The 72,089-nt window shown below is 39.1% G+C and overlaps 4 protein-coding genes and 1 pseudogene across 5 annotated transcripts in view; 3 read left to right on the forward strand and 2 right to left on the reverse strand.

The window, feature by feature from the left end:
* The first annotated feature begins 7,229 nt into the window (after positions 1–7,229).
* ccdc50a (coiled-coil domain containing 50a) lies at positions 7,230–34,414 on the forward strand. 2 transcript variants are annotated; one of them, XM_042516515.1, is made up of 12 exons: positions 7,230–7,545; positions 11,844–11,906; positions 15,733–15,862; positions 18,977–19,067; positions 19,793–19,895; positions 24,648–25,517; positions 27,038–27,189; positions 28,958–29,002; positions 29,368–29,535; positions 29,670–29,749; positions 29,844–29,953; positions 32,218–34,414. In XM_042516515.1, exons 1-12 carry the CDS (start codon positions 7,491–7,493, stop codon positions 32,235–32,237), a joined length of 1,887 nt encoding a protein of 628 aa, XP_042372449.1. In that variant the 5' UTR covers positions 7,230–7,490; the 3' UTR covers positions 32,238–34,414. The 2 variants fall into 2 exon arrangements, with proteins under 2 accessions (XP_042372449.1, XP_042372455.1); XM_042516521.1 differs by lacking the exon at positions 24,648–25,517 and having other exon boundaries at positions 7,237–7,545.
* A 15,129-nt stretch (positions 34,415–49,543) lies between these two features.
* Positions 49,544–52,394, forward strand: LOC121966530 (claudin-19-like). Its single transcript, XM_042516613.1, has 4 exons — positions 49,544–49,917; positions 50,358–50,522; positions 51,431–51,509; positions 51,817–52,394. Exons 1-4 carry the CDS (start codon positions 49,716–49,718, stop codon positions 51,983–51,985), a joined length of 615 nt encoding a protein of 204 aa, XP_042372547.1. The 5' UTR covers positions 49,544–49,715; the 3' UTR covers positions 51,986–52,394.
* A 6,240-nt stretch (positions 52,395–58,634) lies between these two features.
* On the reverse strand, positions 58,635–59,401 carry LOC121966486 (annotated as a pseudogene).
* Positions 59,402–62,900: 3,499 nt separating this feature from the next.
* On the reverse strand, positions 62,901–63,664 carry LOC121966475 (N-acetylaspartate synthetase-like). Its single transcript, XM_042516567.1, is given in 2 exon segments — positions 62,901–63,490; positions 63,493–63,664. Coding segments are annotated over 2 exon segments (762 nt in total).
* Positions 63,665–66,438: 2,774 nt separating this feature from the next.
* Positions 66,439–72,089, forward strand: part of p3h2 (prolyl 3-hydroxylase 2) — a 74,293-nt gene continuing 68,642 nt past the window's right edge. Inside the window, exon 1 of the mRNA XM_042516497.1 lies at positions 66,439–68,235. Within this exon, the coding sequence (XP_042372431.1) occupies positions 67,819–68,235 (417 nt within the window). The 5' untranslated portion in view covers positions 66,439–67,818. The remainder of the gene's footprint in view (positions 68,236–72,089) is intronic.

Below are 72,089 nucleotides of genomic sequence, written 5' to 3' on the forward strand. Positions count from 1 at the left end.
TGGTCAGAATTGCACTTATTGCAGCATTACAATAAAACTAGTTGAATAACAAAAATTGCAATTCTGCTTAAAGTGGTGTAGCGGCTTAAGTTGAATATGAAAAAAATCATTTTTTTACTTAATGGACTAGCAGCATTACAATAAAACCTGAATATCTGCTGCAAATTGTGCTCTCTGTTTACAATGCCTGTGTGATGGCAGACGTAAACGAAGGATCAGGAGGGGCACACACTCAATGAAACTAACCGGTCCAGATCAATTAAAAAATGCACTGACCGGGCCTGATACACATCCCTCTGATCCGATCGGGACATCCCTTGTTACAACATTAATTACGAGTTTCCTACTGCCACCCCACGAGAGGAGTATTGAATTGCCTTTAACATGGTTTCTTTAGTTTTACTTGTGTGCTCAGGTTTTGAAGAGTTTTTATTTCTCATCTTGGACAGTGTCAAAAATTGTTAAGCCTTTGACGTACAAGAACTCTACTTGACATGGGTTTGACCATCGTATGAGTAGCACAGAGTATGCTCTGTCATTTCCTGTTGACTTATCTTGACAGGATGCTCTGACCCCACTCTGCCTGCGGTCCTGTTTATGGACTGAGCTGAAACAGATAACAACCATTTCTAAATCGAGTCAGTCAGGGTGTTTTGTGTCTGCAGTGTGACAGAACGGTTGTATGAACTTGGCAGTTATAGTAACAACATTTTGGTAAATAAATAAAAAGATGTCACTTTGTCATAGATTTGTGTAGATTTGACAGCTGCAGTAGAGCTTCTTTAATGTGTCACCTCTCAGCATGTTTTTTTAAAGATATAAAGAAAGTGCTTGTGTTTGTGATTAATTAGCCTCTCACTGTCTAAACCTAGTGTCAGGCGCTGATGATGTACTACTGAGTTACTGGAAACCAACAGGTTGACAAAAGCGTTCCACGTTAGCCTAGTGTGTCTAAATGTTGAGTCAACTTCCACCCCCTTGAATTTAGGGGCAAGATAATCACATCAGCATGAGCAACGTGTGCAGATTAAGCTGAATTGTTAATTTCGGGCAGATTCTTTGTGTCAGAATAAATTGTTATTAATTGCTGATTAGCTCGATCAAGTTAAGTTCTTCTCACATATTTTTCTTTTCTGAGCGAGTGTGTGTTGCTGTTATTTGCTGAACTTTTGTCATAAAATTGAGAATTAACTCAAGATTATCTAAAACATAGTCTTGCATTTTCAACAAAGAGTCCATAAATAGAACCTATTGGTGATTATGTGATCTGGAATTTTTATTTCTTTTCTTTTTACTTCAAATTGCATCTTACTGGCAATTGTCTTTGAGCATGTCTTGCAACAGCAGATGCAGTACCAAAACAAATATTATAAGTAATAACAAATGAATTATGAATTGTTTTATTGATTATTAATTATACAGCATGATTTCAAAATATACAATGCAAAACAGAAAATAAGAATATGTGTGTGTAATAGAAAATAACAGAAGAGTCAGTTGTTCTGTGGAATTTGGTCTTATTAGTTTCTTCCCTTTTTGAAGAAAGGAAAATTTTGGACATTTGCCCTTGTAGCACTCGCTGATCAAAAAAATTATTTTGCTGTTTTGCACAGAGTAATGTGTCATCATCCCTACTTTAGATATTTATTAAAGGGTTATACCATAATGTCCGAGTATAATTGTGTGCATTTGGCTATTTTTGTGTGCAAGTGGCTCAGTGAATCAATGGCTCAAAGCAGATGTCAACATTTTCTTTGATGCTGCTGTGAACAAAGCTGTGCGTCATATTTAGTCTGGTTTCTCTGAAACATTCTCGCTTCATCAACCTCTGTGTGATTCAGATCTTTTCACAGCAGCTCTCACATTGTGTGGACTAAAGCCTGTGAGTCAGCGTCCACCACCAAAAGACCCAGTCTAATGAACCTCACTGTGCATTAAATCACACGTCACCGCAGATGTGCAACATGTGCCACATTCCTTCACTTTGAGGTTTCACTCCGATCTGATCCCTCTATTGACTCTTTTAGGTCCAGGCTCAAAACATACTTTACTCACCAGCATTTGATTCCTCCTCATTTGGCTGTTTTGTTTTGTTTTTATTTATTTGTGCATGTGCTGATGAGCTGTGTGCATTGATTTTCATGTTTTGTTTATTTTGTTTGAACTTTTATTTGTGTTTTTAGCTCTGTTCTGTGCAACACTTTGGTTGTGTTTGGAATTGACTTGACTAGTATCGACTGCTTAAAATATTTCTGAAGTAAATACAGAATAAAAGTAGGTATAGAGGGTTATTTATTGATATGTTGTTCAGTAGTATTGTGACCATTTTTGATTGGAAAGCAATGCAACTTATTGTCTCCTTTGTCAAACCTCTAAAAAGTGTGCATTCTGTGACCAAAACATCTGCAATACTTCTTCTCTTCTTCTTTTTTTTTTTTTTTTTTACAAAAGATAACAAAACGAAAAGTACGTATTCACATTATTTATTTTGTAAAATAAACAACAGCTCAGCATTTCTAGCAGTGACGGATGTGATGTTTGTTGGCAGCAATACAAAAACATGTTATGCCCAATTCTGCCGCAAGAGAGCGACATAAACACAAGCAGCAGGCAAATAAAATCCCTGTGAAAATAATAATAATGTCTTTGCAGTCAAGTCCACTTTGTCATATGTGACCCTCAAGTATTTCCAGTGAGTAGCTGATTATTTACAGATGTACAGCTGCGGTCTGAAGATCTTTCATGAAAGCAACTCACTGCTGTGGAAATATTTATTCATGACTTTGATTATGGCATAAATTTATATTGCTGGAATAAATGCAGTGTGGTTATATTACTGGTGTTTTGAGTCTTAAGGCTAGGTTGGGCTTTGCAGCCAGATTTCACAGTGGTCCTCGTCCTCATGCATCAGTGTCAGACGCAGTACTTCCAGAAGCAAGCTGCAGACAAAAGGAGATGAAGATGTCTTACATGCAGATTATTAACTGCAGATATTAGGGACTGTACTTCATTTATCAGAGGGCGTCAGCTGGCGTGTGATTTTTCTTTTTTTTTTTTTTTTTTTAAATATCATGACCCTCCCTGGAGATACAACTGTTTTTTTTCCTTGAGCCTCCTCAAGTGACTGCCATAAATAACCATATTTCACACACTGTGGCGTAAATGGTGTAATTATTGGTGATTTTTAAAGAAAACACGCCTTTAAAACCCACCTATGGGTTTTGGAGTTTTGAGGGTATTTAAAATCCAAAATCAAGAAACATCACTTCTTTCCCAGCAATTAAAAAAAATATTTTGCATTTTGCACCACCTCCTCCCCTCTCACAAATAACAAACGGTCTCTTAATTAGTTTATATTCTGCATTTTTATCCAGAAGTACTGAATCTAACTCACGTTCACCCCTCTTCCTTGATATGGATTTGCCCTCTGCCAAGTTGGCTGTGAGCTCCCTCTCCAGCTCCAGGTCCTCCCTCAGCGCCCGCAGCTACAGGCAGAGATCAGAGTGATTAAATGCACCACGACAGGTAGACGTCACCTCAGTATCGATACACCATCTATTCAGGAAGCAGTTTCACAGCTTTTTCATTCAGAGCCTCATGTCTATGTAGAATTAACATTTTGAGGAGAAACAGACAAAAACACTTAGCAAATTATATAATGATTTTTTTTCCAAAGTTACTTCAAGGTGAATCAGTAAATATTCTTACCTCCTCTAATTCAGCTAAATTGTTGGCCAGCTCCAGACCTGCAGATAGGAAAACCAATCATCGTCAAAGAAAGGGATGCATCTGTTTCATTAACATATGTTCCACCATTTTATTTAATCTCTCACCTAGAGCATCATCCTTTTCATCAGGAACTAAGCTCTTGTGTAGCAACAGTGCGAGAATCTTGCTCTGAGGATCTGCATCTTCTTTTGGAATAAAAACATGGTTCCCTGCACATATAAAGCAAATAAAAATGCAACTTTAAGCACCATGAATATCACAAAACATACACAGAAAATCACATCCATCCCATTTCATAGAGCAGTGTCATCTTTTAACCTATTGCACTTTGGCAAAGCTGAACAATTAAACCCACAGTAGCACTAATTTAAGGGGTGCAGTAGTTGCATGCAGAATCCTCAGCAGCATTTTTAATCTAAAACAATACCATTTTTGCACACTTACCTTGATTAAATATGCTCCGTCCCTCCACATTTAGCGCACCCTGCAGCAGTAACAAACCCAGCAGTCCTAAGCAGTAGTTCACAACTGTAACCCTATCCATAGTACGCATTGTAATGTCCCAAACTATCGCTACACTATGAACACTCCCTCAAGCAAGACAAGCAATCCACTGCCTTGGGTCCATCCCGTCAATACATTTATCCTCTCAGGGGCCGGGAGGAGGGGCCAGTCAGCCCCTTGCGTATTAAATCAATAGCTAGTCATCGGGAGTTTCGTCAATAGGCCACCTTTTCACATGGACCATGGAGCGTCTGATTGAAATATGGTGATCTGACGCTGAAGGCGAAGCCAGTAACCCTACATCACTCTGACATGTGTGAATCAAACCGAGCGAGGAAGTTATCAATCAGCCTGTTGGTTATGAGAGACGAGAATCAGATGTTCTTGGCACTTGCAAGTCTTTTTCTTTTATATTAATTGCTTCTTTAAATAGATACATGGGAGTGTGTTGGTCTGGGGAACGAGGTGGTGGGGGGAGTAAATTGATTCAGTCTCTAAGTGCATCATAGCCGGAGATGAGATCCTCAATCTTGGCTTCAGGACTGATTTGGAGCTGAAGGGACATCCATCACTGCGACCGAGCCAACTGCCCAACACCTCCCAATTCAGGGTGGTCTATTTTGTGCATCAAGGAAATCACATCTCATACCTCTGCCAGTGGAGTAGGCATTGTGCATGTGCAGTGTTAGGGAAATGAGCTGGCTGGCATCTACTGACTTTGGCTGGTGAGGTCTCATAAAATCTGCCTTGCTGGCCTTCACACTTAACTTAGGAGCCTGGTGACGTCTGGCGTCTCGCATCCAAGATCCTTTTATAAATTCCTCACTTTAGTCACTTCACTTTTTGAACACACAGCAGCTGATCTGATGTCTGAGTCTGATGAACACCCAAACTAGCAATGTGTAGCAACCTCAAAGTGTCAAATCAGCAATTTGTAATTTCAGCCATATAGAGTAAAACTAAATGGATTTTACGAGGCACCTGAAACAGTCATATCCCCAAAACAGAGACACAAGGGAGCTTATTGTTCGTATCAAGTAAATGTCAGCTGAAGGACAGAGAAAGCATGAAAGGGGAGGGAGGAGATGATATGCAGTAAAGGTCCAGAGGCTGGAAGTGAACCTGCAGCCACTGAAGCCAGGACATTGCCTTAGTACATGGGGCACCCACTATACCCACTAACCTACCAGGTGCCCCACATTTTAGGCTGTTTCTAGGATTTTAGGACGTTTCTAGAATTTCAGGACATTTCCAGAATTTTTCGGCTTCAAGGGCTTCGCTAGGACATTTGTCGGGAGTGTGGGGGATCTTTCACTGGCAATTTTTTTGATAAACATGCTCTATTTTGATGCTTTTTTATGTATTCTGGCACCTTATGTATACTTAAAGTACAAAAACAATTCCCAGTGTGAATCACTTTATTTGTATTGTGAAGTAGAAAATGGTTGGGGGGCCACCCAGCACTGTATTGGGGGCCAGATTTGGCCTGCGGTAGGTTGGCTATTACTGATTAACCCAATTTGAGTCTCTGTTAATGTGTTTGATGTGTGCTGTGATTAATAATAATAATAATAATAATAATGATAATAATAACAACACATTTTATTTATAGAGCACTTTTCACAGTACTCAAAGACGCTTAACGGAGACATGTCAACTAAAGTCAATAAATCATACAGAATAAATAAAAACAAGATCAGTAAAAGCAGGACAAAAAGCATGAAATGTGGATAAATCAAACATTGAAAGCAGATTTTAAAAGGTGGGTCTTGAGATGGGATTTGAAAGTGTTGAGGTCAGAGCAGTCTGAGAGTGGTTAATCCTGTTTCTGCTCCCATCCAGTCCACTCAGTCATTAATGACAGAGGTCAGGGCCGTGTTGACCTCATATGTCACTGAAGAATTAACAGTAAAGCAACATTGAGAATGAACACAATGTGAAGGCGTCTACCAAAAGTGTCATTGATTGTCTGTTGAATTGACCACTAATACCTGTTCAGTATGACTGATGTTCAGTAAAGAAAATTAATTTCAAACAGGCATAGTGCAGGTGTGGGAAACACCTGCAGGTTGACATGATGAACACTAGAGGGAGCAATTACATTAACATAATAATACCAGCTGCTGTAATATCATGTGACACGTTTCTCTCTGTCTGTCTCTCTCTCTCTCTCTCTGTGTGTGTGTGTGTGTGTGTGTGTGTGTGTGTGTGTGTGTGTGGCCTACAACAGAGCCCTTTAAGAGATTATGTTTATTCTAGTGCACTAGCCTGCTGTATTTGTTTGTGCAGATAAGAGAGAGTGCACACGAGGAGCACATAGACTGCTTGTTACACACCGTCACTTCTATGTGCACACGTGTGTCCTCTTCATTCAAACAAACACGACGTGTGTGGTCAATATTTGATTTTAGCCGCGTGCAGCGCGTCGAAGCATCATTATTCATTTGGAGCATTGATTAAGCTCAGGGAGGTGTGCTCCTTTTTGCTTCGTGCTGAAGACTTCTTGCAGCTGCAGATGTCTATAGTCACTGGACCTTGGGGAGGGAGTTGCATCAAGTTAAGCAGCAGCAACTATAATTTTACCGGAAGTATGATAATTCAGTCTTCAAAATTAAATCGCAAGTTAAAAAGCATCGTTCACGGCAGCTGGTAGTGATCCGTAAAAATAAACAATAAATGCTGTAAATACTAAATACACAATAAGTCTTGATTTTTTTGATTTGTCATTTAACCACTATAGTTTTTAAATAAACTAAAGTCATGTGTTTTTGTGTGATTTAATCTGTTAATATTCAATAAAAAAAAATCAACCCATCAACAAATGATAAAACAATGAAGAAACACAAAACTTACAGTGTGTTTCGACAAATTATAGAACAAGAAAAGGGACGAGGACATCAGCACAGTCTGATCCTGAAAAATCGAAGTCTTTTATTTTGACATGTGTGAGCGGAAGTCGTGCGTTGAGCCGCGGTGGCGTGTTGTGCAGGTTGTATGGAGGTTCAGGGAGGGAGGGACGCTCGTAGAAAACCGTGACACGCCAGCTTCAGCAGTGTAGCTGCAAGGCAATTAACGTCCGGCAGCGACGCACCGGGAGAGGGTGGCCACCGAAACTAATCAGGAGCGCCGTCCAGCACCTGAACCATCAATCGGGTTTATGAGTAAAGGCGATCAATCAGCCTGCGGTTAACCTTCGGTGATACGCGGAAGTGTAATTCAACGTCAACGGTGTCTTTTGACTTATTATCGGTGACAACATGGCTGAATGTAACGTTAGCATCGACAAGAATAAACTACCTGGAGTGAAAGAGGGTAACGACCACGACACACTGCTGCTGTTAGCTGTTAGCATCACACGTAGCTAGTTAGGTGACGCTTGGCTAATGCTAACACAGGTGTTTCTGTTTGGCGTGATGGTTGTTAGCACAGCCTGCTAGTTGATGCTAGGTCGAAAGAGTTAATGCTGGAGTCAGGTAGCAAGCACTGATAAGACCTCTCAGTAACTGGGTACAGATTTTTCTACCAGTCAGTGTCTGTTTCCAGTCAAGGCAGGGAGGTGAAACATGCATTTAGCTTGTTTGGACATTGTATCTCACTTCATATTTTCCTCTGTTTGATTGTTGGTGAAATGGTTTGTGGGCACAGCTAAGGGGACACACTGGTGGATTTACACAATCTGACACGACACCAGTGTGTGGAAATACAGAGTGGGAAACGTGTCATTTTATTTATTTTCATTTGTACAGGGGATGTCTCAGAGTTTTTTAAACCTGGAGCTACATCACTGTACTTTCAGACGCAACACAAGTATTTCAACCTTTGAAACCTTAACAGTTTTTAGTGTGATTTCTTTCAAAAACATGGGGGGAAAAGGTAACAAGCAACCTGGTAAGAAGTGTTTCAAGAAATGTATCTAAAAAAAGTTAAAGCTAGGAGAAAATGTCCAGGGAAAAAAGAAAAAGCCAGGGAAAACTATATTTATAGCTTATCATAGTGGCATTTAAAATTAAGTTCCAGAGTAATTATAATTTCAAGCACTTTTTCCATGTCATTTCCTTTTAAATTTGTTTTTTAAAATTACTTTTTTTTCTGACTTAAAGTTAATTTTCTCATACTTTTTGCCAATTTCTTGCTCATTTTTGGGGTTTTGTTGCTTATAACCTTCTTCTTATGATTTTCCTAAAGAAATTAAGCCAATTTGCTCAAGGTTTTAAGGGTTAACTGTAACATTAGATGTGTTACAATAAAACTGCCTTAACTCAGCTACAAGCTGGTCCTCAGCATCACAAACAAAAATAAAAACACAAAATGAGACATAAAAACATAGGAAGTCTAGTGTAGATAGTATATGAGCTTGATATATATGAAATATATGTATGTTGTAAGAAAATAAGCAGGAATTTAGCACAATAAAAAATGAAATTTATAATAATAAATAATGGTAATTTTATGGACATTTTTCTCTATTTTATTATTATCTTTCAATATTTTTTCTCTCACACTCTCTCTTTTTAAAAACTAATTTTAAGGTCATTTCTTTTCCCTATTTTATTGTAACTTGTTAGTCACCGAATTGCTTTTTGCCTTTTTAGCCATGTTTTCAAAAGAAAGAGACCAATATGCTCAGATTTCAAAAGTCTAAGTGCATGTGAAAGGCATCTGAAGGCAGCATGAGAAAACTGATGTCTTTCCAGGTCTCAAAGGGTTAAACTGGGTGTGAAAGAAGGATCTCTGACCATAATTGTTTTTTGGAGGCAACACAGGAATAAGTGCATGCAAAACTGATTTAGTGATGCATTCCTGTCTCGTACTGTGACTTGGAAGTAGAGCGGAAAGTATAGGATTGGAGTTGTTTTGGAAAGTATAGTCAGGTGACTTGTAGCCGTAGTGCTGACACATGCAGGTGTTTGCCTGTAGTAAGGTATGTGGAGGACAAGATGCTTTGATGAAAGCAGCATGGAAAGGGACCTCTTCTTTTCAAATTTCTTATCTGACATATCCGATTACACTTTGCTTTTGGCTGTAAAGTCTCTAACTGCTTTGAAACATTATCCTGAAAGACTTTGTGAGCAGTAAGAAAGAACCAACCCCCTTCCTCATGACTTTTATACACACTCAAAACTTTACCTGCTGTTTCTGATGTAAAGTTGAGAAGCAGGTGGAGAGTGGGTTTTTCCACACAGAGGCAGGTTTTGGATGGGATGCTGCGCTGGAAGGGAGGACCTGTCCTGTTAGTGTGAAGCAGCTGCTCAGCAGGATGCTTGTTATTCTGGTCAGAGAGAGAAGGAACATGCATCCCCACCGCTTTGCTGGTCTGCAGGGGGAAAGACTGAGAAAGCTGTTGGACAATTTTCAATTTCATTCCTCATGTGTTATAAAAATAGTAAATATTGTGAGCTGTCTAGCTGTCCCGCTGTAGTGTACCTCACTGAGCGTGTAATTTGCATTTTCCCTCTGCACATAAAGCACAAAGACTCGACTCTTGTGGTCATTTGTGTATTGTGGCTGATTTTCTGTTTCCAGCACAAAGGGATCAAATGATGGTGCGAGAGCTTAAATCAGAGCAGCTGTTGTGAAAACTAGACTCAGTTAAATTTAGCATTTTGCCTAAATGTTAACTTCTACAGGCTTTTAAGGAACTTGCCCACAAACCCCAAATTGTTACAAACAACTACTGTATAGAGCTTCAACAGCCAGAATCAATCTCAGTTTCTTGGCTAAGAGGATTAGGCATATGGTTGAAAAATGCTCTGTGTTAATCAAATCCCATACTGGTCGGAGGCAGTGAGTGGGGGGTTTTGTGGAGGTCTCGCCCTCCTCTTCACAGCATCTGCTGAAAACCCAACCATCCACACAGTTGCCGCCCAACATATTAAACCAGACAATCTGGACCACTCATCAGTGTTTTGTTTGAATCCCGGGCGTTTTTGTGCTTGTCAATAATGCACGCCAACACATAGTCACCGACTGTTGGTGGTTATTCATTTTTTATGTGGATGAGGTAATGTTTGAGAGCAGACGATGAGCTGTGGGCCTGGCAGTGTGAGGTTGTTGAGTGTGGCTGTTCTCTGTAAGGAAAGCTCAAAGGAGTAAATACAAGATTAGTGTCATAGAAAGGATTGATACGAAATGACATAAATCATTGTCATCGTATATCAAGAGTAGGTAAAAGAAAGGAAATTAAATATTTGTGGAGTTGGGTCTTCACTGAACAGAACGGCAGCCAATAGTAAAGTGTTGCATGGCTGCTTGCAGGATGAAATTATGGCTTAATTTTGTCCTTATATTTGATGTGATAATGTTTACTCAGGTTTTGCAGCTGGAGAAAACTTTCTTACTGCAGTATTTTAAGATGTGCTTAACAGAGGGGAGTTAAATCCATGTTGACTGAACTGTAGAGTTACATGTTTTAAGGTACATACGCCCTATGCTTCCATAATTAGCTGAGGTTGTAAGAAAGGTCTTACATGTCCCCTTAGCTTCTCTTGTCTCCTACGTAGGAAAGTGTCAACAGTTGAAGACTGCTGGTGGATCTCGAGTATTCAAAGAAAGAGAGGCTGCCTCATTTCAGAACAGTTGATTGGGATATGTGGTGATGGTATCAGTTTTTAAGGAGAAATTCTCCCCTCCTACAACCGTAAGCACAGTTGTTTCCAGAATGAGTGTTCGCAGCATTTTGGCAGTATCTCTAATATTAAAACCATAAATGGAAAGTCGGCTGTAGATTTTAGATTTTCTAGTAAAGATGGCGTAAAATGGAAACTGAGCAGAAAAATGTCTCACAGGCTAAAAGACCTCATGCTGACTAATAAATTAGGTCTGAGCTTCGATAAGATAACTCATTCTTTGTGGCTGATTAATGTATTGTAACTACATCAGCATTTGGATTCATTACTTGATTTTGAAAACCTATAATTAGATATTTTTCTCTGTCTGTGTCTTACTGATAAACACAAATTATTTTTTGTTAGGGGGAAGTTTAATAAGTAGACCTCATTTCCACAACATCAGCCTTTGTTTGGCCTACTGCGGTCAAAGGGCGAATGATTGTTCCTCATTCATAGTTTCACTTTGTCTTTGCAGACAGAAAATAACCAAACCACACACCACTTGCCAGATGTCCACACTTTTTATCAGACTGAGAAAATGTTTGGTCTCGTTTCTTCTCTGTGAAAAATACAAACGTACAGTTTTTAAATGTCTTATTTCATATTCAACCTGTCTTATATCCTTGGGGCATTAAGTGTGACACAGATTGTTTGATTTTGCCTCGATTACATTACATTACATTGTAAACTGACAACAAGAGCAACTGTACATAAAAGATACTCACAAATTAAACCTCACCGAAATTGAGATTTCCTGTTCTTGATTTTGGTTCAAATTTTAGGTGTTTTTTCTTTGTAAACGTGCAGGCAGATCAGCCAGATGTTGAACACCTACAGCTCTTAATGTCAGATAAAGATCTAACATCTCAACTGCCTCAAGTTTGACTTGTACTAGCTGCATAGCTTAGAGTCTGAAAAACCACAGGCACACAGTTGAAACTAATTTTAAACTTTGGCGTTCTTAGCATCACTTTTTTAATTTCTTTCTTTTTTTTTCTCCAGTGTGCCGAGACTTTGCTGTGCTGGAGGACCACTGCCTGGCCTACAACCTCCAGGAGCAAGAAAGTAAGAAACTACAAATCAGCAAATGATTTTTCTTTTCCTCCCAGACCATATTGCAAATGTGAATTAGTCTGGAACCTCTGTTAATTCTCGATTTCCAAGAGGCGTTATCAAGGGGTTATTAACATGTTACGGAGCACTGAGACTGTTTCATCTAAGTGCCCTGTTGCAATGACAATAGCTGGGAAAACTGTTTCAGTGGAATGAAATCTGTCAGCCAGCAGCAGCAACCATGTCATTTTCAGCTGACAAAACAAACAACAATGTCACCCTACAGGGTAAAAACCATGGTAGCGTTCCCCAGTTGAAAAATAACTGCCTGCATGGACAGTAATGTTCACATATGATTTTGGGCAAGCTTGAATTACATTAATCAGTTCTATCTCATCAGGTCTGCTCAGTCTAGAGCACAGTGGTTCCAGCCAATCACAGTACATGAACGCCTGACTTGATACAACGGGAAATAAAAAAACACCCAAATAAAGGAAATATGTAAACAAACTGCAAGTTGGTTTATTATGAGTTGGTATATATAACTTTGGCCAAATCTGGTCAGAAGTTCGACAAAAATGGAGTGCCTGGAAGGTCACCTGGTAGACCCATTTACAAAGGCTTTGTCCGTGCCGCAGCGGCCGCGGGTTCAACTCCAACCTGTGAGCCTTTGCTGCATGTCATCCCCTCTCTCTCCCCCTTTCATGCTTAAGCTGTCTTATAATATAAAGGCAAAAAGCCAAAAAAGAAAGAAGTATAGCAAAAATCCTTGTAGTCAAGAAAAGCTTTAAGTTGATTTTTCTTTTGTTAGAGAAAGTGCCACCTAGTTTGTTCAATACTGATGTGATAGCAGCTTGAACAGAAAGTTCCATATCAGCTGCCTGCCGTTGTCTCTGTTGCTCTCAAAAATACCTCAACCAGGCTCCTCTTTATCGCCATCATCTTAAATGTCTCATATTGGATGAATGGTTGTGATTTGCACAGCAGATGAGGGGGGACTAGACACATCTGCCAGAGCAAATAAAACCAAAGCTCATAGATTCGATTGACTCCCGGGAGAGACGGGAAAACTCCTATTTAGCTCAAACAGGGGATGTCTGCCCTCCTGCTTTTCTACTTTGAACATTTCTGATCAATGATTTGTGATCAACTTTAGTCAGAGAAAGCTTGGATGCTTTATCGAGATGAAAGAAACTGGAGTGTTCATACAGACACTGTAGGTCTTTTCCCTTTTCTGGACGGTCTGTTTAAACACTTAAGTCATCTATTGTTGTAGTGTTTTCTTCATCAGACCGTTACGTCACTGTGAACTGTTTTAGTCAAGCAGCCCAGCTGTATTCCTCCTGTAGGGCACTTCATGCTTACTTTGTGAAAGAACAAACTATGAAAGATGGTTTTTAGAGCGTGACAGAAGAAAATGAATGCAGTCCACGATGCTCCTTTTTTTCCCTTCTGGAAAGTTTGTCAAGTCTAACAAACTGCAGCGTCAGTGGCTGCAACCTGTTTAAGCCCACATAAAGCCTGCTTCAGCCACACAGTTAACTGTGTGAATGGTGCAGGATGCCACAGCAATACTGTATCAGGGCAGGGCTGTGGCAGACTACAGTGGACTGGTGCATGTGATTTGTTTGGATCAAACTGATGTGTGTGATGCAGCTAGAGCACAGAGAAGCTGGATCTGAAGCTAAAGGCACAGTCAGCTTAGCAAGGGGTTTTATAGGGAGCACACTGTGAGATACTATTGTCTCTTACTGTGTGTGTGTGTGTGTGTGTGTGTGTGTGTGTGTGCACGCGTGCTTGTGTTTGTGTGTACATGTTGTGCAAGTGCTTGTGCCTGCATGCCTCATTAGATTAGCTGGTGCTTTTATGTGAGCTCATATGCGTGTAATTAGCCGGCATCTTTTTCACATGATTTAAAAGGCACTTTAGAGACTTTAGAGAGGGTTTGTTCCCATGCTGCTGCTGATTTTTTTCTCAGTTACATTAAGTTAAACTGCTGAAATCTCATGATGATAATAACATTACAACTTGTTTCTCTCTCTTATCAAAAGCTTATTTTGCTTTTGGGTTTCTTGTTGAAATAGTCTCAGGAACTGCTTGCCTCTCACTGTAGGTCATCTCCTGCTGGAGACAGGACATTTTCTGACCGTGATATAACATGGCCTTCATTTAATCACACATAAATGAATATCTGAAGATAGTTAATAGCCACCGCAACTCCTTATATTCTTCACCTGCCAGGAACCATAAGAAAGAGGCTACTGCTTTTAGGTTGTGCAGGAAATTATTTACATTTCTTTGTTCAGCATTTGATTTTAATGAATGGATGAATTGAGAGTAGACAGTAGAAACATGAATGCTTCTGCTTATCTGCACTAGACAATATTGGGTTTTTTTCAGTTTCCATAAATACGTCACCCTAAAAACTAAAATTACTCATCAAGTTCTGCAAGATAGAAGGCCAGATGTCAGCCAGCCTCACCCTAAGTACAGATTAGGCTCTGTTTTAGCTGCGATTAATTGAGCTCTGACTGCCTGTCGATGTGTTGTCATTAACCCTTTCAGAGCCTTTGTGATCCATGACCAAGGCCCATCTCCCTTTGCTCACTTTATTGTCACACTAACTGATCCGCTTTGAGCTGGAAAAATCTTTGTTTCTCCATTGACCCTGGAGGTCACTGAGACAAATGCTGGCTGACATGGCCTGACAGTTTTCTAAATATCCCTGAATGTCCCTTTTTTCCTGGATCACATCAACAGATGGCCATCCCAAAAGAGGCTTTTTAGCACAATCACTTTAAGATAATGTGCAGTTAAAGCTGGCTTTTACCTCCATTCAGAGTGCAGAGCATGAAGCATCCAAATGTCACATGGAAAACATTTCTTTATGGCTGTATCAGCATTTGCTGTGTTTGTCTCTGGAATTAGTTTTCTCTATTTCAGTGTGCAGCTCCTCACGGATATGTCTGTGGTTCAGATAGTCCAGCGTTCTCACCTCAAGTCCCCTTTCTTTAAATGATGCGAGACCTCTTCAGGGTTGAGTTTGTTGAATGAACTAACGTCACAATGTCTAGTCACTTTTTAGTTTTTGCTGCCTTGAAAGATGAATCAATTTTCCTGTAGAAAAATGTGTCAGCAGATAAATGATAGCCCTATCTTGAGTTGTGACACCAGTTTTTCCACTCAAATATCTTTTCGTGAGATGTCATAAACTCAAACAATTGATTGGCGTCATCCCCCCAAAAAATCAATGTCAACCCCCTTGACTTTTTATCAGGTCGCCGCAGCTGTGACTCACAGTTTCCTCTTTCAATCCCACCGCTCAGAAAGCAGAAACTTTATGGAGCCTCTCACGGGTAAATTGCCAAACGTAATTTGGTCCTTTTCACATGAAAGCTGGGAACAGATCGATAGGCAGGTGAAACAGAGCTGAGCTAGTGAGTGATGCTCTCCATGCTCACCAAGTGCTCGGTGTGCGTCAGCAAGCAGGATTTATCATCTGTTATGGCCCAAAGCGTGCCATCACACAACCTTGGAACGGCACCTCAGCTGCGAACATTCATTTCTCACTGACTAAGAGCGCTCTCTGTTTATTACCAGAGACTGAAGCGTCTGTGTCCACAATGTTTATCTTGTTCTCTTCTGACCATCACAACACTACCGCTCCTCAGAGAAGAAAACATCAAGAATGTGTGGATCTGTAAATAAACTCCCCAGTGCTCTGCTGTGTCGCTCATCTAATTCTTCGTCACTCCAAGCCGGCCAAGCCTGCTGAGCTACTCCTGGTTTGTGTGTACATGTGTTTTAAGAGCAGTGCTTATGTGTTTATGTCTAACAGTTGAGAGCCACTTGGCGTCCAACGTCAATAAGAGCCGTCTGGTGCAGAAGGACCTGCAGGTGGCAAAGAAGCTGCAGGAGGAGGAGGATCAGAGGGCCAAGGTCCAGAACCAGAACAAGCATGGTGAAATGTGGGTGTCACACACACACACACACACACACACACACACACATTTATATGCAGACCAGCTTCAACATTGAAAAACTACTGACAGATGAAGTGAATAATAATATACCAAGTATATCAACTCATGGCAACAGCTCTCTCCAGTGGCCTACCCCCAGCGGGAGAGTGCGCCATGCCACACTGATGAGGAACGCTAGAAGAGCTCAAGGTGTACACCTGGCCTTCAAATTCACCAGATCCCAATCCGATCAAGCAGCTGTAGATCGTGCCAACACCCCAACTCGCACACAGGACGCAAAGATTGTTCACTCCCCGTCTTTTGGGGGTTTTAATATTGTATCTGATCAGTATATGTCTTTATCAAAGTACAATCTCAGTGGGAGAAATTGATGATAAAACCACAAACACTCATTTAATATGATAAATTACTTGACAGTTAGCGTTTACTTTTTTTAAAAAGTATACATTTATTTAATCATTTAGGTGTAGCTATAACCATCCTTCTAAGAGCAGACTTTGTATCAGTTTAATTTCTGAGCTTAAATGCTGCTCAAAGTCTTCATTAGGTTGTCAGCTTACTTCTGCAATAGCTATGTACAGTTGCGTCGCTGACAGCATCTGTTTCAGATTAATTTAATCTTGTTTAAATACTCCCAAACCCTACCTAGACAGATTTATGCTTCTTCAACGAAGTGATCCATCGCCCCTGCCAAAGACAACTCTAAACTGATTTGTTGTTCAGTGTAGAGTCAACCCTTTTATTGTTGTAAATGAGTCAGTCATGTCTTGCATTCAGTACCAGCTTGCTTATGCTCTTTCATTCAGTTACTACCGGAGAACAAAGATGCGAAGGTTTGGCTTTGCTAGCCGGGTCAAAGATAAGCATTTCTCTGGTTACTGAAAAGACGGATTCATATATTTAGAGAACACATATAAGATGTATTTTACTGAACATTTCTAATCTCACTTTGTGACAAAGAGTTTGTGCTCACAAAAGATCACACAACATAAACGTGTCTAGCTTTAATGAAAAAGAAGTGTATCGAGCCTGACAACAGCTTGATGTGTTGTCTTCATAAACACAGAGGAGAAACACAAGCAGCCTCAGCAGATAGTTCACAGTTTTTGTGGTCTCTCTGTGGTATCTCCGTAGCCCTGATATATCATTATATTTTCTGTGGGGTTTGGGTCAGCTCCGGCTGCACGTCCAAAGCTCTGCAGACATGTAGTGGTTGGATTGCACCCCCAGGAAGAGACCAGATGCTCCACCATCAATGCAGGCCGGCCAATGCTGCCTGCCATGTTGCACACTGCCATCCACCCCACACTTTCAGTGCCACCTCATGTACACCCACTCTCAGACGTTCAAATAAATACACACACACACACAGAGAAATGCAGCATCACTTGTTTCTTAGTATGTACTGATAAAGACTTATTAAGGTGCTTCTGTCTGTTAACTTTTGTCAGCTTAAGTCCTCCTGAGCTGTTGGAAGCTCGGGTCAAATACAGGTGCAGCGCTGGCTAATTATGCTGTTACTCTTCTTTTTAAGTAAAGCATTACACTCATGAACATCTACACACACAAACCGAGAAATGATATTTGCCTAGCAGCCCTCCAGGCAGATGGTGTTATTTTCAAAATCACGACGTTTAAAGATGTGAGTGAGTCAAAGTGAGCTGTTATGATCAACATCGCAACGGGTTCCTGCCTGCAGCAAACACGCTACTTCTTAAAACATGTTAGATAAATTCCCCGCTGCTCTGTGTTTCTCTGGTGTTACATGATTAATTCAACTGTCGTGCACTTCTTAGATCACTGTGTGTTTTTTCATATATAATAACACAGAATTTATGTTTTCATGATTAATTGAGGTTTTGCACTGATTTAGTGTTTTTGTTTTCTTTGAAAGTCTCAGTTTGCTCTATTAATACTGTCCTGACTGTGAGGGCCAGAGTTAACTTTATACTCACAGCAAGTCAGGCTAACATGTACCCCATAGCCTTTGCCCACTAGATAAAAAACCCACTAACATTTCCAACCCACTTCTGACCTGACTGAGCGTGTGGTGAAAGAACGTGTTGAACCCTGGCTAAAAAATTGCATATACGTGCTAATTTTGGTGGGAAATGAGGATATGTAATGTTAAGTACCTAGTGGTGTGAGATAATAGTATTGAGGATTAGGGGATGTAAACTAAAGCATCAGCAAGACATGCTCGAAAAGGGAGACACTGAAGAACTAAATAAATTTGTATGAGAAAGATAAAGGAATAAAGTTGTGTATTTAAAGCATTTATACATTACATGATATGTTTATGCAGGTGTATAAGTAGTATCTGAACCCTGGCTCATGTACGGTTCATACGGTCCCTTAAAAATCTTAAAAGGCATTCGATTCATTAATCTATAAATAAGACCTCAGTTGGTATTAAAAAGTCTTAAATTAGGCTTTCAAAAGTCTTAAAATGCTCAGGTATGCTAAGTAGGATATTATGAACCATTTTTTTCTGACATTTCATTATAAATTCCAAATAATTCGTAATATCTGTTTTTTAAATAATTAACTTAATTCTATGTCAAGCATATCAGGATAGAAGAACCGACAACACACATATACATTTACAACATCCAATCAATCGAAAAATGACCACGCTTTTTTCAAGGAATGGATACTTTAACGGTGACATTATTTCATGTTATTTTCATTTTTTATTCTTGAAAGATTTAAATCACCAAACATTTTAACTTGAATATAAAAATATCCTGTTTTATATTGAATTAAACACGTGGGCAAAATTGTCCCTTACTAAGAATTTCTGTTGGTTCAGGCTTATTTTTCTCCAGTTTTGGTTATTTTAAAATTGGTTTTAATTCTGAATGTCATAAAAAAAAATCTTTAAAAGTCTTAAAAAACTTTCCTGAAGCTTTAGGAACCCTGACATGGTAACAACATCTTGGCAACAATATTTTCCCAATCCATATGATTTACAAACATTACTAATTAAACATTTTTAGTTCTTAACTGTCATGATCCTGAAGCTAGTACCATTTGTCTATATGTTTTAATGTTCTCCAAATCCCTCCCCATGTACTCATGAACCTTTGGGAACCTCAGAGAGCGTCAAGACATTGAGATCGCCCAGGAGATTCAGGATCAACTGGTCCGACAGGCAGAGCAACAACGACAGCAGGAAGAGAAGGATGCGGTAAGAAACACGCACCCATACTGACATTTCTGCCCAGTCAAGCACAATGTAAGGTACATGCAACCTTCACTGACTCCAGGTATCGCTGCTCGGTACTGGGTGGGTCATTTCATTTGAATCATCACTTTCTTTGTGCCTCTTCATTGTTGTTATGGAATGACGTCTATAGTTACCTGACCTGTATTTTTTTAATTATCTTTATGGCCTACATAAGAGCAGATATTTAAGTATGTTTGTATGAGACAGTTTTAGGTTGTTGTAAATGTTTTTGCATTGTTGATAAATGAGACTGTTTCAGAGGTAGGTGTGTGTGTGTGTGTGTGTGTGTGTGTGTGTGTGTGTGTGTGTGTGTGTGTGTGTGTGTGTGTCCAATGAGACTAGACAAAGAGCTTCAGTTCACTTTTTTTCCCCTTTTATTAAAATTTTAGTAAATCTGCCAAAATATCTCTGATGTCACTGATTATTTCTTGCTTTAAATTGAGGAAGTGATGGGTCTCTCTTCTCCCTGGTTCTGTGAAATAACACAAATTGGCCCCAGTATGGCACAAACATCAGAGAATGATGCATCTCACCACTGTAATCTGATATGTTTGAAGGAAAACTCGCTCAAAGAGAAACCTCAAAACAAAGTGACATATTTGTTACAGATTGGCCAAAACAGACCCTTTTTTTTCTTCAATATTCCAGTGGGATGATGTGTTTACTGTGGCCTCGTTTGTTTGTAGGCCATAGCTCGTAAGCTGCAGGAGAAGGAGATGAAAGAGGAAAAGAGGAGACAGAAGCAGCTGGAAGCAAACTTTGAGGAGGAGTACTTTGAGGATCACGGAGGTAGGGAGAGCACAAGTGGCTCATGTTCATGTGTGGCTGTGTGTGCGAATCTCCTGTCTGTGAAAACATGAGAAGATGCAGCTCCTCTTTCCGTGGACTGGGATTTTCTTTCCGCTGAGGATGTGTGAGGGTGTGCTTTTGATGCTGCAGTGTTGGAGAGTGTGGCTGACTGGAGGCAATGGTTTTGGAATGCATTTATAAGCACATAATTAACCTTTAAGGAAGGCTTACATGTTCCTACAGAGAAATAATTCGTCATTTTGCTCCCATTCAAGAGAAAACACAGCTGTAAAATTGGTTTAACAGTGCTCCACTTTAAAGATACAGCTAGAATGTGCTCTGGTAGCAGATTTTACCTCAGATATTAAACGAATATCCAGTAAATGGGTAATTGAGAAAAGCCTTTAGATCTGCCATCTGAATTCACATACCCACAAATCTGTGTTTGTAGTGCTTCTATAACATATCTGTCCCAGTGACACATATTGGAATCTGTCTCAAGTCTCTTTACGCACACGTCACTCGATTGCGTGATTCATCCTACTGGAGGTCTGTTCATATTCTGCAGAAAGAGAAACAGCATCTCATTTATAATCTTCCTCTCTTCTCTGGCCTCTTTGTAAATAGTGTTACTCTGTCTAGTTTAACCTGTGCAGGCAATTCACCTCGAGATTGGGCTTGATCCTGCGTCATCTCCATGTCGAGGATTGTAGGTTCAATGAGGGTTTTTTTTCCAGAAAAGTGCTACCAGTTTGTCAGCATGAGAATTTTTGCTGCAGAAATATAGCAGCAGTCTGACAGTGTTGCTGGGTCTGAATGCAGTTATAGTTCTTAAACCAAAGGTGTGACTCTGCATGAAGGAGGAAAGCATATTTCACACAGTTATAATGTCCCCCTCTGACTCATAAAAGCTCAGCTTTTTCTCTGCAGCTTTGTCAGCCTGCTGACTTTAATCTGTCAGATACAGTTTTCCTGCCTCATCCCTTGTGCATGTTTGAATGTAATGGAAGTTTAGCACACACAACTGCATTCATATCTTTCCTAGATGGGTAATGAATGGGGAAAAAACTTTATTTATACTACAAAAACTAATCAGTTGTACTTTCTCCGCCTTGTTTTCTTCTGTTGCCAGGTAAAAAAAAAAAAAGAAGTAATGATCAAAAGTACTTTAATCAGATTTCAGCTATCGGACTGCATTCTATTGTATCACCTCTCTCTAAATTCAAAGGTAACTGCGGATCCGTGAACGCAGCATGAGTCTTTTTTGTCCCCTTATCAGCAGTTGGTCACTCGCTGGGTGGATAATTGTGTTGATCCATCCACAGCTGATCACGTAGATGGATCAGAGAAGCAGTTTGTAAATGACCGTACACTTTAAAACCCAACAGAATGAACGGTTAAGTCCTGATGTTCTGTCTCTGCCCCAAATACGCTTTAAATATCCCATCCCACTGTATATATATATATATATATATATATATATATATATATATTATATCCTATTAGGGCTCCTAATAACCAGCGGATGATTCCACAAATAAATGAATGTGTGGGAAACCCTGGTTATTATTTTCTGCTTTTCAAAGGGAGTTTAAAGTTTTTCCACTCCTTAGGCTTTCAGGATATGTGTATTAGTTAAACATGGGATGCAAAACAGGACAAAAGGAGGGGCAGTGTTGTCAACAGAGAGTTACAGCTACAGAGGCACGGTTTAGACGGTACAGTGTCTGTGTGTACTCTCTGTTGACAAACATGACTGCGTTAATGTCCTCAGCTGTCAGGCTGCCTGTCCTGTTGTGTCTGTATAGATCACCAGCTGTGCTTCCTAAAGATGTCACACACAGCAGGTGGTTGGGACGACGCCTCAGTATGTCCTTGCTGACTGTGCAACTCTGCCCTGCTCTATTTATACTAGAATATTTTTTCTGTGCACTTTGCCAAGATCACTATGTTTGTAGTATTGCCTTGCAAGTTGCATAATCATTCACCTATAATGTCCCTGCTCAGTGTGTGTGTGAATACATCTCTGGCAGTGCAAATGTACTCAGAGTAGAACAAAGATTGAGCTCCTTTGTTTACCCTGTATCTAACACTTGCGGCCCAGACGTCACAGTGAGTAACCAGATACATTCATGCTGGTTACAGGATTGTCACTGTTCAGAGAGTGTTAAGCTTTGAGACTCAGTCTCTTTTTCTTTTCTTTTTTTTTTTTTTTTTAAAAATCCTCCTCTCATACATTCACACAACTGTGAAATCGTGTTGCTTTTTTTCTGGCCATGTGATTGGCTGCTCCTCTCAGGAAATGAGGGGCTGCTAGCTGTGTTTGACTTAATCCAGTGGATTACAGTTGCACAAAAAACAGCGTGGGGGCAGACTCTGTCTCTGCTTGACAAATACATGACCAAGAGAAAATTGTGAGGAAGTGAGAAAGCGTATCTAAAAGTGAAAGCACAAAATGGCAAACACTTAATGATAGGGTTGGTAACATTTATGAAAATAGCTTTGTGTCATATTTATTTACTCCTCATCCCAGTGCCTCTTATTGCATTTGCTAGAATCAGACCACGGCACGTTCAGCAACTACCAGTCATAGCAAAGGAGTCAAAGCGGCTTCCAATAATGTCAATAACTGCACGTCAACTGTGGTCAAACTGTCAAACTAGGCAGCACTGATCAAATCTGAATCAGGATTCTGTTACTGCATTGCCTAATTCTTGTCTTAAATGTTTTCGGAAACATTTTTTAGTGTACTTTTAAGATGTAAAATAGGAAAGTTGGTCCGACTGGTGGGCGGTGCTTAGTTCTCCCATTTAACTGTATTCAACATGGCAGCCAGGTCAAACATTTTCTCATTTTACAGCTAAACAGTACACAAAAATATGTTTCTGATTTTGTTTTCTGAAAATTTTTGGTGTGAAATGTGCAATGTAGTAACAAAGTCTTGATTTATATTTGATCAGCACTGCCTAGTGTTACAGTTTGACTCTAGTTCACGAGTCATGACTGACATGATAGTCCGCTGCGTTAGAGACTCGAGGGTTCGGATGAGTTGTTTCCGTTCACATGCACTTTGACCATTAGAAATGCTACAAGGCAATGGAGTAGGCAGAAGAGCATTTTTTTTTTCACAAATTGCTCATTTTCTCATTTAGTACTGTGTGAATATAGTGACAGTTTCAACAAATGTGAAAAAGGGTTGTTTTTTTTTTTTTTTATAAAAGTTACCAACTGTAGCTTTAAGCTAGCCCAGTCCTTCTGCGGAGGTAGCAGCCAGGCTGTCTTTGTACCTGCCTCCTTTTTCAAAAGTTTGAACATCAACAAATTAGATAAGACGTCAAGCAGCCAGTTAGATAACTTGAATTCCATTGAGCTGACTGAGTATTGGCCTCTGCTGTGTGCTTCCTCACTGTGCTGTTCAGCTCGTTTGTTTCAATTCAAACCTTTGTCAGTCACAAGACAAGTCCGTGCACAATGGGAGGTTTTTAAGTGATGAACAATTTGTTCAGGTTTACCCCTTTAAAATCAGTTATGCTCTTGTTATAAAACAGCATTTGCTTTGTTACCATGATGTGTGCCACACATTAATTTTCAACTGTATCCAAATATGACACAGTATTCAGGAGTGTTACTGCACTAGGGATGGGTATCATTAAGATTTTAATGGTACTACAACTCTCACCAATACTGTTTATCGATCTGGTACTTTAATGGTACGCTGATTGGTTCTTTTTAGGATTTTTTTTAAATTAAAAAAATGAAGAAAAGAGTTGTTTTTATGTATGTAAGTATAATATATCATCAGATCATTCAGCACTACCATAGTTTTGAGCAAATCACTTTTATAGACTCTAACATACCTGAGGTGGGCGGGGTAATGGGATATGAACTACGAGCTAGGCAGTTGTACACCATGCATTTCTCCGCCTGTATGTGATGCACTTTTACGCCCTTTTGTTGTTGCACTTGTGGCAATGAGCAGTGTTTGCATCAACTCTTGAGAAGTATAACCAGATTTCGGTGTTTGTCTCACTGAGAGCGGGGCTCCTGTGTGTGTTAGACAAAGTAGCAGAGCTGACCCCGCCCTGCCCCTCGCACACACAGCAGGCTGCAGCCTTCGACACAGAGAGCTCTCCTCTGGATTACAGAGGGAAAATGCATCATAGACAAATGTTTTAATCTTGTTGCAAATTAGAAACAAATTGGGTGAGATGAAAACTGTTAAAGGTAACATTTATGTAACCTAAACACATTAGAAAAATATTTTCTTCATTTCTCCAATACAGATCAGTCATCAAGTCTTAAATAATTCGGCACTGGTGCCCATTTCATACCAGGTTTTGGTCCCCATCCCCATTAAACACACGTTTGTTCAATATGTCAGATCAAAACTCTGAAGTGTTTGGGGCTTTCCCATTCTTCAGGACTACTCTCTTATTAATATTTTTATATTAAACACTTGTTGCCACTGTTTAAATAAGGCCAGGGTAGTGGCCATATCTCTGGAGATTTTGGGTGCAGCTAATTCCAACACTCCTACACTTACATCTGTAGCATTTACTTTTTCTTTTGACCATCACTGTCCTCACAGGTGCTGTGTCTAACTCAGTGCTTACTAACCATCCTAGCTTGTATTATTCCAATCCTGTCTGTGTTGTTTTTCTTCCACGTTTCCATGTTCTCATCAACCATCATCACCATTCTCCCCACGCTGCCCTCCTCCCACCCTCGCTGCTTCTTCTCTGCCCTGTTCAGCCGCAAGAAGACCCCTTGACTTGGACAAACGTTCTCGTCACAAGTCAAATTCCCCGGGTCGACATGATGCGTATGCTCCAGTGAGCTCCCATCGAGATTACTCCCCAGATTACAGCTCCACAGAGCCCAAAAGGAGCAGGTACCCAAAACAGGACCCAGCAGCGCCCCACAGCCGCTCCAGATACCCTGAGCACTACCTAGTGGCAGAAGGAGGGCGAAGCAGGCACGCAGATCCGTACCCAGAGCACCTGCTGCCCTCTAGAGCCAAGCATGGGGACAAGTACCCACATCATGAGCCCACAGAGACTGGAAGAGCCAGGGACCACAGGTGGGAGGACACAGAGAGAGTGGTGAGGAGGAAGGAGAGACCAACCAGGCCACCTCCTCAACAGAGCCAAATAGAGAGAGACAAGGCCTTGGACAGAAGATTGGACAGGCAACATGAGCGAGACAGGGGTAGAGACGTGGAATGGGAGAGGTATATGGGAAAAGAGCAGAAGAGAGACAGAGAGCAGGATCTCAGGGGGGCGAGAGCAGGAGGAAGGGACAGGGAAAGATCCAGAGAGAGAGGACTGAGTGGGGACCGACAGAGAGAGAGAGACAGACAGAGACAGAAAGACAAAGACAGACAACGAGTGAGAACCAGAAGCAGAGAGAGAGAACTTGAAGAGGAGCTGGGACACAGCAGGGACTGGCCGAGGGAGGGCAGAGCTTCTTGGGAGGAGGAGGGGGATGATGGTGAGAGGGAGAGGAGGGCCGGGGGCCGGCAGCGTGTCCACTCCGGCCCAGAGGAAGTGTTTGACGAGCTGGAAGAGCAGGGCTGGGGTCCTGGCAGGGAACGCAGTCATTCTCAGCCCAGAGAAGATCCAGGTACCGCCCTGAGCCCCCCTCTGGGCTCTGCGGGGGTGTTTGAGTGGTGTGCTGCTGTTGCTTTTTTGCTTTGGCAATCTCAGGTGGTGGGTTGATTTGGCATTACAGTCACTAATCACAACACTAATTTCTTCTCTTCTCATGAGGACGATGACAATTCCACATTAATTTCTGATGAGTTAAGTGATTCAGATTTTGATGGTTTGAAATTACGGGAATTGTTGCTGTTGTGCTGTGGGGTTTGCTCGTTCTTGTATTTTCTGCTGGGTTTTTGTATTGAGCAAGAAAAGATTACTCTGCTGAGACTGAAATGTGTGCTGTGTGAGTAGAATAGCTTCATGGATTTTGATGAGCTAAAATTTGGCATTCACAAAGGGTTTCAGGGCTGGCGAGCTGGTTTTGTTATCCCAGAGCTGTTCAAGGCATTTAACAACATACAGCGATAAACACCAGAGAAGCACTGAAGCCCTTATAGATGCCTTATAGCTTTAATCCAACTATGGATGTATCTATATTAGTGCAGAAATAATAACTTGATTGGTCAGAAAATTATTTTGATCATTCTAATCACTTTGTCATTGATGAAGAAAAATTGCTAGTGATGTCCCGATCGTAGTGGAAAGATCGGTATCGGGCCTGATCAAACCATTTTTTAAAAGGTCAGGATCAGTTATTTTAAGCATGCGCCTCTCCAGGTGTGGTAAGCGGAGAACACAATTTGTGGCAGATATTCAGATTTTATTGAAACACTGTAACTAGAAACTGATTTTTTTTCATGTTCAACTTAAGCTGCTAAACCACCTTAAGTGGAACTGATTTTTTTGTTGATTTTTTGTGAACTAGTTTTACCATAATGCTGTAATAAGCACAATTGTTACCAATTTTTATTTGTTGTAACTAGGAATGTTAAAGTTCAGCTATGACACTACTCTTAAGCCGAATTGTGATTATATTACTATTTTTTAGTGTTCTGTACTTTTATTATAATGCTACACTAAGTGGCTCTCATAGCAATTTCTAAAGACTCATTTTAGTTTTAGTTTATTATTTTGTTTAAAATCCAATGCTGCACTAAGTAGAATTATGATGAGAGCCATACAAAAGTATTTTTAGTTTGTTTACTTTGTTATTTTGTAAAAATAAAATAAAAATCCTTACGGAGCTGTTTGAATGCAGACATTTTTTCTTGTATTGCATTGCAGAACTATTAAACAGTCAAGCATGTACAGTGGATTGATTTTAATAACTTTAAAGTTTGAATTGTGCAGCTATATTATTCAGGTAAATACAAGTATGGAATCAGGACTGTTTGCAGTACTCCGTATCAAATGACTCGTGATCAGGGACAAGAATACTTGATCGGGACATCCCAAAAAATTACCCTCCAAAAATCACGCAAAACAATAGATCCTGATCACGATTTTCAGGTGTCTTGAACACTTTGCAGATTATCCGCTAATGAAAACAATCCTTAATTGCAGACATTATTTATTTGTAATATATTGTGCCAACATCCGCAGGGCGTATTGTACACCGAGGGAGTGGCACGGTGGTAGCAGAAACTGAGTTCGGAGTGACTGAGGCCACTAAGGGGTTGACAAAGCTTGACATCCGTGAGCAGGAGCTGAAGGACATGGAGGTGGCCAGGAAACTGCAAGAGGAGGAAATCAAGGTGAGATCCAATTAATCTAAAAAGCAAAGACACTTGAGAAAATGTTCAAGATACTCATTTTCTAACTATTTTTTCTGCACTAAGCTGCTATAATCCGCTGTTCGCTGTTTGTGCATGTAAACCAATACCAACCTCAAACTCTTTAACTTGGTTTTACTGAAGGCTACAAAGAGCAACACTCAGCTTCTGGATAACGCTTGAATGGGAAGTCAGGTCAGATGTAAAAGGTTAGATATTGAGCTGTTAATAAATCTGATATCAGAGTCTGATAGAAGGCTAGTAATAAGTCTGATATCAAAATAATAGACTCAGTGCAAATCTTACAATATCAGTTCTTTATACTTTTGGACTTGGTCTGGTGGAGGTTATTCAGCTTTTATGGAATAAGTTTCTTGGGCATGAACACATGAGAAAAATTCCAAAAAGGAAAAACATAAGGTTTTGGTTTCATATCACTCAAATGATTTGCAAAGTCTACTTCTCATTTGGCGTGCTTAAAGGTATACGATGCAGGGTTGTCAGTTATGTGTGTAAACACGCTCTCCAGCTAAAGTGAAAGTAAAAGCCAACCCCACATTCACTCTTGATTGCCATTTTGCCTTGCTGTATTTGCATTTTTCCAGCACTGTTTCTCTACATACTATATGTAGTACTGTACTATACTCTGGCACCTGGTTGCTACCTTTTTAAAAAGCCAGAGTCTCACCTGAGCGCTGTGGGGGTACACACTCATAAACATCCAGAGCACAGAAAATAGGAAGGAGACTATACAAGGGTCAGAGTCTGCAGATAAACACACCTCTACAAATTTTTAGTGGATCATAAATGATGTTTGAGAGGAATAACTTCTGTGTGAGTGTGTACATTGGCTCTTAGTATATCTTTAAATAAACATTGCAGCTACACTGATGCAGCAGCTTCAATATCTGGAGCAAATACTGGATGAACGAAGCTCTGGAATTTTCTTTTTTTATTTTACCATTAAAAAAAAAAAACCTTTCAAGATTATAAATATCTCTTTTAAGAGTGTCCTGGCCAAAATGGGCAGCATTAAAAGTTTACAAACTGACAACATTAAGCAAATAATACAAAATCAAAATATACAACTCCAACACAAACGATATAAAACACAACAAGAACACAAAATAAGTAACCAAAAGGAGGGACTACAAAGTTGTTCATATATGCTTTAAGTGAAACATAAAAACAAGAAAAAATTGAAAGACCAGCTAAGATAATCCCTGACATTGGCATGTAGAAAATTACATACAAAAGTCCTTTGGCCAAGAGGAACCAATGAGTGCAGCTGTAAGTCCTTCTGCAGAAGATTTCACATACAGTATATGGAGCTGCATATGTAAAGGCTCTTCTGCCAGACTCCTTACGTACCTCAGGTACAGACAGTAAGAACAAGTAGTGTGAATGGAGACCATAGCCATTTTCAGTTTTTTGCTTAATAAAGACATAAATATGCAGGAACTAGGCCAAGAACAGTTTTGTAATTAGAGAATGCAATGAAAAAGTCTATGCAGTTGTAAAGAGCCACCCAACCCGAGCACACAGGATACAGTGATGAGTAAGGGGCTTGCAATTAGTATAATGAAGTGATATAGTGATATATTCTGACAGTCTGTGCTGTAAATGACTAGAAGCCTGAAAAAACATACTGAAAAGCCTCAATCTCAGTCGTTTCCTATGTTATATAACATTGGAACAATGTGCTCCACTCTGGGGAAAATGCGACTTTTTGATTGTTCTGTGGTTTCAGGCCAGCAAGATGCATGTGCGCGCAGCCCAAGTGGCGCAGGATGAGGTGAGTGGGCATGAAGTCTGGAAACTTTTGTTTTGCTTATTATATTCTTTCTTTTCCTGCCACTTAAATTGGCTTTATTGTCATATAACCCTGAGTAAATAAAGCCATGTCTAAACCATGACTAGCGCAGGAATGCATAAGAAGAAATAATCTCTTGTACAAGTGACATTATATTTATAAAATGCCCTTTTAAATATGGCAACATGTTCCTTTTGTTTTGTTTTTTTCTTTAGAATACAAATCTCATGTACAGTACAAATAAGTAGTGCCATGAAACTAAATTGACGTTTCACATTGAATCCAGTGTGGAGGTTTTTCTGTGGTTCTGTTTAACAGCTGATGTGTCTGATGTCTCGTTCTGGCAGGAAATCGCCCGACAGATAATGGAACAAGAGAAGAAGGAGTACAGGAGGAATCGAGAGCGGGAGCATGAAAGAGAGCGGGAGAAAGAGAAGGAGCGAGAGAGGGACAGGGAGAGGTTGGCCATGGAGAGGATGGCAATGGAAAGAAGGCGGCAAGAGGGAGACTACAGGGTAATTTTCCCTAACCAGACTCCATTTAAAAATATTTGCTTTGGGCTAGAATATTTTTGCAGTCTCTGACTTTATTTTATATAAAAATGTATTTCCACTGTGGCACTAAAACCATAATTTTTGTTGCTTTCCAGCCAAATTCGGAGGAAGTAGTTCGGCCGCGAACACGAGATGAGTATGAATACCAGAGGCAGAAGAACCACAAGCCCACCAGGTACAAGACCCATTACTTAATATGACCAAGTATTTCCAGTCAGTCAAGAAGCAGGAATTTAGTTTTCTGTCTCTGTTGTTTTTCTGTGTCTCAGGCCTCCTCAGCCTCATGCACCAAACTATGAGAATGTGAACGCTGGCTATGGCTATATGGACCACCCTGCTCCCCCTCGCGCTCCCACCAGACCTGAGGCTGCTTACAAAGGTATGATGCCCATGCAAAAGAGTGGATGTATTTACTTAATATAGCATGAAGTACTATCAAACGACATAAGGATGGACCTTGTAGCCTGAATTGCAATGCATCCATTTTCATCAGTTACCACAAATCTAGCGCTTACAAAGCAGGAAATCCATGTGCACATTTGCAGCAGTGTCAGTTTTTAGTCCTAAAACCTGGAAATGTATTAGCATTTCAGCAAATCTGGGTCCCTCGTCTCAAAGTCAATGGATTTTTTGAATGAGTTTATGAAAAGAAGTCTAAAATAAGGTCTGTGGTTAACACAAGCTTAAGAGACTTTAATGTTTTTGTTCAACGATATAAAATTTCAACTGCAGAACGTAATAACACCCCATCGCCACGAACACGGCTCTACAGCCTCGTAGTGGTGGCGACACAACCATAGTGCAGTTTGTTGATAGCTTAACAATAGCGGTTTACTTCTGGCTATTGCATTTAGGCTTCAAAAATCCTTAAAGTGGTGTTCATTTCTGAAGATTGTCATGCTGAACAAAATGTGTAAGTATCGTAAACATTTGTTCACCACAGAGCTTAATTGCAGTGATCTAAAATCCAATGGAAAAATCCCTTTAGGCTTTTCGACAAGGGAACCAGGGCGGAGCTAACTTCCGCATTGGCCTCTGTTTAGCCAACGTTTGCAGCGGTGTGGAATTTACCTCGCAGTCAGACTGGCAGAAATGCCTTACCAGACAGACCGACTTCAGCCCCGTGAATGACATGTCTGGCACACCCTCTCTCTACAAGGCTACGAGCGCCCTCTGCTGTTGCAGCTTCTCCCAGTAGCATATACAGACAGGTTTCAGTGATGTCAACTTGAAGGCATGCAACATGGCTGTGGGCCAAAACGTAGTTCTTTGTTCAGAAAGCCACCTAAAGAAAGGCTAAGGACCAGTAATGAAAGAAGTTCTCAGATCTTCTACTTAAAAAGTAGGAATACAGCAGTATAGAAATACTTAATTACAAGCGAAAGTCCCACATTTGCAATCTTACATACACTACATGGACAAAAGTATTGGGCCACAGCTCTTTAACCATTTAATCCAGTTTCCTTCAGTCCCGTTGCCACAGGTGTATAAAAACAAGCACCTAGCCATGCAGTCTGCCTCTACAAACATTTGTGAAAAAACAGGTTGTTCTTAAGAGCTCACTGAATTTGCCATTGTCACAAGTCAGTTCGTGAAATTTCTTCCCCCGTAGATATAATCAACTGTAAATGGTTTTATTGCAAAGTGGAAGCGTTTAGGAACCACAGCAACTCAACATTTGCTGTTTCTAACACTCAGTGTCGAGTAGATGTTTTGCGAGGCCAGTGGCATACAGGAGGTTATGGCTTTATGGGGCTTTCTTTCCGTTTTCTTAGTGAGTTGGCAGTTGAGAGATGACAGGAAATGAGGACAAAGGGAGAGATGGGAAATAAACAGGAGATGTTATTGCAGATCTGCGCCTTAACCTTTAGGCCACCAGGGTGCCATGAGGAGTGACATATGTCACTGAAGCAGAAGCAGAGCTTGTTTTACATTAGTAGAAGAGTTATGTGAAGAAACCAAACAGCAGAAATATCTTCAAAGGACGGTATTCACAAACACTCTGAAAATAAAATGAACTGTGTCACATTATGAAACTGTGAAAGCACTTTTTGTCTGATCACACTGCTGCGCTTCAGCATTTTTTTTTCAGTAGCCAGAGATCTTAGAGTTGTGATCACTCATTTTTGGTGTTTTATCGTCACAGCGTTGGGAGGCGGGAGCTCATCTTTGATGAGGTTGACCACAAACATGATCCCTGCACCATCTAATCTTTGGCATTAAATTAAATCATTGTCATTCAGCAATTGTATAATATTTATCCTTCTTCTTTGTGTTTCCCCTATTTTCTCCTCTATTTAAGAAACTCTTAGTCCTCCTCCTGTTTTGTTTGTTTTTTTTCCCTCTGGATCTCTTTTAAGGGCTAAGTAGATGTGAATAACTTTTGTTTTCGCTACGATGTAGTTTTAATTTTAAGGGAAATTCTGAAAACATCATGATTATAAGAGTTTTCATAGAATTCTGCCATGAGGAGCAACACTTTGTACCAGGAAGCTTTATGAATACGGCCCAGATTTAAAAAATGAAATAAACTGATGTCTGAAAAGTGCAATTCCAAAAACACTACTACTAGCATCCAACTTAGATTGTAGTGTGATGTATCAAGCTGCTGATGGATCTCTGTGTCTCTTCCATCTTTTCCAGGTGCCTATTACAAACGGTGACTCAGGCTCTCCACCATGTCCAGACATGCTGTCAGTCCTCCTCCGTCTTCTTTTTTTAATTTATCTTTTTGTTTTAAACCATTTGCACTCTGTTGACCAAAAGCATTGGGACAATCTAATGAGTTGGCAATGGGATTTTTTTTAATACCCTCCAAAGTTCGCCCTGAGTTAAGGAAGTGGGTCGGTGGGTGCTAGACCACTCTTCTTTTCCTTTTTTTTTTAATTTGAAAATGTATTATTATTTCTTTTAACTGACTGGACATCAAGACAAGCCAATATCGCAGACTTGTGACATTAACCCCCCCCGAAATCGGGGAACCGGCCCCTCATCCTCTGTGGTCATCATGTGCTGATCGTCCCGTCTGTGGACCATGCCATCACAAGGGCTCAAGGCCTCCGCTGGATATAACCGTGCAATCTCAAAATTCCTCATGACTCTTTCATGGGACGTGCCTGGCTGCTACAGTGTCTTAGATTCCAACATGGCAGCTGCTTTGTACACCCGTGCTGCAGTTCTGTTCTCCGTCATGTCGTGCAACGAGGCTCAACGGGCCCTGTCCATGTGCCACACAGCGTACCACCCCGGAGGGATACGCTTCTGTTGCTGTATTCAAACAACACAAAAAATAAGCCTTTATCAAGATGCTGGTAGATTTGGCTTTGACCTGTTTTACCACCTTGTTCCAGTGCAGAGGAGGTGGAGCTTTGTGATGATCCATGGACATTTATTCGGCTGTCTTCTGCTTGTGCCGGGGCACTTTTTTAACCCCATCACCCTTAAAACTGTGGATGGATGATGTTCTTGTGTATGACTCACTGTTTCTATGTGCATGCTTACTGAAAGTACAACTGTGTACTTGCATTTCAGCTCAGTATCAAACTATCTGGCTCCCTCTTTATTGTCAAAAAGGGCTAAAGCCTCAAAAAGCCAATAATCTTCTCTTTGTGAATGAACAAAATATCTTAGCTCATATACCACTGTTTCATATCGGCTGGTCATTTACAAACCAAAACTGGCCCATAGAAGAACCAGTACCAAAATGAAATGCATGTGCATTGCTTGTGGGTGTCAAACCTGAAATAATGCTTGTGCTTATGGCACGGACGTGCGATTGAATATTTGCTCCTGTTTTATTTAAATGTAAATATCTCTTCTTTTTTTTTTTTTTTAACACTTGTGCAACCAAATCATTCTCCCCAATGTGGAAAACACCCAATTCTCCCCTCAGTCCCTATATCTTTGTCTCCCACGTCTTATGTTTGTTTAGAAAGGGAACTTTATATTTTATTTTTCTACAATATTATGTCGGTCTTTCCTCAGATTGTTCCCTAAATTTCCATCCCCCTGCCGTCACTTCCAGTCCTCCTCTCTTTGTGTCCAGCTCAAAGGCAGACAACACTTCCTGCCTGCAGAAAAAAACATTCCCACAATAGAAACCATCTGGATGGAGGGAGATCAGACACAGCATCAGCTGAAATACAAATTATTGCTCAAAGGGATCTGTTTTAGCATTTTCTTAATACTCCGGGATCCATTATTTTCTGTTCATATTGAATAATAAGGATGAGGAAAATGTAGAGTACGTCAAAGCTTTTGAGTTTACTCTTTGTTTGGTTTTTTTTTTATGTATCCAAGTTGTAATAAATGTTGAAATTATAGAACGCCTTCCAAAATGACTCCCTCCCTCTTCAGAGGACGTATGAGATGTTTGTATTGCCAAAAACAAACATGCAGGGGGTATTGAAATATGTAATGTGCTAATTGTTGACAGAATGAGATTTGTGCCATATGTTTGTCATTGTTTTCAGGGACTTAAAATTGGGGGAAGCTTAAAGTAGTTATGGTTGTAGCAGAGCTACCACACCCACTGAGGTGGGACTCCTTATTTATTCTTTTGGTGAGAGCACCACCGTGTGGACAATTGAAGAAAAAAATGGATCAGGATGCGTCTTTGTGTATTTGTAGATGTTGTGTACCAGACAGGACTCTGGAATCAAGTGCTGTCTACATCAAACATTGAGTGCTACGTTTCTTGTTAAATTTTCTTTAATCCAGGGCTTGTATGCAATCTACCAATCAACACTTGCTGTAACAGAACTTTTTGTTAAGTAAAATGAATTAAGTTGCTTTTATCTATAGCATCTCAAAATGTAATAAACTGTATCAGCATTTCAAACTGTTCATGAATATGACTCATTCATTAAGTCACAGAAACTGAAACACGAGGCTGCTCAGTGAGTTGAGTTCAACCTGTTAATCAAAGGTCTCAAATAACCCTCAGGAAACACCATGACTGTGTTTCTTTACGTCCTTTATATACTTCACTTTACACTTTAATTGCCAGAATGTCACCTAAACACAAAGAATACACATTGTGAACCTGTAAGTCAGGTTTTTAGCTTTCCAGGAAAGACAAAAAAAAATAAATTTTATGTGTTATCTACAGCTGCATTTTTCCCCTTCAGCCACTGATCTGCAGGAGCTTTTGGCCCAGAGCAAATCTACATAGCAAAAATAACATTTTCATCTTAAGTTGTGGCAGTGTTGGCTGACACCTGTGGTCATCTGAATGTTACATCATGTCTCACTCACCTGTTACCAGTGATACAGCTGGTCACTATTCAAGTTAACTCTGCACCTCAGCAATCACAAATGAGTGTGAAGAAACCTGTTCGATCTGTGTTGACCTCCAGCTGTTTGCACATACAAATATTAACAAAAACCTAAAAGACTTCTGAGACAAGAAAACCGCCCCACATACACTATTGACGGCTGCATTTGTTTCTCATGTTTATTTCTGCAGAAACACAAATACACAATCACTGGAAGAAATATGCAACATTCGCCCTTAAGGGAGTTTTATATAAAACACTTTGATCCTTAATCTCTTGCACTCATCTTAAATGTGATCTAATTTCCTTGTGCGTAGTATCAGCTTGTCTTTTATTGTCAGCTCTTTCAATAAATCTCTCAAGGAAAAAATACAGAGTTACACCCATCATCTGAGAACGGCTGAGTGGATCTGGTTCACCAACATACCTGACATACTGATGCCTCGTCTGCATGTGGTAACACCACTGCCATGCCCTCAGTGGGATATGTCACAACCAAACTACTGGAAGCTACACCTCCAAAACCAAAAAAGCGTCTGCTGCTGTTGGGTGATTATACAGTGTTGAAATCAGACAGGAGATCTCTTTCACTCCTGGTGGCATTAGTATCAGGTGAATTTGTAAAAAAAAAAAAAAAAAAAAAGCTTAGATGACAAAATTAGTCATGAAGTTCAACAACATTTGGCTGGGACTGCCTAATTTGCAATGCAGCTCCCACATTTTGATCAAGGCTAAAATGATGATGCAGATTTTGCTTCCCAGGCAGCTGTGCTCAGCAGTTTCTGGCTGGTGTCAATTTCTTTCTGTCTTTCTTTACTTCTTTTAAACAAACGCAGACATCTATTTTGCACTTCAGCCTGAAAACTGAAAAAACAAAAACAAACAAAAAATCCATCCAAACCTTCAGTGTGGCTCCTCTCTTTGCTCTTGGATGTACATTACACACACGACCAGAAACAATGACTGAAATTTTTGAACACAGAAATTCCCAGGCAAAGTTTCCAGCTGTACGGGCAACAGAAAAGCTGCGAAATAATCCTGCGAAAAGAAACCAGAGTTATTACCAACAATAAATAACAGCCCATAGCTGTGCGTCCTTATTAGCAGGCCTGCGTGTTGGATCGTGCTCCTCTAACACTGGCTGCAACACAAAATACACACAATAATCCTGCAGCTCACAACTACAAGCAAATATTGATCCATGTTCATTTGCTGAAACTCGTTTGATGTGTTAGTTCATTAACTGGACTCATCACTGTGGTGCACACTCTGGTTCAACTGCCGCGACAGGTGTTTGCGCTGGAAACTGAGAGAAGAGCGCGGGGACACGCACCACAACCAACAGTGTTGCATAAGTGCAAAACAGATCTATAAGTAGGCCTATACAGGTAGAAAAATGAACTCACCTGTCCTCCAGGTAATCAGGTGGCACGACAGTGATGAACTTTAGCTGCTGTATTCACCGAGTGAACGAAATGATCTCTGAGGACTGAATGTTTTTTTGCGTGTCTCACCTGGCAGGTAAGAAGGTGAGTGCAGCTGTCTATCAACTGCTGCACGCCGTGTTGAGACACGAAGACACACCCACTTATTAGAGAGAGAGAGAGAGAGAGAGAGAGAGAGAGAGAGAGAGAGAGAGAGGTACATAGGCTAATTACAACATACTGCAAGTTTTTTTTCTATCCAGGTGATAGAGAGAAAATAAAAACTTGTTTGCTCTCCAAACTCTTTGATATGAGTCTGAAAAGGGAAAAACGCCTCTCTCTCTCTCTCTCTCTCTCTCTCTCTCCCTCTCTCTCTCTCTCTCTCTCTCTCTCTCTCTCTCTCTCTCTCTGTCGCCGGCGCACGTTCCGGATGGAACAGCCAAAAAATGTACAACACTCTCTCTCTCTCTCGGCCTCGGGCGCATCTTCAGGAAAAACCGGTGCAGGTAGTCAGAGAGCTATTTTGTCAGACGCTCAACTGATCCAACCCTCAACTGAGCCAAGCTCAACACTGTCCTTTTTTTAATGGAAGGGACTCATCATAGCCTGTTGCACATTAAAATGTAAATTAAAACGAAAAAAAAGAGAGACTCAAACTAAATAATTGAAACACAACTTTTCTGTTTTTAATCTGAACCCTTAATACACTCCGGATCCTACACAAACAGGATTGCATCAGCAAAGTTGCATGTGGTGCCACACCTTCAGCCACACACTGTCTTTTTTTCTGAATTAATTAATCCATCCGTTTTGCATTTGCAGAAAGAGTTCAACAATCTGTAAAGAAGACATTTAGTAAATTCAGATCACTTGATATGAGGTAGTCTTATTGTGTCAATCAGAGGCAGTGATGGGAAGGTCACTTTTGAATTGTAAATAGGCCTCAGGTACAAAAATGTATTAAAAAAAAGCCATGGTATATGTCAAAAATGTATCAAAAAGTCTTAATATAGTGTGCGATCAAAAGTCAAAGTATTTCAAAAAGGTTATAGTACAGCATGTCAAAAATGTAAAATAATAATAGTATAGTATGTCATGAAAGTCATAGTACAGTGTAGCATGAAAAGGTCATAGTATACTATGTCAAAAATGTAAAATAAATAAATAAATCATAGTATAGCATGTCACAGACGTCCTAGTATAATATGCCATTAAAAAAACATAGTATAGTATGTCATAAAAAAGTAAAAAATAAAAATAAAAATAAAAATAAATCATACTAAAATATGTCAAAGAAGTCCTAACATGCCATTAAAAACATCATAGTATAGTTTGTCAACAATGCAAAAAAGTACAAATGACTAATTACTCTGTTGCCACTGGTTTATTATGAAATCAAAGTAATGGAAGCTATTTTTGATTACTTTTGTAACAAATGTTAAAAAAGTAATGTGTAATGTGACAGTGAAGAAAATGTCTGGAAATAGGCTATGACAAAAGTACGTACATACCTGATGCAAAGATGCAAAGAAACAGAATTAATGATTTATTATACACATTTGAATGTTATCACTTTTTTTGTTATTGCAGCTGATAATAATCACATTTATTTTGCTATTTCTTTACATATAACTAGTTACAAGTGACTACATACTCCACAATACTGGTCAGAAGTAGACCATATCCATTTGCATCTCCTCTGTTCACTTTTTTTAAAATTCATTTTGGCTCAAAACTTCTTCAATGAACTTTATCAAGTGAAGACATGACGCTCTCACAGTCCTTAAGGAGTGTCTGTCATATTTCAAAGGTTAAAATGGAGCTGCAGAAGGTGACGGCTCCTGAGTGCTGGCATGGGGACAAAAGCAAACATTCCCATCGTGAGGTGTAAAAATTAAACAGGCCGTTTGGCCCGAGGCGCTCTGTGCTGTGCCTGATGCAGGAATGACATCGGACTGGTTTGGAGGAGCACCACGGCCCATCTCTGCAGGGAGTCACCCTTGTATGCATGCCAAGGCAATCCTCTGGTGTTTTGTTTTATCTTGCACTAAAGGACACAGAACTACTCAATTTATTTGACGACACTGATCCACTGATATACAGTTGCAGTTAAAAGCACGGGACCACAGAAAAAAAACGCAAAAGATTGGATGTAGGAAAACGCATCAGTTATTTGTAAGATTAAGCACAGACTTTTAATTATGGTGGTTAATTTTAATCACAGTTAACCCTTTTAAATCTAAGCAAGATGGCTTGATTTCTTTAGAAGACATGGAAGGAAGGAAATGAGCAACATAATAAGAAATATCCCCAAAACAGCAACAAATTAGTAAAAAAGGTGACAAGAAAATGACCTAAAAAAAGTGCTCAAAAATTGCAAAAGTTTATAATTATTTTGTAACATATTTGGAAAATATGATTCTATTATTTCTATGAACATTTTAAATAATTTCTCTTAAATAATTTCCCTGTGTTTTTGAAGATAATTAAACATTTTTGCTCCGTGTTCAAAGGTTTAAATGTTTGTGAAAGCAGCACCAGATAAACTGATGTCCATCCAGGTTTCAAAAGGTTAAGGTGTAAAACCGATAATTCAGACATCTTAGGGACAGCTTGGTTGACTTGCAGTCATTTGGCCTATTGATCAAATGTGCTAATAATTGATCTTATTCACCAAAGACATGTTGGTATGGATACAGGAAGAAAAGCACAGTAAATTATAAAATAAATGGCTCACTGTCACACTGTCATGACTTACTGGAATGATTTGAAAATTGTTAATAGAAACACTTTTTTCCTGCCATGACAAGTCAAAATGTCTGTAAAAAAAAGTCCTGTTGGGATGCGTCAGCCTATTTAAGTCCCTGAATTACTTAACAAACAGGTAGCACGATGTGAGTTCTCACCAAACAGCTTTTATGTGCTTGATTTTGAAGAGTTTGAACTACAGCCCCAAACACTCCTGCTAAAAATATTTTTTTTTATTTATTTCTATATTTCTGAGTAGCCTAAAAATCTGTTAAATATGCGCTGTAGAAATGCTGTGTACGCAGGTGCTTCCCTGACCTCAGGTGACCCCGAGCAGTCCAGCTCTGCTGTATAATCTCCTCCATCCACTCGGGGCAGCCTTGAGCGCTTTACCGCTGCTGAGCAACACTCAAGATGGGGGAGAAGAAAACCTGCACCATCTTTGAGTTCACATGTTGCAATGGAAGACATCTTCTCTTTGTCAAAATTAAGCATGATCATTTTTCGCGTGGTTTCCATGCATCTGGTATTATTTTTGTTCTGCCTCCAAAGTCACAAAGAAGACTTTCGACCTTCTGGTGAGTTTTGTTTTGTTCTGTTTTTTCAGAAACTCACTTTGTGAATGCCTTCACTGAGAGGCTGAAATCTCCCCCACAAAGCATCAAAAACAGTCAAGTAAATATCAAAGCAAAAGGCACAAAATGTCAGTGGCACAAACAAATGTTAGAGAAAGATACAACTTCAGCCAACAAGTACACAGTTCTTCAACACAGTAAATGTGAATTAAAACTGCTTACAGATTATCAGGACCTTGCTAAATCCACTAGCCTTGTTGTATTTTTACACAGGGTTTCCACGGATCCCTAAAAACTCTTAAAAGGCATTAAGTTACTTAAAAACAAGACCTTCATTGTTATTAAAATTACTTAATCTTTCAAAATTCTTCAAAATGCTCAGACATGGGAAGTAGCATTTTAAGAATTGTTTTTCTGAAGTTGGACTGTAAAATCTAAAAATAACTGGTAACATCTTTCTTTTTATTTTTGGTAAATAATTTAATAAATTTCTCCTCTTAAACGCTTAAATCCAAGTAGTTAAAACTCACATGCAGATTTAAAAAACACAAAATCGCCCAGAAAACTGTACAAAAGTGCCAGATATTTCTCACTTTGGTTGAAAAAACAAAAAATACTTTTATGATAATATAACATATTCATTGTCTTCCATGTGCTTCACTCAAAAAGGGTATATAATCTAACTTTTTCAATGGTAGAGACATTTCGTGTTTTACATCATACTAAACATTTAGGCAAAATTAAAATGGTCTGTCTTCAGTTTTGGTTATTAGAAAATTTGTCTTAAACTTTATACGGAGAAGCATTTAAAAAGCCTCAAGAAGTCTTAAATTTAACTTGCTGCAGGAGCCGTGGTACAAACCAGTAACACTCTTCCAAGCTTCATCACGACCGGCAATGACATTTTTCAGGAGAAGTACATGTTAACTAAATATAGTAGCAGAGTTTTGGCACTGAAACATTTCATGGGCCGGAGCCATCATATCGCTATCAATTATAGTTACACCCTGTGTTACTGTCAGCCAGTCCCAGTCTTCCCAGCAGCCAACTGTGACCATTGTGTACCTAATCCCATGGTATCGTTGTATAATAGTGTGAGTGAGACAAGCAACTACAGTAGGGTGACGTCAGGTAATTTGGGACACTTTTTGATAGATTATCAAGAAAACCATCTTAAGTGCTACTATTATAACTTGTTATGGTAAATAAATAATTTAAACATTTTGGACCTTCAAACGTGTCGAGAACCTTGATCTCACTTTGATGACATGATCAGCTAAAATGGGGCAATCATGTTTGTTTTTTTTTAATGGTTAAATCCAATTATCAGTTAAGTCATTAATTCATTAAATCATAAAATAACCTGTGGCAATTCATTAATAAAAAAAAGATTGTCCGACTTTTCTGCCATTCTTTCCCCTTTCTTTTGTTGCCTGTTTCCGTGCTGCCATATTATATACAATGGACATGCATGTTTGAAGCAGTTATGGTTAATCCTGAAGTATTGTGGCAGATATGGACTCACAGCATCACATTTCATATTTTCTGAGGGACAAAAATACAAAAAATGTCTAAAATGTTTAAGAGTTGCACACAGTAGCATAACTCATAATTTTATGGCAGCTGGTAGCCTAAAAACATGCTGGTTTCATTTTAGAAAAACAGCCCGTTTTAACTGAATTCTTGAGGTACTCACTCAAACCCTTAACCATGGAAAGTGAAGAGTGTTGTACAAATATTCTGATTATAAACAGTTAATAAAAAGCAAGTTTTGGGACCGGTCATTTTTTTACTTTTAGCTCTGCCCATAATAGCTATCTCAAATCAATAAAAATGATGTTTCATGTAAAGCACATTTATAGAAACAACTAAAGAACATGTTTGGTGACTCGCTGTAAATACTTAAAGAGGCCAAGATGTAAAACCTTAATTTTTAATCTGATGTTTCAGTTTACCTGACTTCACCTTTTTTAAAAGAACTAAGTAAGAGTGACAGTTTCAGTAGTCAAAGCCTTTTGTGAGTCATTTGTTTAGGTGTTGATTAATTGACTTTTACGTCTCAACAACAATTTACTATTGCAGTATAAATATGACAAAAAAAAAATGACATGGGTACTATATGCATATATAATTTGTCAGAGGTGGGCCCAAGTTATTGTTGCGCAAGTCCTAAGTTTCCAGTCTCAAGTCAAGTTCTCAGTCCTAAACATTGAGCTCGTCATAATGAGCTTTTTTACAGAATCTGATGCCGTAGTAATATTATTAAATTTATAAAAATTGTGAATGATTAGGATGCACAATAATATTGGCGCATCATAGTTATCTGCAGATATTGGCTTTGAAATGAAATATCAGTATGTGATAACATGTTGATTTCTGCCAATATGACAAACTGATTGATTGATTGATTGATTGATTGGTTGATTTAACCGACAGTGAACGTGTACAAAACATCAGCCCTAAGCTGCAGTACTTTTCTCATTTTGCACAGTGATTGGTTACATAAACTGAAAAGCATTGTTTTTTATGTCTCCATCTGCTGGTCAGCCATCACAATAGAGAATGCTTAATATTATGTTATTTGCACTACAAAAGAGACTTAATGATCCCAAAATTAGGCGGGTTAAAAAGTGGATATATCAATATTGGTATTGGCTATCGGCCAAATTAGTCTTTATATATCGGCATATCAGGTATCAGCAAAAAATCCAATATCATGCATCCCTAGTGAATGTCTAGTGAATGCTTTTTAATTTTTTTAAGTTGCGTGTTTAGCATACAGCAATTTGTCTTTTTATCGGCCACTGCATACTTTTCGTAAACAAACAAAATTATCTTTGGTATAATTTCCTCCAGGTTTCTCTCAGTAGCATCAGTTCTTTATGGTTCCTCCTCGGTAACTGGACTGGATGCTGTCAGATTGGTTCAAACAAAGCAGATTATCAAGTGTGGACTTCCTGGGAATGAATGATTAATTTATAATTTTTGTTGAGTCTGGAATTGAAGAAATAATGAATTGATTTGTGGCACACTTTTTAATAACATAGGCTGCTTTTTAATCTTGGGTTTAGGGAAAAGTTCTCAGGTGGTTTCTAGTTAAAAGGCTCAAATCCAAGTGAAGTCACGAGTTATTGGTGTTTAGGTCTGAGCTGAGTTGCAAGACCCTTTTTGTTTTGTTCAAAGTCACCAGATTTGTGAGTTGGGTCAGACTTGAGTCCACACTTCTGTTATTTGTGTAATGAATGTAGTAGATGTAAAGAAAGGACAGAAACTTTAAAGCGCTGCTGCAGTGTGACGACAGCATCAGGAATTGTAACAGGTGTTTAATGTTTCCACGATCATGAAATTCCTGGAAAAGTTAGGAAATTAGAAAAACTATTTTCCAGGCCTGGAAATGTTTTGAATCAGCAGAAAGTTTTGGAAAAGTCATCAAAATACACTGAAGAAGAAGGCAGTGAGCAATGACAGAAGAAATGACCCAAAAATGTAAAAGAAAATATTAAAATGTACAAGATAGTTGACTAAAAAAAAAAACTTTTTTTAAAAAAAAGAAAAAAAAAAAAAACAGTGACAGGGAAATGACCTGGAAAAGTGCATGACAATAATTTTGTAAGATATAATTTAAAATATATAATTATGATACATTTACCTACCTTTTTTTCTTTTTACCCCTAGACATTTTCACTAACTTTTAAAATATAATTTTCTAAATATACTAATTTCTTGGAATTTGTGGAAGGTTTCTGATCAAGTTGTTCATTGCCTCTTTTCCCATGTTTCTGAAAGAAATTTCATCAATTTGCTTAGAGTTAAATGTCTAATTTGTGATTAAAAATGGCAAGCTCTACCAGTTTGTTTAAATGTCTGGGAAGTGAGGGTTTTTAGTCCTGCCCCTTTTAAAATGCTTTAAAAAAGTCATGGTGGGTAAAATATTATGGAAAAATTTTTATTTTATTTATTATTTATTGGTAAAAATGTGTGGGAACCCTGGGTGTCTCAATGTGTCCTCAGTGACACCTGCTCGTTGTGGTTGTCCTGCTAAAAGGGACCACTAGATGGTGTCCATCTCACATATTTTCCAGCATATTATCCACATATTTTTTGTCTGATGAAAATGACACAGACACAAATTCCAACCTCAGCATTAATAAATAAATGATCGGTTGGCAAGATGTGTCTTCAGGGGCACTTTTCAGGTTGTGAAACTGAACGTGAGCTTTGCTTGGGTTGTGTTTGCAGAGCTTGTTGACTTCCTCGTAATTTCGTAGTATCAGTAGGTGTTGGCTGCTGTCCCCTTTGAGAAATCATGTTTGCTTTAGTCACATCCTTTAGAAATTTAGACATTATAGGAAGGCACATGACTTTAACCTACTTTTGATTCCGCCCTCTCTACTTAGCGACTTAATTGTATAAATATTTTGGTGTAATTAACTAGAAGGCTCGCTGCTATTCCCAGAACAGAGATTACACTGTAGCTCCTCTCTGATTTCTGCTTCCTCCTTTTGTGCGCTGATAGAGTGCATTAAGCAGCACTTTCAGGAAGCCACGTTAGACAACTACACACAGAAATCCTGAGAAGCCAAACAGAGTGACATCCATTCTTTTCCACTTTGTCAGGGAAAAGACATTTTAACAGTGAACTCTGACGATAACCGTATTCACCGTGAGTCAGACAGGTGCTGTTTTACACAGAATGAAGCCTGTTTGTATTTCAGCTAAACTGGACTCCACTGTGTACCCGCTGAACTCTTCAAAAGTGCTCAGTCCATGATCTGTGATGTGCTGTGGTCTGTCCATGGCTGATCTTTCTCTTGGCATGATGTATCAGATCAGTTTGATTTGTTCACTTGAGCACCCGAAACTGAAAGTTGTAAACCGATGTGTAGAAAGTCATGATCCAGTTCCCCTAAAGATCAGCTTTGGGCATCTCTGTGCTTGTTTTGTTTGATCTTTACTTCCTGTCAAGGCTGATAGATGTGATAAAAGTTGATAGAGAAGATCATTGAAGAAGGAAAAATGGTTTAGTAACTTTTATGTGAACAGCAAATCATACAGATGACAGAAAATCACACACAACGAGAAAACGTTTCACAGCTCAGTGCTGTTAAAAAAATACCTAAAAAGATTTTCTTTCGCATTTGCAGTTTAACAATCCTGTTCTCGTTTTATTGAAAGTGGATTTTTTTTTACAGGTATTTACGGGGGTTATTGTTTATTTATTTGGTATTGTAATATGTATTATTTCTTAGTTTGTCTTCTTTATTTCTGCAAATAATAGCATAAATGTAGATATTGATTATTTGATATTATGGGGATATATGTTTAATTAATTATAGTATAGGTTTAAGGAAGCCGGTTATTTATAAATCAATGAATTATGGAGAAGGAGTAGAATTAAATAAGTTTGTACTTCTTCTCACTTATTTTCAAATATATAAACTAAGTCATCAAGTGCTGGACAATACTTTTGCTTTAGGATTTTCATTGTCTGTAAATATGACTAACACGCTTAGCAAGGTTGTATGATCCATTCTCTTTTTTTTCATGTTCGAAATAACTTCCCAAATCAATCAAAGTAATGCTGTCACCCAAACATACTGTAGAATCACATTATAAAACAATGCACCGGTCACAAAGTTTTTATAGAAAACAGTTAAGAGTTTACAACTGATCTCACTGGACTTTAGTTTCCTGAGAAAAACAACTTGCACGGTGCCTTTTAAGCACCACATTTATACTTTCTGGCCATTACATATTTCATAGCCACATAAACACCCAGACATTTAATTGTTACAGGAAATTATCTCAGCCTGTTGAATTTTGATAAAGACCTGAATAATTGCCTCTTTCTTTGTTTGGAGGGTTAATTCAGGGAATGTTTTGGGTGCGTGATAAGGTTTCTGAATTTTACCGCAGTGACATAAGGTCAGTTTTCAAATCAATTTTCACTTTCATAAATATGTAAGTGTTAAAAATGTGATTATGTCATCTTAGCCTTTTGCACTGTTGAAAGTTTGTCCTCTACCAGTTTGGGGAGTTGTTGTTCTGACTTAAGTTTTTTTAAGTAATTTTCCAGATTGGAAACTCATCTAGCAGATGATTTTTTTATATATATATATATATATATATATATATATATATATATGGTATGATGATATGATGTTTATTGCACTACAAAAGAGATTTGATGATCACTAAAATTAGGTGTGGAAATAAAATATATATATCGTTATATAGGTCATCAACGAAAAAAGTTATTTCGGCATATCGGATATTTGCAAAAAATTCAATATTGTGCATCCCATGCTAATATTTACTAATTAGCGTTTAACACAACCTTGCTGAGGCTCATGTCACTGAATGTCACTAATTCTGCAGGAATTTAGTCACAAATTATAGAATGGGTCACATACTGTGTCAGTGTGATACACACGGGTGTTTGTGTGTCACGCTAAATTTTTTCCCAAATGTCTTCATCTCGGGCATAACGTCTGTGTAAAGGGAGTGGGAGTATCTGCTGATCCTGGTGTCAGTCATTCTGATCACTTGTCCATAATCTGAGCTGACACACACAGTGACCCCTCCCCCTGTTTTGAACCACGCTATAAAAAGTGTCATAATTAATTTTACAGATGACTAAGTTGTACACCCACACACACACTCTACGACCTCTTGCCCTTTTCATTGGCATTATTTCCGTAATAAGATCAAGGGAAACAGCTTTTTGGCAACTAAAAGGGAAGTATTAAGGCTTAATTTAATTTTGGTTGCACATTGCAAAACATAATGCCCATGACATGATGATGCAAGATGATTCACAGCCACATCTGTCATGATCACTCAAAGTATTGTGATTGTCCTTAAATTATATCATCACAAACAGATGTTTGCAGTTCTTTGGTTTACTGTATCATGAAGTCTAAAATAGTCAGTTTGATTAGTTTGAATTATCCGGCTTCACTCAGGCCGTTCTCACAAAGCTGGTTATCAACTGGACCGAGGATTTTTCAAGTGCAGGAACTACATACAACATAAATAGATTAGTCTCACTAACCATTTTAACATTACTTAAAACATTTGTCTTTGTGGTGAGATGAGGTTTTTTCAGACAAAAAGTAACCTCCAGCCTTCATCCCTGCTGGTTTCTTCTGTGTACTGACCTGCTCTCCGGCCTGTCCGTGACCTCGAATGTGACACACCCAAAAAAAAAACCCAAAAAAAACATACAAGGGCATACTTATCTGCTGCAGAGCTGTGTACACAGCTCTGGTCAGCTGCAGTGGAAAAGCAGTCTATAGCCTATTTTTGGTGGATTTACCCATGTTTAAAAAAACAATGTACACATGCTAATTTTGATGGAAAAGGGGTTTAAGTGAATTTCCTTGTACAGTCCAAAGAAGTGAAAAATGTGTGAACCAGCAACTTCAAATTGCCCCCTCCACCCCAGTTTCACACAGAGGAAACACTTACTATACACCTTACACACCTTACTAAACTCTCCTCAAGAAATCCTCCTGGGATATGAATCAGTGATTCCCCGTTAAGGAGGGCACAGCTAATGTAGAAACACGATGTTGTTTATTTGGGAGGAGATTGGCTGGATGCAACAGGATATCTTTCTTCAAGCTGGCCGACAGTTCTCTGGCACAGCGCACCAAAAGAGGAAGTTTGTTTGTGTTCTGACAGAGAGCGCATGGTTTAATTACTCTTTTAATGGTGCATTTTCGCCATTTTAACTGTTGATGGATATTTTTTTGCCACACAAGAGAATTGCATGGAAATAAGAACACTTTTCCTGATATTGTCACTAACCATCTGGTATACAGTCTGCCAACATGCAGCAGGAATTCCTTGGAAATAAAGTTTGAGCCTGGCAGACCTTTAAAGTGATATAAAACAATGGCTGTGAAAGAAATTAAATAAATAAACTAAGCGCCTGTAAAGGGGAGGGGGGGCTGGGGGGTGGGGGTGGGGGAGGGGGTACATAATGACTTACTTCAGGCTTATTCAGATGGGAGCTGTGACTTTAATTGCGGCATAATATTTTGATGGAGACTTATTGCAGGAAAGGGTGGACGCTGATCTGATCTGACAGACAAATGCAGAGTGTTTATAAACTGGCATTCCCTTCACCAAATATGGTCAAATAATTTGCTAATTGTCTGGGTTAAATGAAGACTGTTTTTGCATGTAAACACAAGCTTGGGGTCTAATTTGCTGAGGAAAGGAATGACAATTGAGCATTTTAACCGTCACTTGTTTTGATGAAAGATCTCCTCTTTTACTGATGTTTTTGTCCGTTTGTTTCTAGTTTTTCGCTGAAGTTGTTGCTGACATGAAGCTCAATCTCAACAATGACAGACACTTGTTGCATTAAGCTCTGTCCTGTACAGCGAGTGATTTTACTTAATTTTATGCTTAAAACTAGCTTTGTGATCCAGGCCAAAATCCACATGGTGACAAACACAGAACCAACTTATGGGTTCATGCTTGTATGCCAGCCCATCATCACTGACCCATGTGCAGCAACAAGAGCATATTGTTAAGGAAATATCCTTTCTGCAGTTGGAATACAATAGTGAGGATTAACATTACATTGCACTTAAACACTGTCATTGAGTTTGCTGACAACACAGCATTTTCTGATTAAGACTTTTTTGATATGCTGGTATTGTTTAGCTTCTAGGAGAGTTATTTGGGCATGTATACGGCCAATTTGGAATATGTGTCTTTTACTGCAGTTTGCAACACATGGCTTGTTGTCTGTTTACAATCGGCTCTGTACGTTGTCATGGATACGCAAACCAACTTGCCAACAGTTTGCAAGCTAGGTGTAGAAATGCATGCGGAAAAGCCACATCTCTGGTCTGAGGAAGAAACACACCAAATGAGTTTATTGAAACTGCTAACGCTAGAAAGAACATGGTATCTATATATATCTATATATATAGTATATTTTGAAGTTGCAACAGTTTCCCAAAATTAAGTTAGTGCAGCTAAATTTTGAGTAAACTTAAACATTAGATACAAAGTAAACATAAATTAAGATGTATAGTAATATTTACTTTTTCAAGGCAATCAGTTTCCAAGATAATTTTAAGTAAGATCAACTTGTCAGATTGTACATTGTTGATGTCTCAGTTGTTGCTTTCTCCATTTTCTCTTTCCAACCTGTTGAATATGACAGGCCCACTGGTGTTGTCATGATTCACACTCCACGTTAAATAAAAAAACAGCTTTTTTGGTCCTTAAATAATTTATCTCTAGAGGAAATGCTCACAATAGTTTAAATTATGTACTGCAGCTGGGACGGAAACTGTTCCATGTTTGTGGAAAAAGGACACTCAGGAAGAGCTTCTACCCTCAGGCCACCAGGATGCTAAAATAGTGCCTAATCTTATAATCTTTTATTTACTATTACAGTCGTTTTTAAATTCTCAAATTGATGGAACTAACGGGATTGCCTTACACTGAAGTTGTATCTTAAATAATTGTATATATATCATTGATTGATTTGTTGCTGGTAGGCTGCAGTAAGCTTACTGTCTTTGATAATAAAAAAATCAATTGCGGCTAATCGGAATCGGAAGTGTAAAAGTGTCGCCTTAGTTTAGACGTAAGTAATTCATATATGAATATGTTTGTTTCGGTATATAGGCTCTGATTACTGGTACATTTTGTATTTGGACGGCACTTGCGTGGTTTTTACATCAAGGACCAGTGACATCAATCTCGGATTATTATTTTAACCTTTGGCACATGTTTGACCGGCAATCCTCTACAGCCAGACTTTCCCTTTTCCTCCTCTTCTTTAGAATAGCCTGTATTTACCGCAATTTATTAACTAATCTTATGAAATGTATTGGGAAAGTCTCTTCCCATCATCCACCGCAGGTGGATGACTCACATGCGTCACGCGCCTTGCACTTTAAATAGAGCGCGCAGAGGAGCGCATGCATAACGGTCTTCAGAGCTGAGGCGGCATCTAAAAGGAAATAAACTTTTTGTTTACACGACTTCGGCTACTTCACGTCGTTTTTACGGTTTTCTGCTCAATTTACAACGAAGTTTTCGGACATTTTAATTCATCTCTCCGGCTGTGCTGTGATTTGGACACGATGGCAAGCTCCGGGCTGCAGCTCCTCGGTTTCTTCCTCGCGCTTTTCGGTCTCGCCGCCACCGTGGCCGCAACGCTGATGGTTGAATGGAAGAAGCAATATCAGGGCAAGACGCACCGCATCTACGAGGGCTTGTGGACGAGCTGCAGTGGCAACGAGAGAACAACCTGTGAATTTCACATGTACCTCCTCAAGCTACCAAGTAAGTTTTTATCTGCATCCTCTGCTCTAAAAACCAGACACTGCTCGTTGAGATACCTTCCACTGACAATAAGTTACTATAATTAGCCAGAAGTGCGTCTTTGTCGTGTAAACTCTTTGGATTGACCTCAGCTGACTTTATGGCATGTCTGATATTCATAAAGGGTCAAGTAGGATTTTATTGTTTTATTCTTGTGGAATTTAGGTTTTTGTGGAATTTGCAGGTTTATTTTGTAGAATTATAATAATCTCTTTATTTTCTACAATGTTGTCCTGTTGACAAAGTTTAAGCCAAAAAGAGTTAACAAAAAGACTTCTTTACATTTTCCTACAGAAAAAAGTAAAATGATCTGTATGCAGTGATCACTTCCAACAACACTGAATGTATCATAATTTATCACTGTATATATGTAAACTACATTTTTCTCTCTGCTCCTCCAGCTGAGGTCCAGGCGACCAGAGCCGTGATGCTGCTCAGCATCATCCTCTCCACTGTGGCGCTGATGGTCTCCACGGTGGGAATGAAGTGCACGCGCTTCATGGACGGCAAACCAGAGAGCAAATCCCTAACAGCTATGGTTGGAGGAATCATGTTCATGGTTGCAGGTGTGTTCAGTAGCAGCAGGACCTGACAGGCTTTCACTGACACAGGGACTAAATGATGTCAGATATAATATGCTAATAATGTGCATCATCTTTGATCACATTTTTTAAATAGATTTTTATTCAAAGCACAAAAATACATCACAAAACCAAACACACTGTAAAACATATTTGTTCCAACTTCAAAAAAGATCCACGTTGCTGTAAACATTTAAGTTCACTGAATTTGAAAAGGCAAGTTGTATCATGACATTTTGATTATTTATTTGTAATCATTTTGATTGCGTCAACTTGTATTCTCAAATTCAGTCAACTTAGCAGCCTGGACGCTAACCTCTTTAAGTCAAAACAAATACTTTTATTTTTAAAATGCAGAAAAGTGGTTATGAAATCCTTAGTGACATCTCATGCAATCACGCAAAAGATTATATCCCAAAAATGGCCTAAATGATACTTTTAAGATTTTGTGGTTGTTTGCATTAATTTGAGACCTCCTGGCTCTTGTTCTTTGTATGTGTAACTACGGTTAATTCAGAATAATAATTAAAGCATCAAGAGGCTAAAATACTGCAAAACATCGGCAGCCAGAAGAGAGCGCAGCTGAGTTTCTGCAGCAGCACGAGCAGAAATATCATCAGCACATGAGCATTAGTGCACCTATGTTAGGTTTAAGATGTTACCTTAATCTTTTCATAATTCTTTTAGGTAATCCTTTAAAAATGTAGTGGATTACATTGACAGTAGTAATCTTAGAGTACCTCATTCATTTAAATTTTCTTCATTCTCTGTCTGTGTTCTCGGCAGTCATTTTTTTACCATTAAAAATATTAAAATCAATGCTCTAAACTATTTGAAAATTACACAAGAAAAAAAAACAAATAAAAGAATTCAAATCTTCTGTGATTTTCCAGGTTTATTGACCCTCATCATAACCTCCTGGTACGTCAAAATGATTGTTCAGATCTTCAATGAATCCCATCGCCTGCAGAGGTACACGTGCACACACACACACACACACAGACGCACACACTTGACTCTACATTTGCATCTAATTTTTATTTTATGTCTTAAATACCCATTTCATGCAATTCATTACAAAGAAAATTTTCCCAAAAAAAAGAACAAAACAAAAAATAATATATCGGGATAAGACAAACAGGTTGTTCACTGCACATTTTTATGTGCATTAAGTAAATTGCATATATGGATACATACATGTATACCTACGGATATACATATACACACGCACATACATATACATTCATGTGCATTTAAATGTGTCCGTTTTTCTCCACAGTTATGAGTTTGGAAAGGCTGTGTTTGTCAGCTGGGCTGGTGGCCTCCTCACGATGGCTGGTGGTGCTTTCCTGAGCTGTCGGAGATGCTCGCGGTCTCAGTCGAACGGGTCCATCAGCTCCAACCAACTCCTCGCCACCACGACACACTCCAAGTCCAACTATGTCTAGTGGAGGAGAGGCTTTGACTCAGTCAGTCCAGCGGTGCATTTACAAACTGGAGCAGTTTGTGTTGCTACAATGAGGACATGTCCCACTGTGGGATTATAAATACTATTTACTGAACATCAAGCCGGTAACCAGGATCAGGATTACACACAAGATCAGGCTGTTTGTCATGACTTTGAATCCCATTTTACAGCTTGAATTTTTCTGTAGCACTTTCTTAGCTGGATGTGGTCAGTCACCGCTACAGACGTGTGAGGCATTTGCTTGAGAAAAAAAAATCTGTTTCTCTGAATTAACAAAATAATAATATTGTCCTTTCAGAAAGTTAGAATTTATAAGATTGTTACTGCGTTAATTCAGAAAAACAAAGCAGATTTTTTTTTCCCCATGCCATTTTTTTCTCAAGTGAATGCATTAAAACACTGCTGTGTTTTCCGCTACTGTTAGCTGATGTTGTTTTTCCATTCTTAGAAATAAAAGTATTACGTTTTTAAATAATTTCAATCATTAAAAGTACACATTAATTATTTCTTTCAGTTCTAAAGGTCCTGAGCGTTGTCCGTCTGTGTAAGTATGAAATTATGACGTTACTCTTCACAGCTACCATGAAGAACGCTTTTTTCAGTAGTTTACAGTTTAGACATGAATTGTGACACTCCGATTTCTGTAATTTTAAACTGTACTTTGCCTTGCAGTTAATTCCTCTTCAGTTTCACATTGGTGTAAATATAGAGTTGTTTGTGTATGTTGTTAATTATGTGACAAGTTTTATATTTTCTTTCCATATGTTTTTGTAATTTGGTCTTTATTTTTATGTGGCACATTCTGTGGCAGTTTGAGGAATAATATGGGTATGTATATTTTGAAAAGAAAAATAAAATTATTTTGCTATCTTCATTTGGGTTTTACGTTCAATTATATTACAAAGATCATTCGGCTTAATTTTGTTGTCTATAACGAAAGAAATTGCTAACATGGGGAATTCTCATGGCTCCAGTTTATATAATCAAATAATGAATTTAAGCTAATTAATTAATTTTATTTAGCCTGTAGTCATTTGTGCGATTATTTAATCCAGTGTGTCATCAATTTTTACATTCAACCCACATTAAATGAGATTTTGTTCAGTTTAAACTTAATATGTGACATTACTGTTAGCTGTGACAAAGTGGATCCTGCTGCCTTTGGTGCTCCAGTAATGAGATCTTTCCTGACACACAAACAGTTTCCTTCCTCTCATATCTGCTGCTGTTTTACCCTCTAAATTCTGTTTAAACTCACATCGGTTATTATAGCCGCCATTATGATGAACTCAGCACTTTCTGTAGAAACCCAGTTTAGGGTCAGTTTGAGATCCGCCTGAGGAAACAGGATTGTTATCTCAAACTGGGTGGCTCTACATTTTGTGACGAAGGATACAAACAAAACAAGCGAAAAGAAGAAATCAAGTCTGAAAATGTATAAGTAGTAATAGATAAATGATTTAAACACATCCATATTTTCTTACTTGACCTCTAAAAGATCTTGAAGTCAAGACCACAAAATCCCTTTGCCTTCAGTCTTACGCTTTGATTTGATTGATTGAATTGGGAAAAGTACAAACTTATTTAATCCCACCCTTTCTCCATAAGTCATTGATTTATTAACCAGCTTCCTTATTGATCTAAACCTATAGGCCTGCTCTAATTTTCCTAAACTTGTCTAAATAAAAATATTTATTACTTTTCATCTTTGTCACACAAAAAAATAGTCATTACTGATATGATATCCGTATTAAAGATACACATTTATTATTTCCATTTATATCAATCAAAAATACAAACTCATTACTTATAAATGAATCTTAATCAAAATACAATTGATTACTTACATATTTATCATATTGACAAGTTGTCTTTTTGTTTGTGAGTATATTATTATATATTATATAAAATATATACATGCATTCCACACTACACATATATATGATATACAACACATAACTGCAATATTATACACCAGAGTAAGTTGCAACTACTGTTTGCAACCATCTCATTCCTTATGCAAAGTGTGTGTGTGTGTGTGTGTGTGTGTGTGTGTGTGTGTGTGTGTGTGTGTGTGTGTGGCTTAATTCCTTGTTTGACATACTTGATCTTTTAACGATACTCATTGGAGAGGAATTTGATGTAGGCCATCCTGGACAGGGACAAACTGAAACAAGAAATGACATCATTCCTCTGCTGAAACAACAATAAGCGGTAGATTGTGTTGTGTCCTTACTGGATGTAAACTATTGTAGGAATCTCATGGGACTGGCACGTTGCTGCCCAGATTCTTCCTGAACTCTCAGAGAACAAATGAAAGTGAAGCGGGAGAAAATAATGGCGTGACGCATGTTTTGTGGCCATGGCACTCTGCAAAGTACCTGCAGAAACAGGTAGCCTGACATGCTAAATGTAACTTGCTTCCTTTTGAACTTGGCTTTGAAAGCACTGTGACATTTGTTCTCCTTTTTAATCATTTTAGAAAACCTTAAAAAAAACGTTTTAATAACTCAAAGATTTGACATTTTATCATGCTGTATTTACATAGTGTTGTACATATTAACCTTTCAAGTGCCTCTGTGAGAAAAGTGCACAGTGTTAAAATTTTTGTACTCTGCATACTCTGCATGGGCCGACACACTGACTTCATGGTTTTTTGCATGTCTTTGTAGTTGTCTTTGCATTTCTGTATGTGGTTTTTGTCTCTTTGTGGTTATTTTGTGTCTCTTCTGGTTGGTACGTGGTAATTCAGCATTTTATATTGTGCAAGTGAAGGCCAGGGGTCATGTGACACTTTGGGCCCCTGGACCTGAGGTTTATTGATATTTCTGTCAGATTCCAACCAAAACACTCTCTAAAAAAACCCCAAGAATATCAGTTTCATAGATGGGAGATTAAAGAGCACGTACAACTTCACCCAGACAGTTTTTAACAATGCATCATTGATTACAACGACCACAGAGTTACACAAGTGACAGATCTCCATCTCTCTACAATAGTATTTACACACAGATCCCTGTTGATATAGACAATTATTGGAGTCTCTGCAATAATTAAACCTTCAGGACTAAAGACAGCAGACTGGACAAACACACATGGGTGGATCTGTCTTTTTTGTAGTAACGTCATTAGAGCACCAGTGTACTTGACTTGTACTTTGACATACAGTCCAATGCAACAGTCGTTTAGTGCAGTGGTTCCCAACTGGTGGGTTTTGGTCCAAAAGTGGGTCGCGGGTCCATTCTGAATGGACCACAAGTGACTTGCAACCATGTGGTTTGACAAAAACACACTTTATTTTGAAGTACAGTGAATTTGCAGAATTTGAAGAAAACATGCCCATGGGTTTGGAAACCACGTTTTCTTTAAAAAAAAAAAAAATTGAAAAAAAACTGTCAAATCAAACTGAATATGTGGTAATTTCTCTTATGCAGATCCTGAACCCGGTGGCTGGAGCAGTTGGGAACCATCCTATGGTGAGTATCATTTAGGGTTTGATGATTTGACGCTGTGGTCATTTTTGAGGTGCCGGCCTGTAGTGATAATCAGCTGAAAATAAGACTGAAATTGTGAATGATTTTAGCATTAGGTGAGAATAGTTTTCTTGTTGGCCTCTGGCCTCGGTCGCTCTTGCCTGGCACACAGAAGAAGTTTCAGTTCTGCAACGTCACCACCAGATGCTGCTAAATTGCACACACAAGACCCTCAAGACATTCCTATTATTTTGTCCATTACTTGTAGGTGTTTTGGATTTTTCGACAAAAACGGAAACCCATTCAGGTGTCACATCCCTCTCATTAGAATATGTGCATTTTTCTCCTCCCAATAAAAACATAAAAGTAGCAGAAGACTTTTATTTAGACAAAATTAAAGATATTTACACCATAAATTGGTACACTAGAAGACAGGAAATCAAGTGTTTGAGGCGTGTTTGCATGTTTCCACTGGACCATACCTGGATGCAGTTAACTCCTAAAAACCTAGATTGTCCATATTTTTTCTGAGGTATTATCATTTCTCTACAGCCTTTGGTGCTTTGCTAACACAATTATGAATGGATGATGCAGAAATGTAAATAGATCACATGTCACTGATCCAAATACAGTGAATTCTTATAGTATTCAGGGTGCCATGAAAGTGTAATTTTCACCTTCATTAAAAAAAAAGAAAAAGAAAATGACTGCCCTCCAGTGGTCTGTTTAAATATAGCAGCTTTTTCATTTTGTTTTTAAGCTTTACCCGAAAAAGCTTTTGCTTGATGTGATAGTTAAAACAATCACGTAGACATAGACATAGACATAGACATAATAATAATAATAATAATAATAATAATAATGATAACAATACTAATAATGATAACAATACTAATCAGTCCTAGTAATTCTAATATTGATTTAAACAGTTATAATAAATAACATAGAAGTTTGGCCCCAGATTTAATTTTACAAAACAACGAAGATTAAAATAAACACCTGGGATTACTTCCTCATAAAAGTGGACCCTTCAGCTGAAAAAGAAACAGAGCAGGGACCCCCAACCACATGTTAAATTGAGTTAAATTGGACCTACTTTAATGTGTAGGGCCTAAAGAGCCACATATAAATGTCCCTTTGTCTGATGCATACAAAACTGAACTATAAAAATAAAAATTATAGACAGAGTTATAAATTAATAGTTAGCCTGTCATCAGTGCTGTGTACTGTAAATGCTTGTTTTTGTTTTTCCTCTTAGGCTGTTTTATCTTTGCTAATATGTTGGATTCATCTTTATGTGTATTTTCAGACATATTTCATTTTTGAAAAATAATAATAATAATATTTTTGTGGCCACCCTGAATTAACCCCCTGTTGAAGATTCATGCATCATATCATGTGTTTACATTTACAGCTGAGTAGCCAAAGAACAATATTTACTGTAAATGTGAGTGTATAGGTTCTTAAGTGCTTTTACCTTCTTGGCTCTATCTCTGTAGTTTCAAGGAGTATTAAGTTAACAGTTGGTCAGCATGTTGATATATTGTTTTTAATTTTATTGATATATCATATTTATTGAGATATATGCCCATCGGGTCATATTAAGGCATTTTACATGGCATCAAAATAGAATTAACATTTAAAAAGTACTGAAATAAATTGCTTTTAATACTCTCACACACACTGGACTCCTGTCAGCACACCGCATATTAACTAAATAGTTGGCCTTTTTGATTTGCTAACTCTACAAATAGGCCTAAAAAAAGTTTGGTAAATGGAAAACTAAACTGCTGAAAGGCCACGCTAAACTCTGCCCTAACAGGTTGTACTTCGGGACATACGGTAGGAATTTCCCTGGTACAGACAATAAGTGAGTTTTCTGCTTTCCCACTAAGTCAGTGTTGTCCATTTTAGCCCATTCACAACCCAAATAAGCTCCAAACACACACACAAAAAGTAGCTGGATTTCTACTTTTTAAAGAGCACATAAATCAGTAGCAACATTTTTTTTAAAATTATGACACCTTATTATGTCTTATTTTTATGTCCACCTTGACGGATGAAGAATCTTAAGGCAGAAACCACATAATAATGAAAATGAGAATAAATGATCTTACCAGACTTTTTTTTTCAACAAAATAATGTAAGATTATTTATTTTTCGTGAATGCTTTACTCATATAATTGACTAAAGTGATGGTTTAAAACACACTGCATATATATTTTGAATTGTATGTTGAAAACCTCCTAAGTTAATAACCTGCACACATAATCAATACAATGCATTATAAGATGATTTGTACCATTAAAAAATCAAATCAGAACAGTAAATCTGTATTAATTTTCCAGTGACACAGATCATGTATTTGAAAAACTCCTGTGTAAAAGCTAGAAATCTTTCACATGATAGTTTGACAAGTAACAACGATTTGAACACAAATTATGTTCTTCAACAATATGATTAATAGACTGAAACGTGCCTTGTGCTTTCTCCTTGCCTCACAGTCAACCGTGCTTGTTTAAAAAGGGGCGTGGCTTTCCTGCAGTCCATGTCAGGTGATGTGAAACAGTGATTGGCTCAAAAACATCTCATCAAGTAAGTCTGTGCATTTGGGTGGATTTGACAGTGAGGGGCGTCAAAGTGGGGGGGGGGGGGCTGATTACCCAGTGGGGGGTGGGGGCTCAAAAAACCTGGCATGAAAAGTTTTGTTTTCTTTACAGTTTACTATTTTAAGTAATTCCTACCATAACTAAACTAATATTGGCCAAATAAATGAGTAAAGAATATTAGTTTCTTTATTTAAAAAAAATATTGAAAACCCTTTTAGGCCCCTCTCACCTCTTAAAAGCACAAACTGGTTTGAGTGAGTGACTGGTTATGCTGCTGAAGAACCATTGACTGTTACTTTTTTCCCCAAAAAAGGAAGATCACAGTTCCAAAAAAGAGACGAAAGAACTGACAGGGAAAGAAGGCATACTGACTTAAAACAAAAACAAAAAAAACCCAACCAAAAATCCCAAAATACATGAGATCAAGAGAGGAAAGGCGGGGGGCCCACAGAGACCGCCTCTGCATAGGGCCCCTGCACACGGCATCATAGATCTAGACATCGTAGAGAAGTTACAGCCATCGGAATAGAAAAAGGATCCGAACCGATTAAGAGATGTTGTTATTTGCCACGTGGAGGCTGTAGTGATGATGGCTGACTCTGTAGAAAATCCGCTCCAGTAAGGACCATCTGGTACCAGGTGTGATGTACCCGTTGGTGACCCCCCACACAGCGGAAGCCCAAACGCATGTAGAGCTTGTGAGCTGCTGGCGTGTACGCTGTGGTTCCCAGGAAAACAGAGGAGTATTTGCGAGTGACAGCAAACTCCAGCAACTTCTGTCCCAGCGCAATGCCGACTCCATGTCTACGACAGCTCTGGTCAACAGACATCCGCCGCAACTCCACAGCACCTTCTGACTTCTGCTGTCCGTCTGCTGCCACCACACCCACCACCTCGCCCTCGAGCACTGCCACCCACATACAGGAATCTGGTGGTTTCATGTAATACCCTTCGATGTCTGCCATGTCTGTGCCCATGGCCCGCTCCAGGTAACCATGGATCACGCGTCTGCTGTAGAAGTAGCCGCCCACACAGAATAATAACAGGGAGGAGTACTATCATCCACCAACATGCGGTTATGACATAACATACAAGTGTCATAGCAGTGTAGAGCAGGAGACTCTCAGGATGATGTCTCAAGCCTCTAAAGGCAGTATCTGTTACCATCTCCATCAGCCCGTCATTAAAGATCCGATGAACTTCCGTTTTGTCTGCAGGTTCAAACTCACGCACAACTAGAGTTTGAGGTCTGTTTTGTGCTTTTAGTCCTTTGACATGTTTTTGGACATCTTTTCTCTGTACTTTTTCCGCCATATCTAGCTTAAAAAAATGTGATCAAATCCCGAAGACGCAGAGACTGGAGACTTTTTGTTGCTGTCTGTTACGCACAAGTTTCTCTATATAGTACAGATAGCAGGCCTATGGTGCCCCACAGGTTTTACAGATGTTTTTAGAGAATCCCTACAGACGAAAGAACCCAGTCCAGCTGTGGTGTGATACAGACCTTGAGGCAACAATCTCCAATGTGGCAAGTCTCCAACTCCTCCAACTACTGTAGTATAAACTGCAAGAAAGTCCACTCAGGCCGGTTGGGAGGGTAGTTGATGGGTCAAACAAAATCTGAGCATTAACCCAAAAGGCTGCTGCTTATGTCCCATGCGAAACCAAATGTCAGTGGAGTTCCTGTAAAGACCAGGTACTCTAGTTCTATATGTGCAGAGTGCTAATGCCATAGGGGGAAGACACGTAAAGGGCTTAAAAAGAGGTTTTACAGGCTCCCGAAGTTTTTCTGGCTGATAGCCAATAGTCATAGTCATAGTTGTGTCAAGGTATAGTTTTAGAACTAGTACGGGCAACACAAAGATTCAGAAAATGACAGGCCCCAGGGCGAGAGGCCACAGTATGAGCTTTGTGGCATGTTGATGCTCTCTTTTTGGTTAAAAAAAATAGCACTGCAGCTAAAATGGTAAGGGTAGAACAACAAAATGGGTGTAGGTATGTTGCATTTTATGAAGTGTTTGGCTCATAATCAAACAGTTAATGGCTGTTTTTTATTGAAAAGGATTCTCAGTAAGTAGTTACTTAATGCTTTCAGGTAAAATGGTGCAAGTTTTTTTTTTGTGAAACCAGCATGATTTTATCAATCAATCAATCAAATCTTTATTTGTATGGCACTTTTCATACAAAGAGTAACACAAAGTGTTACTCTTTGTAACACTTTTAGATTACCAGGTGCCATAAAATCACAAATTTCAGCCGGTTTTGGGTTTTGGAAACCATGTTTTCTTTTAAAAAAAATTTTTTTTTAAAAACTTAAAAAAAAACTTTGGGTGATTATTTTTCCTACAGAGGTAAATAACAATAATAATGATAATGATAACAATATAATAATAATAATGATGATGATAACAATACTAATAATGATAACAATACTAATCAGTCCTAGTAATTCTAAGATTGATTTAAAAAGTTATAATAAATAATATAGAAGTTTGGCCCCAGATTTAATTTTCCAAAATAACGAAGATTAAAATAAACACCTGGGATTACTTCCTCATAAAAGTGGACCCCTCAGCTGAAAAAGAAACAGAGCAGGGACCCCCAACCACATGTTAAATTGAGTTAAATTGGGCCTACTTTAATGTGTAGGGCCTAAAGAGCCACATATAAATGTCCCTTTGTCTGATGCATACAAAACTGAGCTATAAAAATAAAAAATTATAGACAGAGTTATAAATTAAGGATTCATGAGTAATAGTTAGCCTGTCATCAGTGCTGTGTACTGTAAATGCTTGTTTTTGTTTTTCCTCTTATGGATAGGCTGTTTTATCTTTGCTAATATGTTGGATTCATCTTTATGTGTATTTTCAGACATATTTCATTTTTGAATAATAATAATAATAATATTTTTGTGGCCACCCTGAATTAACCCCCTGTTGAAGACCCATGCATCATATCATGTGTTTACATTTACAGCTGAGTAGTCAAAGAACAGTATTTACTGTAAATGTGAGTGTATAGGTTCTTAAGTGCTTTTACCTTCTTGGCTCTATCTCTGTAGTTTCAAGGAGTATTAAGTTAACAGTTGGTCAACATGTTGATATATTGTTTTTAATTTTATTGATATATCATATTTATTGAGATATATATGCCCATCGGGTCATATTAAGGCATTTTACATGGCATCAAAATAGAATTAACATTTAAAAAGTACTGAAATAAATTGCTTTTAATACTCCCAGACACACTGGACTCCTGTCAGCACACTGCATATTAACTTAAATAGTTGGCCCTTTTGATTTGCTAACTCTACAAATAGGCCTAAAAAAGTTTGGTAAATGGAAAACTTCCTGGAAAAATTGTATTTTGTGGTTATGGTTCAAAGAAGCCACAGCTGGTGTGAGTCAGAGGTAAACTGCTGAAAGGCCACGCTAAACTCTGCCCTAACAGGTTGCACTTCAGGACATACGGTAGGAATTTCCCTGGTACAGACAATAAGTGAGTTTTCTGCTTTCCCACTAAGTCAGTGTTGTCCATTTTAGCCCATTCACAACCCAAATAAGCTCCAAACACACACACAAAAAAATAATATTGTAGCTGGATTTCTACTTTTAAAGAGCACATAAATCAGTAGCAACATTTTTTTTTTAATTATGACACCTTATTATGTCTTATTTTTATGTCCACCTTGACGGATGAAGAATCTTAAGGCAGAAACCACATAATAATGAAAATGAGAATAAATGATCCTACCAGACTTTTTTTTTTTTCAACAAAAAATAATGTAAGATTATTTATTTTTCATGAATGCTTTACTCAGATAATTGACTAAAGTGATGGTTTAAAACACACACTGCATATATATTTTGAATTGTATGTTGAAAACCTCCTAAGTTAATAACCTGCACACATAATCAATACAGTGCATTATAAGATGATTGTACCATTAAAAAATCAAATCAGAACAGTAAATCTGTATTAATTTTCCATTGACACAGATCATGTGTTTGAAAAACTCCTGTGTAAAAGCTAGAAATCTTTCACATGATAGTTTGACAAGTAACAACGATTTGAACACAAATTATGTTCTTCAACAATATGATTAATAGACTGAAACGTGCCTTGTGCTTTCTCCTTGCCTCACAGTCAACCGTGCTTGTTTAAAAAGGGGCGTGGCTTTCCTGCAGTCCATGTCAGGTGATGTGAAACAGTGATTGGCTCAAAAACATCTCATCAAGTAAGTCTGTGCATTTGGGTGGATTTGACAGTGAGGGGCGTCAAAGTGGGGGGGGGGGGGGGGGGGGGGGGGCTGATTACCCAGTGGGGGGTGGGGGCTCAAAAAACCTGGCATGAAAAGTTTTGTTTTCTTTACAGTTTACTATTTTAAGTAATTCCTACCATAACTAAACTAATATTGGTCAAATAAATGAGTAAAGAATATTAGTTTCTTTATTTAAAAAAAAAAATTGAAAACCCTTTTAGGCCCCTCTCACCTCTTAAAAGCACAAACTGGTTTGAGTGAGTGACTGGTTATGCTGCTGAAGAACCATTGACTGTTACTTTTTTTCCCCAAAAAAGGGAGATCACAGTTCCAAAAAAGAGACGAAAGAACTGACAGGGAAAGAAGACACACTGACTTAAAACAAAAACAAAAAAAACCCAACCAAAAATCCCAAAATACATGAGATCAAGAGAGGAAAGGCGGGGGGCCCACAGAGACCGCCTCTGCATAGGGCCCCTGCACACGGCATCATAGATCTAGACATCGTAGAGAAGTTACAGCCAATCGGAATAGAAAAAGGATCCGAACCGATTAAGAGATGTTATTATTTGCCACGTGGAGGCTGTAGTGATGATGGCTGACTCTGTAGAAAATCCGCTCCAGTAAGGACCATCTGGTACCAGGTGTGATGTACCCGTTGGTGACCCCCACACAGCGGAAGCCCAAACGCATGTAGAGCTTGTGAGCTGCTGGCGTGTACGCTGTGGTTCCCAGGAAAACAGAGGAGTATTTGTGAGTGACAGCAAACTCCAGCAACTTCTGTCCCAGCGCAATGCCGACTCCATGTCTACGACAGCTCTGGTCAACAGACATCCGCCGCAACTCCACAGCACCTTCTGACTTCTGCTGTCCGTCTGCTGCCACCACACCCACCACCTCGCCCTCGAGCACTGCCACCCACATACAGGAATCTGGTGGTTTCATGTAATACCCTTCGATGTCTGCCATGTCTGTGCCCATGGCCCGCTCCAGGTAACCATGGATCACGCGTCTGCTGTAGAAGTAGCGCCCACACAGAATAATAACAGGGAGGAGTACTATCATCCACCAACATGCGGTTATGACATAACATACAAGTGTCATAGCAGTGTAGAGCAGGAGACTCTCAGGATGATGTCTCAGCCTCTAAAGGCAGTATCTGTTACCATCTCCATCAGCCCGTCATTAAAGATCCGATGAACTTCCGTTTTGTCTGCAGGTTCAAACTCACGCACAACTAGAGTTTGAGGTCTGTTTTGTGCTTTTAGTCCTTTGCCATGTTTTTGGACATCTTTTCTCTGTACTTTTTCCGCCATATCTAGCTTAAAAAAATGTGATCAAATCCCGAAGACGCAGAGACTGGAGACTTTTTGTTGCTGTCTGTTACGCACAAGTTTCTCTATATAGTACAGATAGCAGGCCTATGGTGCCCCACAGGTTTTACAGATGTTTTTAGAGAATCCCTACAGACGAAAGAACCCAGTCCAGCTGTGGTGTGATACAGACCTTGAGGCAACAGTCTCCAATGTGGCAAGTCTCCAACTCCTCCAACTACTGTAGTATAAACTGCAAGAAAGTCCGCTCAGGCCGGTTGGGAGGGTAGTTGATGGGTCAAACAAAATCTGAGCATTAACCCAAAAGCCTGCTGCTTATGTCCCATGCAAAACCAAATGTCAGTGGAGTTCCTGTAAAGACCAGGTACTCTAGTTCTGTATGTGCAGAGTGCTAATGTCATAGGGGGAAGACAGGTAAAGGGCTTAAAAAGAGGTTTTACAGGTTCCTCAAGTATTTTAGCCGGATAGCCAATAGTCATAGTCATAGTTGTGTCAAGGTATAGTTTTAGAACTAGTACAGGCAACACAAAGATTCAGAAAATGACAGGCCCCAGGGCGAGAGGCCACAGTATGAGCTTTGTGGCATGGTGATGCTCTCTTTTTGGTTAAAAAAAAAATAACACTGCAGCTAAAATGGTAAGGGTAGAACAACAAAATGGGTGTAGGTATGTTGCATTTTATGAAGTGTTTGGCTCATAATCAAACAGTTAATGACTGTTTTTTATTGGAAAGGATTCTCAGTAAGTAGTTACTTAATGCTTTCAGGTAAAATGGTGCAGGTTTTTTTTGTGTGAAACCAGCATGATTTTAGATTACCAGGTGCCATAAAATCACAAGTTATGTTTTTTGTGCCACTTTGTCACATTACAGACATTTTTAGTATTTTTTTAAAAATTATTTTTAATATTAAAGATAGACTAATGAAGTAAGACATCCCTTGAAGACAATACAGCACGAAAGAAATGGCCAGTAAAAGAGCTGGGAAAGCTTGGCAGAAAAGTTTGACGATCTTTTTTAATGAGTAGCCACAGGTTACATTAATGATTTATTTAATTTATTACTAAACTGATAAATCGATATTATCACTTAAACAAACATAACTGTCCCATTTTGTCTGAACATGTCATCAAAGTGAGGTAGGGGTTTTCCATGTGCTTGAAAGTCAACATTTTCTGAAGTGGTTTACATGGCAACATATTTTCTTTATTGAAATATAGGAGAGATCCTTAACAAAAGTAACACTTAAGGTAGTATTCAGAGTTTTAGGTGGTTTACTGGGTAATCTACTGTTAGGTGTTGCAAATCACCTAACTTCATCTTATTGCACAACACTGAATTGCAGTGAATTACATACATGGGCTGCCATGTATAAAGAAACCTCAGTACATACAATTCTTAGCTATTTAAATAGTGTTATTGTCAGATTAATATATTTATACATTGTGTTGTTATGTTAAACATAGATTTAGATGACAAATTTATGTAGATTATTTAGGTGATTGCAGTAGGATTCATAGGTAATAGCCTGTTTGACAGATTTTTTTTAATTAGGCCAATTTATCTTTGCTATTTTTTGATGCATGTCAATTTGCATCTTCATATTTAATCATTTTCATTATTTTATGTATTTTATTTATGAAAAAAAAAAAAGGAATCTAAAATATTATCACAATAATTTGGCAGCGATGGCACAGTGGTGTAGTGGTAGTACTGTTGACTCACAGTACTACCACTACACCATTAATGTTAAAAATGTAGCGTTCAAAAGAACATATCTCAACAGTGGCTGAAGTAAGACAAAATAAAGAGAATAAATAAAACTTACACTCGGTTTCTTCCATGCACTCGGCGCCTGCATCAGTACAGTTCAAGTCGCATCTGGATGACATATTTACTGTCCCCAGTCGATTATTCCCAGGAGTCTGTTTTTTCTGACGACTTTTCTTCTGAGGCCGTTTGGTCTAATGACTGATTTTTCTGAAGTCTGACCGTGTTTTCTCTGAAGTCTGACCGTGTTTTCTCTGAGACCTGATGGTGTTTTTTACTGAGACCTGATGCCTTTTCATCTAAGGTCTGACTCTGAACCCTGAAACCTGAGGATGTCCTAATATGGACACCGTACAGGAGAGTCATAGGTTTTGAACCAGGTTGGGGTGGGGTTTGGACCTTGGACTGGGGTAACCTTTCTGTGTGGAGTTTGCATTTTCTCCCGGTGTCAGCGTGGGTTCTCTCCAGGTTCTTCCCACATTACAAAGACATAAAGGTGACTGGTGACTCTAAATTGGCTGTAAGTGTGAATGTGAGCTAATAACTGAATGAACAATTTGGCGGCCCCCCTGCAGTAACTTTAAGGGGGTCGCTGACCCCTGTTGAAGACCAGTGACTTATGCTATTTTTTGCCACTCTGTCATATTGTGGACATTGCAACGGACTCCACAATGGCAGTGACCACCCAGCAGGACAATGCACCATGCCACATCTCAAAAACTGCTCAAGGCCTTGACCTGGCCTCCAGAGTCCTCAGATCCCAGTCAATCAGGGGGGTGTCCTGGGTCATTTGAGTCCTGTGGGTTCACTTCACCTGTCAGTAGGTTTTGATGCTGTGCCTTATTGATATAAACCATGATTGTTGGGTGACATGCATGCAAGCACGCGTGCACACACACACACACACACACACATTTTATACAATATGGCACCAAGGAAACAGGCAGTAAAAGAACAGGGAAAACAAGAATTTGTGGACAATCTTTTTTAATGGTTAAAGTACATTGATGGTTGAATAAATTAATGACTGAGGAATGAAGTAAAAGGTTAATTTCCTGACTTCACCTCATGTTCATTTATTTAAGATTCACAGGACTGTCTGGGCTGAGATTTTGCTTTTATAAGTCTGATCAAACTGCTTGCAACTGAAACAGCCTGCAGAGGGAGACAGTCTCCTTTACATGGGTGCTTTCTGTTTTCTGACTCTCACACTGAACACCCGAAACAAAAGAAACTTCCAGAAGCCAGCAGTACAAGTATATGTACATGTATGTCTTGCCATAATAGATTGGGTGAGGTAAACAAACCAAAAATGTAAAGGTTTTCTTATTAAGGCTATTTTAATTATTTATTGATTGAGTGCAAGTTAAAAAACAAGGGGCCATTTTTATTCTGTAGGTAGTGGGCAGATATTAGATAAGTCATCCCAAAAAATAATATATGATTAATATTACAAAGACTTATCATCTGTGTGCCATTTTCTTGGAAAACTTAAATGTATAGCTATATTGATAATTAACCCTCTGAAACCTGGAGCAACATCGGTTTTCTTGTGCTGCTATCAAATGCCTTTCACAAGTATTTTATACCTTTGAACCCAGAGCAAAAAACACGGGAAAAAGGCATTGAGTAACTCCGTTAAAAAAGGGGCAAAAAGCAGATTTTCAGGAAATGTTCTTGTATTCTTATTAATGTCTTGCTAATTTTGGGGCAATTTCGTCTTCCGTCGCTCATTGCCTACTTACCGTGTTTTGGAAAGAAATCAAGCCTATTTACTGAAATTTTAAGGGGTTAATGGCCCAATCAAAAGTTGTAAAATCTTATTAAAATAGTTTTAAACTGTCACAATTTTTAATTTGACTTACGTATTGCTGACTGGTCTATAATGAGAGCCGTCTTTGGTGCCATTTGTTTATCAGAGGAAAGTCACTTTTTCAGGCATTTTTTTAGTGAATTTATTCAAAGGGAGAAGAAACCTGATTTCTCTTTTGCCAGTTTCCTCAGATTTAACATTTGTGTCACGAAACAACAACTTTTTTAAACTTAACGAAATCGTGTTAAAATGACGTGAAGTCAAAAGTTATTTCTGGTGTTTGAGGCGACCCTCGGGACTCCCTGAAGGAGCCTCGCGGGGGGAGCAGTGATTGTACTCCGGCCATTCATGTCTTGGAGGGGAGGAGTTAGCGGAGCCTGAGAGGGGTCAGAACAAAATGTGTGTCCCCGACTAGGGCAACATTATTTCCGCCCTGGTCCGGTGCCGTCCTGAGTGTCTTTTAAATGGACTCTAACACGAGTCGAAGCTGATATCGTTGTGACTGACAGGTCTGCTCTCCGCCGCTCGCTCCTCACCGTCTGAACCTACGCAGAGGATGGATGGAAACGTTTCACCGGCTGCTGTCTTCTCCGTAGTCCTGATCACCGTCGTGTTGTCATCCTCAGCTGCTTTCCTGGAGCCTTACGACCTTTTATATGACAATGCCGTGCAGGCGTTTTACAACAACGACTACACAAACGTGGTGCGCTACATGGAGGCAGCGCTCAGCAGCTACGCAGAGGTCCGACGCACTAAGGTCCGGTGCCGGCTGAGGTGCCAGGACCAGCATCCTTTTGATGGGACGTTCTCGGAGCTGCGCTTCCCAGACGTGGTGCTTCGGAGAGCGGCGTGTATGAACACATGCATCGAGGAGAAACTTGGCACTCAGTCTTTGCACAAAGTCAGCGAGGATGTGGTGCAGGACTTCAACAGGAGGATCCCCTACAACTATCTGCAGCTGGCGTATCAGAAGGTAGGGGGAGGGGGTCTGCATGTGGAGTTACACCGCAATCTGGCTCTGAATGAGCTCTACTGTTGTCCACTCCACGGGGAATTATTTATCTCGCTGCTTCACATTACCTACAGTCTTCATCAGCTGTTGCTGCTGCCCAGCAACGTGATGCAGAGTGATGAGAGGTCAGCTTCACGAGCAGAAAACAACTGCTGCTCATGGGAATTCAATTTAGTTTCCACTTTACTAGAACACTGTGGTATTTGTGCATATAAAATTGGGCATGTATGCACGTGCCAGTGCCTCACCTCTGTGCAAAATAACCACATACATGAGCCACACAGCGTACATAACCACTGAAAGTTGAGAACATTCTGGAAAAATCAGCACTCGCTGCAGGAGTAAAGCCCAGCCAATGTTGTTTTTTAGATCTCAATATTAATATTGAAGAGTTTTTAAGAAATGTATTATTTATTTTTTCCAAATAACATTATGCAAAGCAAAAAAACAGGATGTTTTACAGTTGAACATTGCAAGTTTTTTTGTGCAAAACTAAGTAGTAGAAATACAACAACAAAATTAAAAAAAAAAAGAAGCTGTGCAGGTGAGATTTAAGAAAACCACTTGGAACTGACAAAGAATGTCATCTTTGAAAGCACAATAATTAAATACAAAAGTCATGTAATCAAGCAGTGTAATCAAACAAGCCAGCAAAGGGTCAGTAAGCAAACATAAAATAAGCAATGTAAATCAACCAAAAACACAAGGGGTGTGAATTGTGAGTCGTGTGAATGAGCAAGTTTGTGTGTAAAAGCACAATACATTTTAATTTCAATATTGAGAGTAAAGTTTAAACAGAGAGGAAAAAATATAAATTGGCAAAATAAGTATAGAATTAGGATAAAAAAAAAAACCACGAATATACTACATCTATCTGAATCAGATACATATGTGTGATAAGCCAATACTGACCAATAATAGTAGACTGCTGATATCAGTCAGACTGTGCAGAAACCTGAATAACAAGGTTTGTATGATAGTTCTTTAAAAGTTAATATTATGCAAGCATGACGTTTTCAGTCCCAACAGCAGCAGTATGCAACAGTGTGATGTAACGTGCACTACATGCGTTTCTCTTTCCATGTATCTCACACACACACACACACACACACACACACACACGATTATTATGTTGTTGACATTAGATTGAGTTACAGGTAGATCAAGGCTCAGCAGCCCGATCACAGCAGGTTGACTCTTCAGATGTCTGTGCACTTGCTTCAGTCCTTTGTTGACAGCCGCGCTTTGGTTTTTATGGCTCCTCTGTGTGCAGTGTTATTTTTGAGCAAATGTTTGTGTATTTTCTGTTTTGGCAGCTCTCTTCTCTCTTCTGCTTCATCCGCAGTTGTAGCCACAAGCTTGCTAGATGAGAGTGCATCACTCACGGTTCACTTAAAAGTGTAGTCAGGTTGTAGATTCAGTGCGTTTTTGCATTTTTTCATCACTTTTTACACATTAGAATTCTTTGTTGTTTGCAATACATTCATGCAAATTTCCAGAGCATTTCCCATGAGGTCCATCTTTCGGCTTGGACGATGTTGAGTGCTAGGCGTGGGAACAATCCAAGAGACAGATAAAACAGGAGAGCTGGGAACAAAGTGTAATTGCTGATTCAGACTCTGTGGGACTCTGTGCTATATTGGTCCCCCGGGAGCAAGTCGTCTGTCAAATATTTGCAATTATTCTCCCACTCGATGGATTTTCTTATTCAAAACTCCTTATATAGAAAGAGTTGGAAACCTCCCCTTTTATGAAATGATCTATTCATTCAGGTTTAATGTGGGAGAAACTGTAAAGAGAACATCCTTATTGTCTCCCAACCTCCTTTTATGCTGTCTATTATTGTGGACTTCCGGCAGATGAAAAGAGTGGAACTTGAGCTTTGCAAACAGTTCATCATGCAGGCAGACAATAAGATGCATTATGACAACAATGGTGCAATGATTCCTGCAGGGGAGTTGTCTTTCTGCTTCTGTCCTTCAGCAGCACCTTTAAGATCAAATTCAGGACACTTTAGGGGGCTGATAGTCGCAGTTTCAGTGGCTTGTGTGACTATCACACAGCGCTGACTATATGTTAGTATTTAACTCAGGTTATGGTTGAGTATTATTTGGCTTATTAACTTTTTGTGAGCAAGAGAGTGACACTTTAACCCATTTGGAGCTTAGATGGGAAGCTGGCACCATCTCCTCACATGAACCTGAGACTCAGTGGACTTTCACTGTCCCTGACTGCAGACCAGCTCTAAATGCCAGTGTGATGACACACAGCCTCCTCGGAAGTGGTGGGAAGTTATTCTGCCCCGTTACTGTCTGCTGGGCAAGTGGTTTCTCATTTTTTTCTGAATCAGCAGAGAAAGAGATGTGATCCTCTCATAAAAGGGCACGCTCCTGTCTAGACATGAGCACAGACGCGGCCTTACACACAGATCCTCGCCCAGCTGTCAAAATATTACTGATGTTTTGCGTAAAGGTATTATGATTTATTTAACATCTGTTAGAGAAAAAGGGTTTTTTTAACCCACAACAAAGCAGAAACTGAGGCTTTCATGAATGTTTTAGCAGATCTTTTTTTTCGTCCTCCACTGTGTGTCCTTGCGTGCTGACGTCTTAATGAACTGAGTACATGGCAGCACATCAAGGCTAAGAGCTCTCATGTTTATCTTACCACAGGTAAGGAGAGGCCGAGCTGGAGCGTTCCTATTGGCCGAGTGGATCAGAGCACATCAGACCAGTCAGTGTGTACATGCGCACATTAGTATCTGACTCTTCTGTGTGTTTGTATATGTGTGCAGGCACCCTCACGTGTACGTTAGTATGGGGGTACTGGGGGTGGTGTTTGCGAAAATAAATAACATTCCTGCACATTCCAGCATCACACACCCTCCTCCTGACAGCCGCTGGCACAATGCTGCCATTGGGCCTGTTAGAAGAGGCTCCACAGTCACCAACTGTTCTCCGCACTCAGGCTGCCGCATATGTCCCCAGCTCGCCCATCATCTAGCCTGGCAAATATTTTATTTTCCTGTTGTGGTCTGTTTGCTTTTCTAAAAAAAGAGAGACACGCCACCTTTTGCAGGTATTAAAGGGCAACTTATGTGGCTGCCACTGACTGGGCCGACGGCCTTCAGTGATCTCTGGCTCTGGCCGCAGCTCTCACTACAGTTACCTAACTGCAGAGCGATCAAAGGCCCTGAACTGCCCTCAGGGACAAGGAGAGATCATATCACCTGCCCCTTTATCTTTAATCTGATCAGTCTCACAGCGCTGCTGCCCCAAGGAGTGATTGTGAAAGAAGGACTCATTCTGTGTGGTCTGTAAATTTATCAATATTTATTTTGATTATGAAAAATAAGTAAAACTCAGATAAAAATCATAATACAAATATCCAGAAACAAATTTGGTTTTAAGAATACTGAATGACTTGCAAATAATGTAAGTTTTATTTTTACTCAGATGGAGTCTTGTGAGGTATTATGTGTCAGGTTGTCCGTCTGTTGGTCTTCCGTCCGTGCGGCACATTCTTGTGAATGCGATATCTCAAGAGTGCCTTGAGGGAATTTCTTCAAATTTGATACAAATATTAAGTTGGACTCAGCGATGAACTGATTAGATTTTGATGGTCACAGGTCAAAGTTCAAGGCCCCGTGACCTCGTTTGTCTCCATCATGTGAACCCAGTATCTTAAGAAAATCTTGAGGGATTTATTTTTTTCAAATTTGACACAAACATTCACTTGGATTCAGTGATGAGCTGATTAGATTTTGGTGGTCAAAGGTCAAGGTCAGTGTGACCTTGCATCTGCGCCATTCTTGT

The sequence above is a fragment of the Plectropomus leopardus genome, chromosome 3 (genome assembly GCF_008729295.1).
Source record: "Plectropomus leopardus isolate mb chromosome 3, YSFRI_Pleo_2.0, whole genome shotgun sequence".
Lineage (NCBI taxonomy): Eukaryota > Metazoa > Chordata > Actinopteri > Perciformes > Serranidae > Plectropomus > Plectropomus leopardus.

Coding starts and splice junctions, on each gene's coding strand:
- ccdc50a (XM_042516515.1), top strand. CDS start 7,491: ATGGCTGAATGTAACGTTAGCATCGACAAGAATAAACTACCTGGAGTG. Junction 19,068..19,792: donor AGCAGGAAGAGAAGGATGCG/GTAAGAAACACG, acceptor GTTTGTTTGTAG/GCCATAGCTCGTAAGCTGCA. Junction 25,518..27,037: donor TCAGCCCAGAGAAGATCCAG/GTACCGCCCTGA, acceptor CAACATCCGCAG/GGCGTATTGTACACCGAGGG.
- LOC121966530 (XM_042516613.1), top strand. CDS start 49,716: ATGGCAAGCTCCGGGCTGCAGCTCCTCGGTTTCTTCCTCGCGCTTTTC. Junction 49,918..50,357: donor GTACCTCCTCAAGCTACCAA/GTAAGTTTTTAT, acceptor CTGCTCCTCCAG/CTGAGGTCCAGGCGACCAGA. Junction 50,523..51,430: donor AATCATGTTCATGGTTGCAG/GTGTGTTCAGTA, acceptor GTGATTTTCCAG/GTTTATTGACCCTCATCATA.